At 34.6% G+C, this 71,214-nt stretch overlaps 3 protein-coding genes, 1 long non-coding RNA gene and 1 other non-coding gene across 5 annotated transcripts; all 5 read right to left on the minus strand.

Annotated features, from left to right (window-relative positions):
* Positions 1-15,761: 15,761 nt before the first annotated feature.
* Positions 15,762-19,964, minus strand: LOC141682458 (mitochondrial fission 1 protein A-like). The gene is made up of 5 exons (XM_074487156.1): positions 19,808-19,964; positions 16,910-17,048; positions 16,675-16,799; positions 16,260-16,323; positions 15,762-16,159 (listed from the first exon to the last, which is right to left on the minus strand). The coding sequence occupies exons 1-5, from the start codon at positions 19,898-19,900 to the stop codon at positions 16,074-16,076; spliced, it is 507 nt and encodes a 168-aa protein (XP_074343257.1). The 5' UTR covers positions 19,901-19,964; the 3' UTR covers positions 15,762-16,073.
* A 1,159-nt stretch (positions 19,965-21,123) lies between these two features.
* On the minus strand, positions 21,124-23,464 carry LOC141684526 (uncharacterized). Its single transcript, XM_074489548.1, has 3 exons — positions 23,156-23,464; positions 22,176-22,290; positions 21,124-21,508 (listed from the first exon to the last, which is right to left on the minus strand). Exons 1-3 carry the CDS (start codon positions 23,381-23,383, stop codon positions 21,435-21,437), a joined length of 417 nt encoding a protein of 138 aa, XP_074345649.1. The 5' UTR covers positions 23,384-23,464; the 3' UTR covers positions 21,124-21,434.
* A 7,454-nt stretch (positions 23,465-30,918) lies between these two features.
* Positions 30,919-42,289, minus strand: LOC141684078 (ubiquitin carboxyl-terminal hydrolase 24-like). The gene is made up of 7 exons (XM_074488914.1): positions 42,154-42,289; positions 41,379-41,993; positions 39,757-39,944; positions 39,078-39,322; positions 36,441-36,586; positions 33,448-33,624; positions 30,919-31,379 (listed from the first exon to the last, which is right to left on the minus strand). Exons 1-7 carry the CDS (start codon positions 42,163-42,165, stop codon positions 31,191-31,193), a joined length of 1,572 nt encoding a protein of 523 aa, XP_074345015.1. The 5' UTR covers positions 42,166-42,289; the 3' UTR covers positions 30,919-31,190.
* Positions 39,951-41,371, minus strand: LOC141684079 (uncharacterized). The gene is made up of 3 exons (XR_012560538.1): positions 40,496-41,371; positions 40,271-40,424; positions 39,951-40,195 (listed from the first exon to the last, which is right to left on the minus strand). It is a non-coding gene; the product is annotated as an uncharacterized LOC141684079 (long non-coding RNA).
* Positions 42,290-46,368: 4,079 nt separating the features above from the next.
* Positions 46,369-46,475, minus strand: LOC141687656 (small nucleolar RNA R71). The gene has a single exon (XR_012561145.1). It is a non-coding gene; the product is annotated as a small nucleolar RNA R71 (small nucleolar RNA).
* Positions 46,476-71,214: the final 24,739 nt, after the last annotated feature.

Genomic DNA, 71,214 nt, shown 5'->3' on the forward strand with positions numbered 1-71,214 from the left:
TATTATCAAATAAAACCTTCTTTGAAGAAAGTTTCCATTGTTCCTTCTAGTGTAAATTCTGATTCAAAGTCTGATAGTGTAAGTTCTGATAAGAAAAATGTTAACATAAACTCTGATGCTAAATCCGCTGCAAATGTTAACAAACTTAATAAGGCCAAAGGATCCAAGCAAGTCTGGGTCCTTAAAACTAATAATTAGTGGTCTTTGTGATTGCAGGGCAACAGGAAAAATATTCTAGTTCTGGACAGTGGATGTTCAGGACATATGACTGGAAATAAGGCCCTGTTATCAGACTTTGTGGAGAAAGCTGGCCCAAGTGTTTCTTATGGAGATGGCAACATTGGAAAAACATTGGGATATGGCAATATCAATCTTGGAAATGTCATAATTAAAGAAGTAGCTCTGGTCTCAGGACTTAAACACAATCTGCTGAGTATAAGTCAAATCTGTGACAGAGGTTATCATGTTGATTTCTTTGAAGAACACTGTGAAATTGTGAGTAAATCTAAAGGCAAAGTTGTTCTGAAAGGATACAGGCATGGTAACATTTATGAAGCTAAGCTTTCAACTAGTACTGATGGTTCTGCAATTTGTCTGATGAGTAGAGCATCAATTGAAGAAAGCTGGAATTGGCACAAGAAACTCTCTCATTTAAATTTCAACAATATAAATGAACTGGTCAAGAAAAATCTTGTGAAAGGACTGCCAAAGTCAGTATTTGCTCCTGATGGCCTTTGTGATTCCTGTCAGAAAGCCAAACAAAGAAAATCTTCTTTTAAGAGCAAGACTGAATCATCAATTCTTGATCCTTATCATCTACTACATGTTGATCTATTTGGTCCAGTGAATGTCATGTCTATTGCAAAGAAGAAATATGCGTTGGTCATAGTGGATGAGTTCACCAGATACACATGGGTGTATTTCTTGCACACAAAAAGTGAAACTGCATCTATCTTGATTGATCATGTCAAACATCTGGATAAATTGGTCAAAGATTCTGTGAAAATTTTAAGGAGTGATAATGGCACTGAGTTCAAGAATTTGATAATGGAAGAGTTCTGCAAAAACCATGGAATAAAGCAGGAATTTTCTGCTCCTGGAACTCCACAGCAAAATGGAGTTGTTGAAAGGAGGAATAGAACTCTCATTGAAGCTGCACGTACAATGCTTGAAGAAGCAAAGCTTCCAACCTATTTCTGGGCTGAAGCTGTGCAGACTGCTTATTTTACTCAAAATGCAACACTTATTAACAAGCATGGAAAAACACCATATGAGATGGTGAAGAAAAAGAAGCCAAATCTGAAATACTTTCATGTATTTGGATGCAAGTGTTTTGTTCTCAAGACTCATCCTGAACAGCTATCCAAGTTTGATCTAAAAGATGATGAAGAAATCTTTGTTGGATATCCACTTTCCATAAAAGCCTTCAGAGTCTATAATTTGAGAACAAAAGTGGTCATGGAATCTATCAATGTCTCTTTTGATGACAAGAAGATTACTGGTCTTGAAGATTTCATTGACCATGATCAGCTGAGATTTGAAAATGAAGACTCAAATTCTGATACTGAAAATCCTGACAGTCTAAGTCCTGATACTGTAAACTCTGATGGATTAAACTCTGATGTTATTGAAACTGTGGTGACTACGTCAAAGGAAGATGCACCTATGCAGGGGGAGCAAACTCAAGATCTTACCACATCTCAAGAAACATCAGAACATACATCTGGCTCTTCAAGTTCTGATTCGTCAAGTTCTGATAAGCCAAGTTCTGCCAGTGCTGAAAATCTAAATTCTGAAGAATCCAACTCACAGAGCATAGTTTCAGGGGGAGCATCAGAAAATGAAAATGAAGACAGCATGGATCATGGGGGAGCATCCAGTTCTAGAGAAAACCTTCGATCTGCAAGGAAGTGGATAAAATCACATACACCTGATTTAATAATTGAAAATCCTGATGCAGTTGTCAGAACTAGAACAGGTAATCCAGTTCAACACTCTATGATAAAGCACATCAGCATCAGGTACCACTTCATAAGGGAACATGTGGATGAAGGTACAGTGGAATTGCACTTTATTCCAACAGATCAACAACTAGCAGATATCTTCACAAAACCACTGTGTGAAGCCACTTTTACAAGATTGGTAAATGAACTTGGAATGATTTCAGGTTCTTTCTCTAAATCTGCTTAGTCTTGTTCTGTATTATCAGACTTTATGATCAGTATTTACAGAATTTAATCTCTTTGTGTATTCTGTGATTAATTGATAAATGTTTTTAAGTACTGACTGTTGTCAGATATATGTTTCTAAACTCTGATAAGTGATATGTCAGTCTAAGTAACCATTCAATCCTATGAGGATAATTGTGTTAGATACTGACCTAGTAGTCTTCAATAAACAAATGATCCCATGTAAGAAGTAATTATTTCTGTGGAAATTTTATGACACAGGCAAATTCTGATAATTGAGCTTAGTTGAGTTTACTTTGTTTATCTTATTACTAAGTCACAAATTATAATAATGCTACTCATCTGTTAAGTTCTGATACTAGTAAAACTGCTGAATGTACTAAGTGCTGATAAACCTCACTTATAAAAAGAAAAATCAAAAGGATCAAAGAATAAAATCAGGTACTCCTTTGAGATCTAGAGTAAAAATGTGGAAGGGAAGACCCAAGTGCATTGCTGGTATTAAGTAAATATGCATTATAAAAGCAAAATATTTTCTTGGTGACTTTTCACTATGATTACTGGAGAAATACTCTGATAATAGCATAAATTCTGATAAGCAGTCGTGACTCACTTACACTGAGGAGCCACTGTAAAATAGAATTTAAAAAGATGCATAAAATTAGCACAAATCAGTTGAGGTGGACTCAAGCATGAACACATTCATCAGTAAGTTTCAGGATAATGACAGCTCTTTAGCAAAATTTTAGTTATGCCTTATTTCTAAGATGTACTGAAGTGAATCAGACTTTACTCTTTGTATGCTATTTAGCTTGATGCACACACTAATCACTCCATCTGAATGATGAAAATTACTGTGGTGGTCTATGTTGTTTTAGATAAACAGTCATTGTGTCACCTTGCACTAATTCTGAGGACAAGTTCTGGTTGCATATTCTGAAGATTAAGTTCTGAAGAGTATAACTCAGAACTTGTATGAGGATTTACTCAGATAAGCATTTTTTTTCGAGTTAAGAAATTATGTTCTGATGACTGTTAAGTTCTGAAATAAGTCTAAGTTCTGATATTACAATCTAAATTCTTTACTTGACTTATTTGTGGCTAAAATTTGATAACAATCTCGGTTCAAACTAGAATATGTTGAAGTGGAAGATTAATAGTCACTATGGTTAGGGTTAATGGTATTCGTACTTGAACAGTCTACTTTTACTTGTTACTTGTGCGCATTAAACCATGTTTTCTCCTTCCAATGAATGTTATTCTTTTTCCAAGTATAGGGAAACGAGGTAGAATTAATTCTACCTGTCAGCATTAAATACTTTTACGTCTCCTGGCATTCTCTTGCCTATATAAGCAGCCACTTCACATCAGCCTTCCCATCAAATTATTTCTCACAAACTTACATTCATACTTTTTCTTTCAAAAACACAATGGTCAGATACAACATGTTTTTGAACTACCAAAACTTCAATATGGAGCTAAGCTGTGCCGACTGGCAGCAGGAATGGCACGTCACGGCCATTCCTGAGGAGATATGGGACTCTGTCCCACAGGAGGTACTGACCCACCTCCTGTTCTTCTATATGGACTACCATCGCCATCTGGAGCGATTGGAGGAGGAAAGGCTGGAAGCTCTCCGCCAGCAAGAGCATATCATCCGACTCGCCATTCTGTTTGTCGAGAGTAGGAAGAAGAAATGATTTAATCTCATCTTCTTCCTGTTTTTCTTCATCATCAGCCTTGCCCTGCTTCTTGAGCTAGGACTAAGGCTGTTGATGTTAGGTTTAGTAGCTTAGGGAAATCTTGTATAAGTACTGATGTAATTTCCATTTCATGAATGTATTCTCTTGATATATTAATGAAATTTGTTTTTGTTTCAAGATTTTATCTCTAAGTTATTTTGTAATGCATTGATAAATCCTGATTGATATTCTGATGACCATATAAATTATGTTTTAATTTAAGTTCTGACTTTCCTTTATCAGTACTTACTCATATGATTTATCTTGGTCATTTTCACTTGATTTCTTTTCAGAATATTAATGATGCAGTGAAAAATAATTAAATCAGTGGGAACGGTTTTAATTTTGAATTAAAACTGTTTCACCTTGATTAATGGAATATCTGGGTAAATGGAACGGTTTTTCCTTGCAAACAGGAAAGTGGGCAAGTAATGATTACTGTTTTCTCGCGCCCAGTAACTATCTGTTATTACTGCATGTCTGACAGGTGTCCAGCGGTAACATTTTTTTCAGAGTATAAGTACGACAGAGAAAGGATTTCTTTAATCTTTTATTTCCTTCATACTTTTTCTCTCTACTTGCTTTTACTCTCTCTTTCTCTCACGTTGGTTTTTCATACAGACATTTTATCAAACACCTAACAAGCACTTTTAAATCTCAATTTTTCACATGGCACCTAAGGATTTAATCATTGATGGAGCTAAGTTTGTTCCAAACAACTATGCTGCAATTCTTGATCATGCTGAAGCTCCATCTGAATTGCATTTTGTGCAAGATCTTCTTGCACACAATGAGATTGGTTATGCACTGACCCAGCCTTCAGTCTTTTCGAGCCAACAAGTTCTGACGTTTTGGCGGACTGGGCACTATGATGATGGTGGTAAACATGGCACTCCCAGTATTGTTTTCGAAGTGGGTGATTCTTCTTATGCAGTCACTCCTGGTACAATACGCAAAGCTCTACATCTCCCAGAAGATTGTACGTTTTCAATTCCAGAAGAATCAGCTCTTCAGGAGTTAATGGAAAATTTGGGGTATGAAAAGAGTTTGGCAAAACTTGGGCAGTTGAAACGGGCTCATATCAGAAGAGAATGGAGCTTCTTCTTCGACTGCATCACCAAAGCTTTTGGGAACAAATGTTCGAATTTTGATGCTATCCCAATTCTGAGTCAGCATATCGGGTATGCTATTATCCATCAAACTCATTTTGATTTTACAACTGGTATAATTGGTTTTATTGGGGATAGGATGACAGAGGATAGGAATGTTGTCTATTTTGCTAGATTCTGTCAACTTATTTATACTTTTTGTACTGATGAACCTCAATTAGTCAGTTCCTCAACCCCACCTTTTAAAGTTGCAAAACGCTACTTTAATGACCTGGTAAATGCTGACACTAAGAAATCAGTGGTTAGACCATTACAGATTCCTCAGTCTGTAAAACAGATCCTAGTAAATGCTGATCCTGATACTTATAGATCTGTTTACTCTGATGTCCAACCAACAACAAACACCCAAAAACCATCATCCTCAACACCTACCACTCATTCTACTCAACCTACCCTCAGGACATATCTCAAATCCTATCTCTCCACTTCACAGACTGTTCAACCCTCATCCTCAGCACCTACTGTGAAGCCTTCATCCTCCAAGCCAAAGAGGACAAAGACTGTTCCTCAAACACCTCAAAAGAGAAGGAGGATTGCCTTGAGAGATGAATCTGATACTGAGGAACAGGTTCCTTCTTCAGAACCTCTTGTAGGTGAAGCTGAGAAAAAGACTTCTCAGAAGGATTCTGGAATTGGGGGATCTAGGCTTCTCAAAAGGCTTAGAAGAATGACAGTTCCTGAAACTCCCAAGGAATCCAAATCAACAAAGAGATACAAGAAACAGAGGGCAAAAAGGCCAGTTTCAGATGATGAAGAGGAAGCAGCTAAGGAAGGGGATCAGGAATCTCTGATCTCACAAGACAAGGAATTTGCTCCAGTCACTTCTTCTCCATCAACTCCATCTAAGGAAGCTGTTTCTGAAAAGGCTACCACACCATTTGTGTCTCCTGTTGATCCAGGCACAAGTGCTGATATTGATGTTCAAAACTTGGTTGTGCCTGAAGTAATTCTCTTAGAAGCTCCAACGGCAAATAATCCTTTCACAACACATGTTACTGATGTTGTTCAAACTCCAGAGTTATCAACAACACCTTCTCTGCATCAAGATGCTGATGATCAGACTTTAGGTGAGCATCAGGATATGGCTGTTGATCAGAACTTAGAACAAGATCAGCAATTAGAGGATGCCGAAGCCTCCATTGCTACTCACACTGTTATTTTATCAGAGGATACTGATTCTGTAAGTTCTGATGCTGCAAATGCTGGAGATACTGGTGATGCTGCTCCAACTGCAGATGCTGATGCAGCAGGTCCTTCAGGACATGCTCCTCAACAGACTATTCTAAAGTCTGAACTGGTTAAGAAGTTTGTTACCAGAGAAGCACCAGTACCTTGGAGTGAAACTCCTGCAGGACAGGAGTGGACTAAGGAATGGAACTCAGTTTCATGTGTTCCAACTGAAAAGCATCTTGTTGAGCACTTGACTAAAGCTGATGAAATGTTAAATTCTGATGATTTCGAAACCCAGCTTAGAGTCACTGCATTGAGTACTAAACATCTACAAGGTCTTCACTCAACTACTCATGCAGAGCTACACAAGATTCAGGAAGAATTTATCAAACAGGAACAAGTTTGGAAAATTGATAAGAAAAAGTTCTTCCAACCTACCATTGACAGGATTGCTTATATTGATAAGACTCAAGGTAATCAACAAGCTCAGATTGATGATATTCTGACAAATCAAGCTTCTTAGCAATCACAACTTAATGAAATTCAATCTTCAGTGGAATTGCTTGTCTCCCTTCTATTACCTGCTGATGCCAAAAAGGGGGAGAAAGTAATTAAGTCCAAATGCAAGACTGACAAGACACTGAAAGGTAAGGATGATGGAAAAGATGATCGAGGAAGCTCTGAAATGGGTAGAGGTCATAGTCAAGGTAGAGGATTCACATCAAGACAAGCTAGTCACAGGACAAGTTCTGATACTAGGAAAAGAATAAGTTCTGCTACTGGTAAAAGGATAAGTTCTGATGAACTTTTAGATCTTGATGAGGAAATGTCAAGACAGTTATTTCTTCAGGAAAATCCAGGAATGGACAAGTTCTGATACTAGGAAAAGAATAAGTTCTGCTACTGGTAAAAGGATAAGTTCTGATGAACTTTTAGATCTTGATGAGGAAATGTCAAGACAGTTATTTCTTCAGGAAAATCCAGGAATGGACTTGGAGAGTTTAATGAAAGAAGAAGCCAGGCTTAAATCAGAGAAAGTCACATCTAAATCTGAAGCTTCTGGTAAAAAGCCACTTCCAAAACTCAAAGGCATTGTGATCAAAGAAAGGACACATACTGAAGCAACATTGGCTAGATCACAACCGCAGATAGATCCAAGATCCAAGGGTAAAGAAAAAGTTGGTGAACCTATCAAGGTTTATGTGCCTCCTGAGGATGAAGAAATTACTGATGAAAAGGATAATCTTGCTCTGACTTCAAGAAAAGTTCTTAAAACAACCTCTGACATGGTTCAAGTTGTTCAGAGTCAAGAAATTATAAGTTCTGATATTCAGAAGAAGCAAGTAACCTCTGACATAGCTCAAGTTAACTTGATATCAGAAGATAGACCAGAGACACTCCTACCAGGATTCACTAAAGCAAAACAGACTCAACCTTTGAAGACTACTGCAAGTGGTTTTGAAGTAAGAGTAGTTACTGGAAAGGAAGCAAGAGATAAAACTGGATTGGAAAGTGCTGATGAAAGGAGAATACATAACACTACCAATGATCCAACTTCCTTGAGTAAACCAGGTATTGGAGCAACTCCTGAGAGATTGAATCAACTGGAATCTGTACAGATGGTTTACCATACCTACTTGAAAGAATACATCATGTTGTATTTCATGACAGATGGTAGGGTTTATCATATAAGACAAAATGCCATTCCATTGAAGTATTTTGAAGAATTGGAGCATGTACTTTTCTTACTTCAAGTGGATGACAGAATAACAGGAACTGCTGCAAACTATTTAAAAGAACAGATTCAGAGATAGAAAAGGCTTTATTCTGTTAAGTCTGACAGCACATACGTTCCAAAGTACAGAGATCACAATGGTGATAGAGTTGAAATGAAGCCCAACACTGCTAAGATTATAACTACCTTTCTGGGGTACCGGGCTGTTGAATTCAATCTTGAGTCTGATAAAGCTTATTTGATCAGACTGGATCAGGATATAAGAAAAGCAAAGATCAATGATCTCAGAGCTGCAATCTTTCAAATTGGTGAAGATACTGCAGAGCTTAAAGATGCCAAAAGGAGAATGATTGATGAACTCAGATATGCTGAGAAATGTTTGTTGAAGAACTATCTCAGAACAACTCCTGACATCAGAGAGATCAGATGATGAAGCCAAGTCGAAGATCTACAACTGCTTAAATTCTGATATTTGTACAGACTGAAGTTGTTATCAGAAGTTGAATATTGGTAAAGCTTTAAGGACGGTAAGTTGTAGTTATCTAGTCTAATTCTCATGTATTTGTACTTAATGTTTTTGACATCATCAAATATCTATTAAACTTGTATATTATGCTAATTTACAAGTTGGGGGAGATTGTTAGATATATTTGATAATGTCATGGCTAATATAATTTATGTTTAGATTTCAGATCTTACTTAACAGGACAAATCAGTACTTAACTGTTGATCAGTACTTATACTGGAAGTCAGGACTTAAGGATATCGGTACTTATATTATCAGGAGATAATCATCAGAAGTTAGATATCAGAACTTAAGTGCTGAAGGACGATCAGATAAGGACAGTAGCTGATTAAAGGAAAGAAGATCAAGATAAACATAAGAAGAGATATGCATGAAGAAGGAGTTCCGTGAAGAATGGAATACTTGGAAGAAAAGATATCTGATTGATATGTTTTAGGAAGCAGAATTATATTCCATATCAATTAGCGATTATCTTGTAACTGTGTAGTATATAAACACAGACATAGGGTTTACACTATAAGTGTTATCATATTCGAGAAGATAATTCATTGTAACCCTAGCAGCTCTCGTGATATTTGTTCATCACTGAGAGGTAACAGTTCCATACTATAACAGAGTTTATTATTTCAATAAAGTTTGTTTTCTGTTACTTAATATATTAAAGTTCGATTTGATTGTATTATACACTTTATTCACCCCCCTCTACAGTGTGTGTGACCTAACATAGGCGTTTTGATTCAGGAATCATTTGATTGTTTTGATAATTTGTATAGCTTTGTCTTGAGTTTAGGAATGATTTTGAGTATTTAATTGATTCATATAACCCCCAGAAGTAGTTGTTCGAGTTCTTGGTTTTCTTGATAGTTTAACTTCGTTTTTGTTAATTTGTAGATGTTTTTGGTTGTTATTGATTATTGGAATTGATTTTGGAATTCGAGAGCGTGATTTTAAGATATTATTCGTAATTTTTCGTATACGAAATCGATATTTCGAGATTTGGCCGGAAATTTTATGCTTTAGATCGGAGAATGTGTTCCAAGGGTTATGAAGTGTTGTTAGTGATTAATTCGTGTTTAGGACGTTGTTTGTAATCGATTCCCTGAAAAATTCGATCATAACGGTGCATGAATTGGTCGTAATTAAGCTCGCCGGACTTGGGTTGAAGGTCGTCGGTTTCTGGTCGTTTCTCGCCGGAGAAGACAACGCAGGCGGTGTTAAGGACGATCGAGGGCAAGGCTGAACTACAGGAAGGATTTGGGATGGATTCGCATCGAAAACGAAACAGAAGCATCACGTTGGTTCGTGATTTAAGCTCGCCGTAGCCTGTCGAAGAACCGCCGGAAACTGGAGATTTTCTAGAAACCGGTCGTGTTCTTCCCGGCCCGGTTAGCCACCCATGACCCGGTTGTTAACTCGAAAAACAACCCGGGTTTGATCCTTTGATTCCTAAACTCATTTTCTGATTTATGTTTCTGAATTTCTAATTAATTATTTGTATTTTATTAAAATAAAAATCAATTTAAATAAATTCTAAAATTCTAATAAAAATCAGTTTTAAATTCTGAAAATTATTAATAATAATTTTTAAATTATTTTCTTAATTTAGAAATTCGAATTTAGTTATTTAATTAATTAATTAATTATCTAATTATTTACCTATTTACTTATTAATTAGTGATTAAGTAATTACTTAATTAATAAGGATTAAAATTTATCGAATATTACGAGTAAAGATTCGATTATTCCTTAAATTATACGAGTAATTGAACGATGAGTTATATTATGATTATTCGAGCGATAGTTAATTAATCGAAGAATATCAGATAATTATTCGTAACGAATAATTAAATACAGATAATCGATTAAATCGTAAAAGTAATAATAATAACCGTAATATTTCAATAATTATTCGAGAAAGGTGAATAACTCGTATTAATACGAGTAGTTGATCGTTGAGTTGGATTATGATTGGAATAATAACTAATTATTCGAAAGATATCGTAACAGCTAGTTGTATCGATTATTTATTTGTAAATAATCGATCTAATCGAGTAAGTAATAATAAATTTTAAATATTTGTAATAAATTGTAATTAATCCTAATAATTAGGGATTAATTATTTTAAATTATTAAATAATTATTTATTAATTATTTATTTGTTATTTATTATTTATTAATTATTTAAAAATGATTAATTATTTCGATAATCAATCAGATATTTTTTAATAAATCATAACATATTCATTTTAATTCCAAAAATTATAGAAAAATTATTTTTGACTCTGATTTTTCTTAAATAATTATTTAAAAATTATTTTTGGGTTTAAAAATTAGTAATAATTATTTATATTGAATAATAAATTGAATTATCAGTGTTTAGTTGATATTAATTAGACCGTTAGTCCGATTTGAGCGAAACGAAAGCCCTCTGACTCAGAATAATGAATTCTTTTCATTAAAAATAATATTAAGACCTAATTTCTTCTAGAAATTAGTTGACTTTGTTATTTGCCTGATTATCAGTCGAAGTGTGTGTCGAGACGAGTCCGAAAAATTCCGAAAAATAGGAAATGAGGAAGATGGTGATTAGTGGAGCGATCAGCGAGTCGATTTTGATTCTAAAAATTATTTTAACTATAAAAATGATTATGTGCTTATGTGCTTATGTGTATTATGTGGTTAATCGAGTCTTACTTGTTAATATGTAAACATACGAGTCAGTCATAAGCGCATGGGTAGATAATAAGAACGATGTGAAGTCGATTCAAGATGTAATTGAAGTACGAAATGACTTAACCAGTCTATTTTTCTAACAGAAGCTAAGCCAGCAAGGCAAGTTGAGTCGGTAATAGACAAAGGTGACATATTTGCAGTAAGTCGCGCAGAAGGCAAGTTTCTCCCCTATTCTATTTTCAGAATAGTGATATTTCTTCAGATTCTTATCACGCTTGCACTCTTTTGATTCTCTTGTTCATATTTCATTTCGGTTCTTGCTTATCCTTTTCATTTGACTTTATTTTTCATATTCCAATTGTTACTCACAATCATTGATATATTCTAGTGATTAGAATATGTCAAAGCATACTGATTGTTCCGGTTGCTATTCCAGGATACTTTAGCGATTGAGTTTACTTAATCCTAAGGACCGGGACATAACCGGATCCTTGAGATGGGCCGTAGTGCCTGGGTGCCCGACGGGATCTATATAGTGAGATATAGATCTGCATTGTATCCTGGCTGATCAGCAGGGTATAGATGCGAACTTGCGTCCAGTTTAGTTCGTTTGTATTCGCCAATAATGGCCTTCGTTCTATTCTCGCGGGGTTATATCTTTGCAGATATACCCGGGTTACGGTTTCATTTAAATTGCTTTAACACTGTTTATATTTTGCGGACTTGTTGAGCAATTTTTGGCTCACCCTATTTGTTGTTATTCACCTTATTATTTTCAGTTAAGAAGGAATATGAAACTCATCAGGACTCGAGTGGTAAAGAAGCGGGTCAAGTTTCGGGATCCCCTCATACCCAAGGTGTTGATCCCAATCTAGGAAGAAAGTTTTGAGTTGCCCGAACAGGTGGAGTATAGATAGTTAGTGTGTGTGTTTGAATAAAAGATGAACTTAGTTTAAAACTAATTAGACAATGGTTTGTAATAAAGAGAGTTTGTGAGATTTTGAATTTGGTTTGTAATGATAGTAGTTAGTGGTTCTTGTTTTCATACTTCAACCTAAAAAAATCCTGGTTAGTGTTAAAGGGGTTTAGATTCATTTCTTTATTATTTGTAAATCAAATTGTACAGGTTTGGTGATTAGCTAGTAACCCCCAGACTTTTACCCCGGGTCTCGAGGGCATTACACTTCCCATTATCTATATTTTTAGAGTTTTGTATATGGGTTTTTTATATTCACTAGAAAGCCCATTCGGTAAAAAGAGTCCAGCTAGACTCCCGCCCTCTCCCGCTTCTCCCGCCTCTCCCTCAATCTCTCTCTCGTCCCTTTTATTCCACAAAATAATTTTAGTGTTCCACGCAACCGATGTTTTCGGGTAGCCATGATCAACCCACACCTCCTCCATGTTTGTGTGGTGTTTTCTTGTTTGCTGCATATTATATTGGATTGTCTACTATGTGTTTGATCTATTGTTTTAAAGAGCTTTCAATGTTGCCAAGATTTTTTGAGTATTGTCATGTGTTTGTCTTAATTGAGATATATTTATTAATGGTTATAGTAGTTGAATCAAAAATATGTACATGCTTGTGCTTCATTACTGTGAAGACTCTAAAACAGTCTAGTTGAGCTCTCATGTGTTTTGATGTTTTTGGACAATTAGAAATTGCAGTGACTTGATAAATTGTGTTTATTGTAGAAAATGGATTCCCCTTTCATTCAATTGCTGAATAATGGGGTATATAATGAAGAGATGAGTTTAGAATCACCTCCATTATAAATTGAATTCTGCAGCATTCTATTGAAAATTTCTGCAATTATAGATTGAATTCAATCTACTGTCTAAGCTGCATTATTTACACATGGATTGAATTCAATCTACCTCCTCGGTGATATTTCCTAGCCGCCTCTTGTACAGCAGCAAAATACTTTCTCTTATTACCTTGAGGAGCTGAAATTTGAATGTGAAATAAAATCGATAGAATATTGATTTTGAATTATAGATAACTAATATGAAGAACACCATTGGAGACACACATCTTTTTGGTTATCTATAATTTAAAAAACCATTATTATACATTATTTTAGATAACCAATATAGAGAACGTGGTTGGAGTTGCTCTTATACTCCTGATTTAGTGCGAGTAGAGTGCAACACAGGCGAGCCCGGGCTAGGCCGAGCGACTCGTGCCGAGCTGAATATATGCAGTTATACGTGTAATTAAAAGAAAATGATAAGTTAAAGGACGAAAGGCATTATCTTTTATTAACGTACATACATTAGTTGTTTCTGTTTAGACCTGTCAATATTGATAAACGACACGTGAATATGATATGAAACGACACGAATAATTAGTGTTTGAGATCAAAAATTTGGTACACGAACACGGAAAAATATGAATATAATTAGTATTAGATTTGGGTTTTCAGTATAAGTACACGACACGGAACGTAAGTAGACGGAAGAAATAAATAATTAAATTTGTAAATATATATATTATATATATACGTAATACCAAATGTGAATTTTACCTACTGTAAATAACATATATATAATTATAAATACTAAAATATATTTTATTGTTCCTTAAATATGTGAATGAACTCTTCACTATTTAATTATCTATTGTATTTTTTAACCATTAATATTTTCCGTATATCATCTGTGTACTTTAGTGTACTAAAACGGGTAAATGCGAATATATTAATTTCGGGTTAGTGTCACCAAATTGGTACACTCATTCGAATCCGGGTTGTGTTCGGATTTAAGATTTGGTACATGAAAATATGAAAGTACACGGAATATTTATACACAATACGAAACTTTGACTGGTCTACTTGGTGACAGTTGAATATTCAGCTGGTCAATTATTAATTTATTATTAATTCATGTGTGCACGTATAGATTTGTCAAAAGAAATGCTTAGTACATTCAACAATTATTCAAGTGCATACTATATTATTATTTTAAGGTAGATTATACGAGTTAGACGAGTCTGCGAGCCGTCCTGGTTATACAGGTCGTGCCGGTTCGACACCCGTACTGAATTGGGTGCTGAGTCATGCCGAATTATGAATTAATATTTTCGGACTCATGAATGCCTCGTTTATAAAAATGGGTTGCGACGAGTTGGATTTAGCCCGAGACCAGCCGATTTCAGATGATTAAAAAAGCGAGTCGGCCGGTGTGAGTCGGGACGAGCTGATCCGCCCATTTGACCACCTCTAACTACCAAGTCTTTTACGTCATTTTCATTATCACAATTTTTTTATACTATTTTCCATCTCCTGAAATCCCAACCAACCACCACCAAACCATCTCATATTTTATCATGTTCTAAAATCGATCCAATTTCATTCATAGTGGCATATTCTCATCCACCATATCCAATTAATAAACACACTCATAGATTAAAGAGAGAATAGAGCTTCAATAATCAGATTGACGAAGGTGTATTATAATATTTGACCCGATTTTTTCAATTTTGACTTGATTATAATTTGATTTTGACTCGATTTTGAGGAAAAAAATTTTCCGGCCATTTTAGGATTATTTGATTGGAAACCTGTCACTTAATGATTTATCGACCGATTAATCGGTAAAATCGCAGATTTTTATAACCATATATATTCTTAATAATTGAAAAACAAATTTTATAAGATATTATGTTATATTAATATGCGTATTATGGCATTTTTATTCATTCTCCTTTACTTATGGGTTGCATGTAAAAAATAGATTGAATAAACACTAAATATAGTATTATATTAACGGGACTCAAATCTTAAATCTCTAGAAATATTTTAGAAAATAAAAATTAAAATATTTACCATAATATTGAACTATATTGTTGTTGGCGAAACTCTGGACTCCGAACGAATTTTTGTATGTAGTTTAGATATTAATCTAAATATTATTTTAATATTGCATCTAACGATTTTCATCAATTTAAGCTAAAATCAAAATATTATTATTTGCGGTACCGTATCGAACAACCAACTGACAACTACCAAATAGAATGTTTTTTACTTATAATATTATAGTATATACACAAATGATATTTACTAGTTTTATCTTAATATTATTTATATTTTATTATATAATTATTAATAGTTGAAAAATAAATTATAGAAGATTAAAAGTTATAATAATATATATTTTATGGAATTTTTATTTATTATCCGTTACTTATAGGTCGTTGTATGATAAACTCTAAATCCTCTAAAAATAGTTTAGAAATAGAAACTTAAATGTTTAACTATAATACTTTGGCGAGAATCGAATTATGAATCTGCAAAACTAGTTTAGATATTTATATAAAATTATTTTATTATTATATCCATGATCTATGTAAGGTAAGATTAAGATTTAATGATTGTTATTTGATATATTAACTAACAAATAGAGAGTGTTTTGCTGGTATTAATACAGTATAGATTATCTTAACAATTTAACATGCATAAGGGTAAAAACTATGATATTGAAAGATAAATAAATTTGATAATTCATATAATAAATATTTATAAAACATCGTGTGCATCGTATAAAGTTAGTGATCCAAAGTGAAGAGAAGCAATCCCGTAACTAATATAATACAATTTTGCGATTCACAAAAGTCACACTTATTTCAATATTGAACAAGAAAAGCTCTCTACACATTAATCCTGTGTTTTACGAAATTTGAGATCTAACATGAGATAATGTTTTAGAAAATTTGAGATCTAACAAGAGATAATAGATAATCAATTTCATGACTGACATTTTTTACTTCACATGAGTCTAGTACGGGATTCACAACATTGATTGTTTCATGAGATAAGGACAGAAACTCTTGGATACATGCATAGCAAGTGAGATTATCTTCGCTGAGATAGATTATCTTCGACGAGATAGTGCAGCAGCAAGTCCACCAGCCACAAGCGCTGCAGCAGTGGCAGCTATGCCTATGCCTATTGCTCCATCTGTCAAACAGATTAATATGAAAGCATAAACGAAATCATATCTGTTAGGTTTCTTAAGCTGAATGCAGACGAAGAATAAAAAATCAGTTATGATTGATACCTTTTGTGATGCGATCTTCAACTGCTTTTTTCAGATTCAGGGCCTGCCTCCAATCTGGTTGAATCTACAGACCAAAGTTCAAAGAGAAAACTTAAATAAAGTATAAAAGAAATAAATTTAGTAACAGAACTCTTTCTCTTTGTTAAGTTCTATAAAAATTGAACGGAGAATGTACAGTTACAACTTCATAACGACAATCAGAATGCTTAGAAGTACATTAGTAGCAAACCAAAAAGAACATGCTACTTGTGTCATACATGCACATTCAAGTACTTGCATAGTAACTTGATAACATAAATAAGGTAAACAGCCTCTTAACAATTGAATGATTACTAAACTTAATAGCAAGAGTAAGGTAAATAGCCTCTTAACAGTGACATAGTTTATCCAACACAGGAAAGAAACTAGAACACACCTCCAAACAGCGCTCTGCCAGTTGCCTGCTCCTAGGATAATCTCCACTTCGGAAATACCCAACAGCTAGAAGGTACAACTTTTCCCTCATTAGCTCTGGGGTACTGCCAGTGCCACTTAAAGAAGCTGCACATATAGACCCAGTTAAAGGATGTACCACACTTGATCCAAAAAAAGTGTTACAAACATAAAGTAAGAGAAAAGAGCAAACAACAGTCTTCATGTCCACTTGTCACCTTCAAGCATCGCAATTCCACGCTGTACATCTTCCGGACGTCTAGAGTGAACAAGAGCCCATGACAATCTCGTTTTGCATTCACTTTTAACCTCATCAGAAGAACCTTTCTCAGCCTCTGCAACCTCCCTTTCACAACCCTGAAAAAGTAATCGTATATTTATTTATTATTTCAGCGTAAAATGCAGCATTTAGAAGCCATTCAGAAGGATACGTATTCAAATGATAATGAAATTGGTAACAAAACTCAGTTAACTAATTCAAAAGTAAAAAGTTAAAATGAATTCATAGTAAACTTGCGATGGAAAAACCTTGCTTACAATTGTCAAACCCTCAATAACTCAGACATAATTTTAGCTGGCAAAGTTAGGAATTAAGAGCATGAATGACCTAATAGTTTATACGGTGCCATCTTGAATAATTCATTACCGAAATAAATAGTTCACTGGTGTCCCATGGACAATTCGCATAAGATGTCATCTACATAAGCAAGAACCAGTTTTGGCATTCAAAACATTACTTGCTCAGACTCAGGTATAGGTTGTTGGAGTACATTTCTAAAACGTTAGTATTTGTGGACAGTCCTATATTTAGTTCCAGTTATGGCAACAGAGCATAACTATTTGTATAACTATTATATTAGAAAATTTTGGTAGCCAAAGTTTACAATAAAACTCAAAGTAAACATGATTTTTCAAAGGATCTTGTAAATTACGCGTCTTCTCATATGTGATATGTGGGTCTTCATTAGGTCAAAGTGTTCATATTTCAGTTAAAAGAACTGAACAAAAATAAGGTCGTGTGTCCGAGTTTCCGACTATGTTGCACGGGGATGCCTACCAGGTGGCATACCCAAGTTTGAGGACGTCCCGGGGACGCGACCGGGAACAGTTTGGGGACATCCCAACTCCCAAACAATCTGGGGACGGGGGGTTCAAAATGGGGACGTTTCCTAGACCAAAATGACAAAAATACCCATCCACGGTTAAATAAAAAACATATTTCAACACTACTTCTAACTTACACACACACACAACACTACTCTGTATATACATACAAATATATAACACTCCTCTCTCTCAAAAAAAAAATACACACGCTCATAATCTCTTCATTATCAATGGGATCTCAACATAGAAGTAGTGGTACTGGTAGTGAACATGGTGGAAGTGGAGATGGAACTGGGACAGCGACCAGTAGCGGGAGTGTGTTTGAAATTCAACCTCCTTTGTGGGACTATTTAAAAAATGGAGAAACTGGAGGAACTTGGAGTTATCAGTGCTATTATTGCGTTGAAATGGAGAATGAGTTGATATCTGCTGATGTTAATATTTGAGAATTTTGCCTTCTCTTATTTCAATATGCCGTCCCCCTACCCTTTAATTTTAAAGTTAACTTTTCATGTCCCTGTACCTGTATGTTCACGTACCCGTACCCGTCTCCGTGCAACATAGGTTTCTGACAATTGACATGAGTACAAAAGCGGAACCCAAAGAGTAAGAGTAACATAGTAAGGCACTTGAACTGAGAATATCATTTAAATGCAGATTGTGTCCAACAGTAACAGTTCACAGCACAAACTACCACACAAATGGTATATATCCAAAATAGCAATATTAAGGTAGGCGCAAACATAGAAATACAATGACTAATATAAGGAAATTGAATTTTTTTCAGTTTGCTATTTGTGAATTACCACTGTTAATTGAGCGATGTAGATCAAGTTCTAACAGCACAAACTACCATACCAAAGATATTTATCCAAAATAGCAATATTAAAGTAGCAATATACAAATATAATGACTAATATTAGGAAATTGAATTATTTGAGTTTGTTATTTAAGGATTAACACTGTTGTTTATGCGATGTAGATTAAGTAGCTCTTGGGACTGGAAGCTGCAACATTGAAAACTATATTGTTTGTCACTTCTCAGATTGGAGTTAATTGTCACTCTTTGGAGTAAAGATAGAGCTGTGGTGGTGAATACCTATAGATGGAGGCAGCAGCAAAGGGATCGTTACCGATGCATTCATACGTATACATACGGTGGGATAACTTTGATCTTGATTTTAATTACTCGTTCACTCCCTATTTAACTCTTTAAAATAACCTTGCCAGAAGTATAAAGGAACTGAAATTGCAAAAATCAAGTCATGCCCAATGTATTATCAATTAAGTCTTTAGTTTTACACCAAAATTGCAAACCTATCGCTCATCAACATTATAATATGTCAATAAATATATATCTGGTTTTTAATAAATTTAGAATCAAGAGCATGTACTAACTTCCGCGATTCCATAACTACTAGATTTATGAGCTATGGCCACTCCCCCTCTCTTATTCTCTCATAAAAATCGAGGGGTTCTCTACACCAAAGGAGTGGTTCTACAGCGTACTTCCATTACACATCGCTTCTACACCACTTACTTTATCAACCTAATAGAGACAAATGACGTTTTTGTCTGCATTTAGGACCGCAAGCTAGCCTTATTCTTTACTTAACAATACTTAGCACAAGGTTTATTCTTCGACTTATCGGCATCCAATTCAATCAAACCCAGGGTATCGCATTCTTGTCTTTAAATCAAATTTAGCCAAATACCTAACCTCTTACCCACTTAACAAGCGGAATTTTATTGTCTATAAATCCGAGCTATAAGCCCGAGATTGCGCACAAAGTATTAGGTCATAATATAAGCGGAGGGAGCTTATATTATGACATAATACCCTAACACCTAACTGAGTAAGCACAGAGGCCGCAATTTGATCTAAAATAGTAGTAGCAATTAAATTTGATATAAAATAGTAGTAGCAATTAAAACAGAAACAGTAGTAATAAACATCGATGTTGAAAAATAAAAAAGAGGGCGGAACAAATGAAAAGGAAAGAACTTACAACAACAATATCAGAGTCGCACCAAGGGATTTGATCGCCGCCGCTGAAAAACGACGTCACTTTGTCGAAGAATTCCCCAATTTTCGCTTCCATCGTTTCTAAACCCTATTCCTTTCTCTGCTCAAAACTTACTCTACTTGGTTTATGTAAACCTTTTTTACACTAGTCGGTTTACATTGTGCAATCAAAGTTCTGTTCTTTTTTTTGTCCTAGTTTTTCTTTTTTTACAAATTTAAATACATCTGAAATCCATGGTTACTGGGAAATCGTAATTATTCCTTTAAAATAACGATTTATCAATTTTTAAAATTAAATTAAATTTATCAATAATTTATTATAAATCGGTAAAGAGAATAATTATTTTTGAATAAATTTTTAATAATTTATCGATAATTTTTTAAAAATTGATCAATTTTCATAACCACCGTAAAATTTCTTTCTTTACAATTTTTCTTTATACAACAACCAAAACGCATGATATTGACTAATTTTCTACCACATCTTTCCATTTTATCAAAATTTATTATTTATAATTTTAAAAATTAGATATCAAATAATCAGTGTTTTTAATTTTTAAACATACTATCTCCGGGATTTTGAATTAAACTTTATAATTAGATAAATATGTAGTTGAATATGATTTTATATTATAGTATTGTAAAGTCCCTATATATGAAAATTTAGTGATAATTATTAATTTCATTTATGTATTTTATTTTACCATAAAACTATACTAAATAGATTTTTTTATTACAATGTTTATAAGATTGATGTTATTTAGGGTGATGTTCATTTAAACTAATAAAAAATTGGTAATATACTGAGATCATTACAAAAAGTTGACTACTGCTTTATTGTGATAACTAATTTATTTCAAAATAAATATAGTATTAAACTTTAATCCTTCACAAAGAAAAAATGTTTCGGATTAAACTAAAAAATTTAAATCTCTTAAGAAGACTATATATATTAAAATAAATTTATTTATTAGACATTACAATTGAGTAAATTTAAAATTTTACTCAATTGTATGTCCAATAAACAAATTTCGTTTGTTCTTGGGAAACTCAAGTTCATTTGTATTATAAGTGGACCAGAACTGAAATGTGAAAATATATTCAATAATTACCGAGTTCGAGTAAAGTTTTACAAATGTTTTTAACTCAGGCCCTCTCATTAAATTTGAACAGTCAATTTATTTATTTATTATCTCTATTCTAAAATTAACCAATAATAAGCATTCTCCTGTTAATTTAAAGGCAACTTATGCTTCAAGACTAGAATTTGAACCAGTAAAAGACTAGCAGACACCCCCATCTAAAAACATATTATTTGCAACTGTGTAAAAATGTATACATGTTGCACCAGCTGCATTCACATATTGCCACACCATACAACAAGGTCTAGAAAAACCATTTGGCAGAGCACTGGATATATGTTTCTTGCAAGTTCTCGCAACAAGAAGCCAGCTACAATAACAATTCAGATCATTGATTTTTAGGAGGGAGCAAACTCCTAACCAATCCAAACTTTTTATATGAGTCGATAAATAATTAGTTATACATTGTCAATACACAGTTCAGATTCAACAGATAAAAAGCTGGTATCCCGTAAATAAAGGGTTTTCTTAACGAACTTGACGGACTTTCTCTTCTTGTCCCAGTCCAAGTGATTTCTGAGCATTCGAAATTCCTTCTGGATCTGCGGATAAAACAGTTAAAACTGATCCACATGACAGAAAGAGTCACTATAAATTTCTTCACTAAAACAAAATGAGTATTGGGGAAGTGGAACCAGACTCAATTGAGGATGTGGCACCAGACTCGAAGGCAAGAGTTCACGTCTTCAATATATGTAATATCGTAATGAGATAGTCAATGATTTCATGACAAACGCTTGAGTCACTATGCCAGTTCTCAGATTTCTTACTCAAATTATTTGCCATTTCATGTCTAAATTATGTCCAGTCACATTATATTCTTTCCAACATAAATTGTGATATAAAAACTACTATTATAGAGAGAGAAGTTACATTATATACTTTCCAACATAATTGTGATATAAAACTACTATTATAGAGGAGGAGTAGGGTTACTAAATAAATTACAATCTTGTTTGCGTCTGTTCCGGTTAGCATTGGTCTTCAAAAGGAGAGAGTAAACTGGAAAGAGTTCAATTCCCCAGTACTCCTCCATGCTCTCCTGACCAGTTATAATATTCATTTTCTATTGCATACATAATTAACAGAAAATGTTTCAAAAAAAGAAGATGATAACCATAGTTATTACTCTGTAACTGTTAACATAATATGATCATGAGACAATTCAATTACGAACAAGGTAATGTGTGTGTGTATATACATACTTACCAAAGAACTGCGTAAATATACGAGTAAAGAAACTCAAATTGCGAGAAACATTATATGCCATTGCAGGAGGTAGAGGTTTGACAATTGTGTCGATACTGAACACGCTCTGAAGAAACTGCATTTCCACACAACATTCATTTTTTGTAAAATATGAAGAACAATCCAAAATCCCACAACCAGCATCCTTTTGGAGAACATTGATTGCAATGCACGCAAAAAATGAGGTGACGACTATGCAGCAAGTTCTAGAAAATATAACAGAACAGGGTATCACAAAAATTTAGTGATTAGGCTTTTTTCGAAGTCCTTGAAAAGGATTTAAATTGACGTGCCCCAGAACTTGAGGACAAAATAGTCTTACTATTTGATAAGAATAACGAACAAGATAAATGAAACTATACTTAGTTGTTTATCAAAAAAAAAATTGCAATGGTGGAAATCAAAAGGAACGCATGGTCCAGTCAGTGCAGCAATTTAGAAAAAATTAAAGGTCGGAATGACATCCATCTAGCAAACAGGCAAATGCCCACACACACTAGGAAAATTTCAACACAAATCAAAACATACACATGATTGAAGCTTAGTAAAGGTCATTAATATGGTAATCCTCAAATTTCAAACCAAAAAAATCCACATGCTTTATTACTTGTGCATCATACTTACACATATCTGATTAAAACCTTAAAAAAAACCGAGAAGCTGTCTTCAAATTTAAACAAAAACTCACCCCAACATGAATCCTTTTAGAGGATATTTATACTACACTATTATACTACCCCGCGCCACACTTACACACGTAAGATTCAATCATCCAACAGTCCATTTATTTAATCATCATAACAACTTATGTTCCAAATTTGTAATTGACCAAACACACAAAAGCTTAACCAACATACAAAACCACAAAACAAATCAAATTTAAACAAATGAAAAGGGGCGTCTCGAAAACACGAAATAATAAAAAAGGGCCAATTTGAAACCTGATAATTACGCTGAAAAGAGTAACGAAGTTGAGGGTCAATTTGAGTGATTGAATCATCTTCATATGTTTCTTCAGTATTGTTATTCTTCTTTTTACGATGAAGATGCATTTTTGAACCTGACTCGTCTCTTGTTGCCTTCAGCTTCGCGTCTTTGAATTTCTCTTGTGCTTCTTCTTGTCCTCTCCATGGCGCTGATGTCAGCAGCTCTTTCTTTGTTTTCGCCATCTCTCTCTCTCTCTCTCTCTCTCTCTCTCTCTCTCTCTCTCTCTCTCTCTTATCCTATCTACCCCAGCGTTCTGACTTCTGAGCTTGTTTGTAATATCTAAACCGACGTCGCAAAGGGTTTTGGTAAATTTTATAAAAAAATGTCGATAATATACATCCTTAAATGTAAGAAAAAAATCATTCCAATTATTTTTCTGAAAATTGAAAAATGAAGTTGTATTTGATTACAAAATCGTATTTTATAAGATAATTTTGAAAATATTTTATTGCAAAAGAATAAAATATATAATTAAAAGTTTTCCTTATATTAAATATAAAAATATATATAGTTACAAATATAAAATAAATTTAATTCTTTAAAAATTCTATGTGAGAATAATGAAATATACTCATATTATTTTCATTTTATCTTTATAGTTTATTACTTTAATACTAATAAATCCTTAATTTATATTTTATTACTAAATTTAGACTTAATTGTGATGTGGCCCGAATTATTTTTTTTTAACAAGAAAATAGCGCATCTATTGAAACTAGCCCAACAAAAAAAATTGACACAATAGCATTTCGTGAACTATGTCTAACGCTCATTACTTTTAGAGGGGTAAAGTTATATGAACATTATGCAACGGCTATATAGGCTATATACTTACATATTGTTGTATATATACATCTTCAATTACATTTGAAACATACCCTAAATGCTTTCACTAAATTAGTGTTCAGGTGCTAGTATTAGGCTGGGTTTTGTGAAAAATGGCATACCAATGTTATTGTGGTCAATGGGCGGTGGAAAGAGTTGCACAGACAGCTATAAATTCCGGATGAAGATTCGTTGGATGTGTGCACGGAAGGCGTGGCTGTGGTTTTTTCTGCTGGGTTGAAGGATGTCACTGTTACAGGGGTCTGAAATAGATATTAAACAACTTAAATTAGAAAACAAAAGATGGAAACAAGGAGTTATTGGCTTAGTGTTGTGTTGTATTTTGTATTTCTTTGTTTCACTACCTAATGTAGAATAGATGTTAGGTTTATAATTGTCTTGTTATGTATGATAATGTGATGATAATATGCTATTAACAGAGGTACTTTTGTGTACAGTTCTAACATTTGATAAATTAAGACTACAATTGTAAACATAACCAATGTTAAATAGAAGCTACAAATATCCATTACCAAAAGAAAAGTAGTCATTACATATAAGAGGATTAATAGATAGTTGCAATGTTTGTCATTGTTTAACAAGCAATTAGTAACCAGACATTACACCTTCCAACTACCAAGTTACCACAACAGAAATAAGTAACCAACAACCAAAAGTTATGGCACATAAAAACCCAGCTACCTGGCTATTTATCATCTACTTTAAACTTAAAATAAAGGCAACGTTGAGTTCAAAATATGTGGTTGCAACCACAACTACCACCATAATAGTCCCTATTCATTTCATTTCCTTTTTCTTGGTGTAATTTTCTTGTTGTGGACATGTTTCTGAAAGCCTGAAGTAGAGCTGTTTTGAGTGTCTTGTGGTGGATTGGTTTGTTGTTGCTGGAGCTCCTCCATCATCTCTGGAATTGTCTGTTGATCCCGGTTTATTTGATGATTCTGGAATATGGAGATGCAAGAATAAGCCCCCCAATTCACAAGTGTTTAACATCATAAAGCTACAAAAGGTAAAGTATTACCTTTGATGGACATGTCCTGGAGTTGTGCCCAGAATTCTTGCAAGTTTTGCACACAACTGTTGACCTAGCTATGATAGGAATACCACCAGCATCTGCAACCTTCTTCATCAAGTCATTTTTCTGTCCCATACATAAAAGAAGTTAGAATAAGTTGAAAATGAATTAAATGTAGTCTAATATTTGAGAAACAAAATCTAAAACTAAGAACCATACTTTTGCAGCACAAGTTCTTGCATTATGTCCTTGTGCTTTACAATATGTGCATTTTATAATATTCCTCACTTTGCTCAACTTAGTTGGATCTCTTGGAATGTCATTCTTTGTAGATCTTTTCTTTTTAGGTCTCCTGTAAGAGTCTTGACATTTGGAGGCCTTGGACGGGGCTCATTAGCCTTCTTCTAGAATTCAGGGCTTACTATTGGTTCCAAAATGCAGTTGTATAGCTAAAAATAGAAAAGATGGATTCAAAACAAAAAGTACTTCCAAATATGGATTCAAAGCAAAAAGTACCTCCAAATTATAAGTGCAAGTAATGTACATGCATATACATATCCTTTGAGTAGCAGTTGTGGATGTGTCTATCCCAAGGCTCATTCTTTAAGGCTATGCATGCAATTGCATGGTAGCATGGGATTCTTGTGAGATCCCACTTTCTACATGTGCATGTTCTCTTATTCAGATCAACTACCAACCCATGTCCACCTTCTGTACAAGTTGCCAAATAAGATGTGCCCCCGTACCAGTTTACAACACAATTACCAGCAAAGTGGATAGCCCTAGCACAATGTCACTAAAATTATAAAATAACTTAGATCCCAATTTAAACACAATTAGAGTGATGCACTATAATAAAGGCACTTACTTGTTGAGTTTTTTCAATACACTTGGACAAATGACAGTGTCCCTGCCAACCATCTTGTCTCTCCTCACTTGTATCCTTTTCAAGACAGATTTATGAAGCTCTCTGAACATGGTTATGATTGGCAAGTCTCTAAATTTCCTTATAGAGCTGTTAAAAACTTCACAGTGATTGTTAACAAACATATCACTGTGAACCAATATCCTAAATGAGGATCTTGTCCATTGACTAAATGGCTTAGTCATTAGCCATTCATAGCATTTTGGAGCAATCTATTTATAATCATACATTGTAATGATGTTAGTACTAGCTTATATTAACATACATTTGATACATGCAATTTTTACGTAAGTACATCTTTCATCTTTGTCATGTGTAATTTGAGTTCCCACTTTGTTGAAGCCCTTACAAATTTCCATAGTAGCTGCCTTAAAGAAATACCCTTGAAATCTTTATTCATGTTTTGGTACAAATACATAACACAAAATTTTTGTTCTGCATTTGGTACCACTACTTCCAAGGCATTTATGAGGCCCTACAAACACACATCACAATTAGTCCAAACAATTCTGTGATAAACATAAGTAAAAGGTTTAAGGGGATTTTTAAAACCTTTTTCCTGTCAGAGATAAATGTCCACTATTGTTCATTATTGCCATCAATTTTCAAGTCCTGAGCTACAAATTGCAAGAACCAGGTCCAGGACTCTGTAGTTTCCGATTCAACAAATGCCCAGGTAATTGGGTACATACCATCATTGGCATCTACCCCCACAGCTGCCAACAGCTGCCCACCAAAAGGACCCTTGAGATGGCATCCATCAAGCCCTACAAGATGTCTACGGAACTGGGTAAATGCATTCTTCAAAGGGCCCAGGCACACATACATCCTCATGAATCTCCCACTTTCAGTCCCTGGCTCTGGATCTTCACATAAAATCTTCACTGTGCTATCTGGGAGTACTCTCTTCACTTTATAAGCATAATCCCACACTTGACCAAACTGTGCAGTATGAGTGCCATTAATCTTCATGAGTGCTCTTGTTTTGACTCTATACACAGCATACTTGGAAACATTACATTTCAGATCATTAAAAATCTTCTTATGAAATGCAGCCACAGGCCAGGTTGGATTCATTCTGATCTCCTTCTCATAGTACTCAGCTATCCATGTTGAGTTAATTTGTAGTTTGTTGAATGTGGTCATGCAACTGTGCTTATTCACAATGGTTTTGATATGATAAGAGGTTGTCTTCTTCATTGGAGATGCATAAACTCTCCATTCACAAGACTTCTCACAAACATACTTCACTTTCTTCCCAAAATTCTTAACAAGTTTGATAGGTCTCCTGTCAAGAATAGCATGGGTCCTCACTGCCTTTCTAAAAATCTGAGATGATTTAAATATCATTCCAAGCTCAAACACTGGCCTCTCCATATCAACTTCCTCATTAAACACTGGAAAATTTGGCTGCTCATCATCAGTTGAATTCTCTGCCATCCTCTCCTCATCACTTCCAGCATACACAGTAGAAACATTTGAATCTACATCTTCATTCACATCTTTGTCTCCTTCTGCATCCTGATTGAAGGTATAATCTTCAATAACAGTCATGTCAACATACTTCTCAAAAATGAGATCATCATCACTATCATCCTTGTTAGAAGCATCAGAATGAAAGCTCTCAACATCAATGTCACTTTCATTCAAAACATATTCATCACTATCATCGGGATCAGAGAAATCCTTGTAAATATTCTCCATTTCCCTGCTTGCTTCTTCCTCCTCAAAATCAGCTTGTGTTGATCCTGGGAATGTATCCTCCATATGAATTTCATCATCACAATCCTACTCAACATTCTCTTGACTTAAGGGTTCAATCCTAGTCTCATAAATCTCAACATACCTATTAGTCTTTGTCCTATTCATAGGATTAATGAGAGCACACATTACCATCAAATCATCATCATCAGTTTCTAGGTTAAATAGGCCACGGTCCATTGTTGTCTCTGGAAGTTTGTACCATAAGTTATAACCCCCTCCCCCTACAACCACTTTCTATCAACATACTAATCATACTTATCTCATCAGAGTCACAAAAATTCACAAATTTAAACAGGCCCCCAGTATACCTCTTAGGGTTTTCTTCAAAACCACCATTACAAAAGAGCTTAATTGTGAAAAGTTCAGCAGTTGTTAAACAAAAACCCGCATTATATTCTACAACTGAAGCTACAGAACTAACATACATCAATTCATAGAGACAACACACACATATATATATATATAAAGACAGATTTTTAAACATTTATGCCTCATATCCTAGCATGATAACAGGAATTACACGAAAAACAAATAAAAATCGAACAAATTCAGTTTTTATCCAAGCCCTAAACAATTACTTCAATAATTAAGTTAAAATACACACACCCAAATGTAATACACACAAATAATTAACTTTGGAAAGCAAAACCCCTAAATTATATGATCATACGCACAAGTTTTAAGAAAATAAATTGTGAGGGTTTTAGTAATTACCAATATACTCTGGACATTCATATGGCTTGAACGCATTTTCATCTTCCTTATACCTCAGCAACCACACCATTTTGCTTTGATCGCACTTGGTCGCCTGATTATCTGAAGGTTAGGGTTTTTTGGAGGGAGAGTTCGAGTGAGTAATACAATAATTGAAGTGGTTGTATACTGTATTTGACATCAATTACCTATTTAACCCTGTCCCTGAGAAAACAAAAAGACACGTTAACGTTATGTTAAACTAAGTTAACAGAATGCTATCGTGTGTCAAATATTTTTTTGTTGGGCCACTTTACTGATAGTTTCCATAGATGCGCTATTTTCCTATTAAAAAAAATAGTTCGGGCCATATCAGTGCAATTAAGTCTTAAATTTATTTCAAAAATTCTAGCAATCAAGTTATTAATGTGCGAGGTGAACGGGTAACAGGTTGTGCCTCCAGAACTCATTGAATCGCCAAACCTAATTCTTTAAACATGTATTCAACCGAGCTGTTATTATTACATTCTTATTCATAAATTTATGTACTCTTCACAAAAATTCAACTGCATCAGAAATCAAAAGTTCAAATATATGAAAAATAAACGGAATAAATTTGTGTTGATTATTGTTAGATATTGAATGCAACACAGAGAGGGTGAATGTAGTTTTTTTGGATTTTTAGGCTTTCTAAATTTTTTTGGATTAAAGGTGAATAAAGCAGTTAAGATATTGTATAGATATTGTGTTTACAGAATTAATCAACAAGTAAAGTATTTTCAAAACTCACTTAATTTGTATTAATTAAGTTGGTCTTGCTACAAATTTTGTGTTCTTAAGAAAATAAGAACTCCTCTCCATAAAAAATTTCTCTCTCGCATGAGAGTCGGCCGCCCTAGCTTCACCTAACCCTAGCCGCCCTACCTTCTTTTTCCCCCTTTCTACCCATCTCTATCTCCATATTCATCTTCATCTTCTTCTTTTATTCACTTTTTCTTTAATAAAATCGAGATTTATTTTACAAAACTCGAAAAATCCATTACAGTTTTTCACTTTAGTTTTCAGATCTACTAAGGTAAGAGTTTGGATTTTATAATAAAATTCAGTTTTTGGATTCAAAATCTCTGGTCTAACAACATATTACAATTTGGTGTTATTCCGAGATTTTTGAATTTTGGGTTTTTTCGTATTGTTCTGTTTAAGTTATTATTTGTGTGTTTGATTGTCTCGCTTTATGCGATGTGTCTCGCTTTATGCGATGTGGTGGTTGTGTTGAAAATGAATTGGATGGTGTATTGGGAGATCTGGATATCTCGCATCAACAACACTTTCGGCAGGTCTATAGCTGGTGTCCGGCAGGTAGATAGCTGAGGTGCGTTTGGAACGGTGGTGAAAATCACATGTGCTCACCTCTCACAAAAAAAAATTTGTTCATAATATGAGGCCTCTAAACTCCGTTGTTGCAACTGAGTCCTCTGAACATTGCAATATCAATCGAATTAATGTGAGGGTCAATTGTGAAGCTACTGTTTTCGGGGGGGGATGCGTGCTGGATTGTCCGGAAAACCATTACCTTCATTTTTAATTTTCAGAATATTTGTATTCAGTTTGTTAAGCAATCCGGAAACAAAATGGCTAATTATTTAGCTCTATTTGTTTTTCAACCTGGTTGCATGATCAGTTGGGGGTTTGTCCCGATTGAATCTCTTTTAAGTCATTAATGAAATCTGCTTTAAATTTGGCAAAAAAAAAAGAACTTCTCTCCTATTTTGAGAGAATAAAAGAAAATCTACATCTGTTTGTTAATTGTGAACTAAGGACCTGTGCATGTTTTTTAGACTAGCATCATAGGTTTACAAGACTTGCACTAAAATATACTAAACTACTTTCTAAAGTAACCTTTTTCTATTTCCATAGCTATAATCTTGGTACAGTTAATCTTGGTCATTGATCTTTTATTCTTCCATCTACTTTGTAGACTTTTTAATCTAGTGAATAGATCGTTTGTTGACTAATAATCTTGATTCTTAAACTTGTCTGCATGCATTCTGTATTTGAGAAGTATGTCGAGATCTTCAGTTTGTTTTGTAGAGAAGTGACATCTCGATAAGTATAATAACTTATCGAGATCTTTGAGTTCCCTATATGTATACTTGACTTTTCAAGGTTTCCATATCTGTGAAATGACTTATCGGAGATCTCTACATATGAAATTGACTTTTTGATATCTGTGTGATCTTTATATACACATTTTGACTTATCGATATTTCTCAGATCTCAATATGAGAAATTGACTTGTCGATATCTCCAATTTTTCAAAAAAAATGTAGATAGAGAAGAAAGGAAATAATTATTTATAATTTCCATCTTTTTCAAACTTTTAAAGATCCCAGCACCTGTAGCAAACACTATTCACATTTTTTCTCAAATTCCTAAAGAAACTACTCTATTAATATACCGGTAAAAAAATCGAATGAAGTAAAAATCATTTTTTGAGAATTAATGATAATTTACATACTTGTATCCGATATATGTAGTCGCTTAATTAAGTGGACAATAGCCGACGATAACCAAAATTTCTCATAAAAAAATCAACATTTCTCTTTCAAATATATTACAAACTACTGTTTCCTTTAGTGCCGCTCATTTGAATGATGAAGCCAATACAGTTTCCTGTATATGATGAAATAGTTGTCCTTCCGCCTACCTAATAGATAATCAAGAATGAGGTTGTTGGTAACACCTTTTAACATTGTTGGTAGAAGAGAACATAGGCCTGGTCATGCAACACCTTGCTTGAACCGATGGCAGTAACTGATGCGTCGTCAAACCGTAACCATTGCCCGCCAGGATATCGAGCATCAGCGGTATAATGCCCCTTCGAGGCTTCTTTTCCATGATGCGTTATGGTTGAAACAAGTTCATATTTCCGTCCCTGTATAATCCATGAGAAAATTGAAGCTAGTAGTTAGATGATCTTACTAGGATAAAATTCAGGAATAATGCAATGAGTAGCACATTACCATATGCATACAAGTGATAATTCACATTATTACAAATTTACAATCACATAATACAGGAGCAACTTGAAGCAATGTTATCGTGTTTCAATAAAAAATTTCTTTACAGTGCAAATCTAATATATGAAAAATACCATTGCTTATTTTATATATAAAAAATAATCTAAAAGGAACTAGGAGAGAGTAAACATCCGTGATCTTATCAACTTGACTTTTCTAGCAAGCTGAAAGAAAAGGCGAGAGATTATAGCTATGGTAATGTTGCAACTGACAAACCAAACTAAAAACCTCTGGTATACTTCGCAGTCATATCACCAGACTAAGCACATAACTGGTGTATTTCATAGGTACCTTAACTCTACACCTGCGAGCTAAGAGAGTGTTTACTGATTCAGCTTTGATAGCGTAATAACTATATATTTAAATGCATGAAAAATAACATATCAAAGGCGAGCGATAGTAAATAGTAATATTGCAATTAAGTACAATAACTAGAAAAAAGGTAGAAAGGACGGTACACCAGAAGAAACTAACAAGAACTACCTAACTACTAAAAGCCCGAAAGCCCCGACTACCGATTATGTTTTCACAAGGATAATCACCTATCCAAATTTAGCAACTCCGGTGACTACTTTCATGTCTACTCGCGTCTGCTTGTTTCACGTTTTTGCAATTGTGGAACACATATTATTAACTTCCACAAATACCAACATTAAACTTTTACTAGGAGACATAACATACAAGTTCTGACTAAAAGAAAGCTTCCTAGACTTGGATTGCTTGCTTTCTCAAGTCACTAGTTCCACCCATGGCCTAAAATCCCTGACATCATTAATTAATCCTTACAAGGTTTTCTACAGATTTGATGTTTAAAATCTGATCAATCATTACATACTTTTCTTGGAGGCTGCATTATGATGATTGGAGAAAACTAGTGTGAAAGGAGCACGCTATCACCAAGTACATCAAATATTGTGCATTTGCGTACTCATTAACTAGTAATTTATGGATATTTCCAGAAGGTTGTTTTTAATATTCTTCTTTCCTCAAACTTAATATCTAAATATATTCAATGTTAGTCATGAGAGAATATGAAATATGAAAAGCATGAAGCAACCAAGCCTGAGAATGCACAGGCTGTGGGTTCAGGTCTGCCACCCTGACTTTACTATCTCTTTTCGAAATCCACATGCTCTAAATTTATTCAGTTTCAAATAGAGCAGATATAGCGTGTTAAAACCATTAAACTCTATCCAACCCAGTCCTCATAAATCATTACATAAACGCTTCTCTTACAGTAGAAACTTATGTTAGACGAACATCAAGAGCCTACAAGTCATAAAGTAGATTTTTTAAAGAGGAGCACTGCTAGAGAGACTATTTAGACCATTGATATCTGTAAATAATTGTTGATGGTTATTTGACCCCATGTCCCATGCAAGTGTTATCAGGATTAACATAAGGTTAGCGCACATCAAGAACTTGTGTTAGCTACCAGTTGATACCAACTTCATAAAGGGACATTTCCAAATAAACTGAAAAGAAATAAAATCTAATGACTTGGAACAATATACATACACCATACAAGAATGCATCTCTAAGATGTTCATGACATAATTTAACTGTACATACGAAATTTGTCAATACATCTTTAAAGACAAACTGACAACAGAAAGGTGATAATAGTCTACTTCTGATAACTAATCTTCTACAAAAAACTAGTAAAGGGATAAATAATTACATTAAACTATTAGCAAGCTAATATAAATACAAATATTAAATACTAACAAACTGTTGTGCATCAGGTATTTCCTAACATATTCCCAGTTCGAAAACGAAATTCATAGAAGATATATCATAAACAAAGTATTAAAGTTTTTTAAGTATTGACTTAAACTAAGCTCGATTTCAATAATGTAGTATATTTATTGTTTAGAAGCTCAAACAAATATAAAGTAGATATATATGATTGTTATGAATTACCTCTGCGGCAGAGGTCACCAACAACTCACGACTGAGTATGAGCTCATGAGAAAACCGGACAGGTTTATGCAATTTAGTACTTCCATGACTTCCATAGCCAAAGCGCATTAGGTGCAGGATCATAATTCTTGGCAGCTTTTGAATGCTTATAGATTTTTTGGCACTAACAACTCCGGCCTGAAAGGTAAACCAAGGCATATTAGCATGTCTAACGAACCTATAGACAAACATTACTATAGGAGAATACACAAAATAAAATGTTTATTGCATCACAGTGTACATAAAATGACAGATGAAAAGCAAGCAGAAGACCTTTAACAACAAAACTTTGCACGGAGCTTCTTAAATATCTCAAGATGATCTTTGAACATCGGAGAGCACACAAGTAACACAATCTATCTTACTACACTTGTACTGTTATAACTAAACATAGGTTAGATAATATAATTTAGGTTGGGCCAAATTTTCAGCTCTTTTGTTACAATATTAAATTATGACACTGAAGCCATATTAAAGGTATTTTATAACTCGTCGATTATTCAGCTATGAGACTTAAAATAATTAGAAAATAGACTACATTCGGTTTGTACAATATATGTCTTCTCATTAAGATGTTCAATTTTTGAGACAAAACAATTTCATATTTATTTAATTACAAGTTCATTTCCTGCATATCTTTACATGAATAAATAATAAGAACCGGAGATCTTTCGTGGTTGAACTGCTAACAGGTCTAAAATAATAACAATATATAAACTTTTAAAATTGCATATATAATATTAAGTTTAAAAGAAGATGAAATATTAGATCCTAGAAAATATTATTATGTAAAAAAATGTAATTAAAGAAATATATAGCTTTCAAAAGATTTTGGTCAATTATTTAAAAAATTTAGGAAATTAATGTATAATCCAAAATTTTAACATAATAGAAATTTATATTTAACAATTTATGTATCAATCATTAGATTTCACAAAATTTACAATAGTTCGTGCATGGCATTGGCCTTCGCAATGCTTGTATAAATTAAAACACAAAAAAGCTAAGATTGTAATCTTAGCAAGGTTATAACGGCGCCAAGTCGAGCCTCGACGCCCGAGTACCTTCGTGAATACTAGTCGAAAGTGTTCATTATACATATATTTACTAGATTTAATATTTAATATATAATATTACTGAACACGTTAGTTTTATAATTTAAATAAAAAAATAGAATAATAAGTTCAAAATAAACATGGTACACCATAATTATGGTTATGAAGGCCCCAAGTCGGGCTACGAGACTCTTTGGTGACCTTCACGTTAACTAGTCGACGACAAGTCGGGTTTCGAGACTTTTGGCGCCCAAGTACCTTTGCTTCGACTAGTCTCTGACTAGTCGTCTTCGTGATAACAATGAATCTTAGACATAACAAAAATATAGGACAGGTGTGTATCTAAAACTATATAAATTTTATTACAACCAAGGAAAAATTCATAGAATAAGAGATCTTGCAAAATATAGTCTCCATTGCAAGCAGGAGCCAATTTCTCTTCGTTTAATAAAAATGTCGAGTCATCTGATCATTCTACCTTGCATTGGAAGGATTATATTGTTGAGCTAAAGGCTCATTTGTTAATACACGCATGTTAAATGGTCAGAATAGTAGAATTCATCAGCTGAAAATACTGGAGTGCACCATTCAGGTAATTTTCCACTAAATATAGGTTATAAGCTGTTTCACTCACATTTAGATAGATAGAAACCAAACACTCATAAGAATTATTTGCTGAATTTAGGTACTTTTGTGATTGATGATTAAAACTTTTGATCGAACTAATTAAATTGTTAATCTAATAATATATAATTAATAATTTGGTAGCTAATTTTAAGATTATTAGAATGGAATATAATCATTTTATCATTGTAAGAAGATCTTTCGATATAGATTGGTGTGAACTATACAATCAAAAGAAATTATTTACCAATACAACCTTAGCTACTTGTTAACATGTATAATTAGTTATTATTAATCACTATAGTTGACCGACTATACGCATATTTCTTAACCATATATATTCACATTTTGTTTGGTATAACGTAAGGGCAAAAAATTATAGGTAATATAACCATATATATCCTTCTATAGATATTCATTATTAACTCAAAACTATAAAGATAAATAATATGCAATCAAACTGTAGTGCATAATATTTAAGAATACATATACATGCAGTGCATGATATTCCTTTCAAATTTTAAAACACTTGTATTGTGCCATATTTCTCTATAGATGTACTATATTACTAATTTTGTGAATTTAAAGATGATTATAAGTAACCATTATGATTATGAATAAGAGACATTATATGAAGAAAATTGAAGATGTAATATATATATATATATATGATCTCGACTCGAGAGATTACAATACACATACGAAGGGTTTTAGTTAAGATATTTTCATCTGAGTGATTCTCTTTAAAGTTTTGGCATATATTATTCACATAAATAAGATTTATTTGGACCAAACCCATATCTAAAAAAATATATTCAATAGATGAGTTTGCTCATTCAGCCAAATTCAGGTGTAAACAATGACTCCTCAATAAAGAAGCAATTCGGCAAGAGCTCATCTAATTCAATCACTCGTAAACAAATGGACTCAAGGCATAAGGAGCTTCCAAGCTTAAGAGACGGCCAGAATATGCAGACTAAAAATAAATAAGACGATGTCACACCAAACATAGAAAATGCAGACTAACCATGAATAAACCAGTTGCAACTATGTGAATCAGTGTTCACTACAATCCTTTAGCCTAGATTACCGAATACGAGACTGATCATGAACCAGGTAGAATCACATTAAACACAGAAATACTTTGCAAAAACTATTGCCTGGGCATAAACCTTATACAATAAATATTGTAACTTCCTACCCCACCACAATATATAACTTAGTAAGCACTTTAAAAGGAACAAAGCCAAAGTGCTGCAGTCAGAAAAGAGTTACCTTTTTTGTTGTTGATGTACGATACTCATCTATGGTTTCAGCAGCTGAAAATAAATGGAGAGCATCCTCGATAGTGCGAATAACATCATGGGAAATATCGAGATGAAGCAATAGAAATGGTTGAACAGTGGCGGAGGTTTTAATACCTATTATAGAAGCAAAAATAACGATAACTAAGTGATAAACAAGCAAACTACCGCAAAGAAGCAAACTAAGTCACCACAAATATTATTATGATAACCAATTAAAAAAAAATAGACAGTATAAAGGTGGCAGAGGTGCTATTTCCATTTTATGTATGCCCGACATGACCTCAAGTAAGATGCGCTCAGAAAATATGCTCGGCAAAAGAGACCTTCGAAGAACAATAATTGGTTACTCCCTCAATTTATCAATTCATTCACACTTATTAGCTTTTTCCAAGGTCAAACGTCTGACATTGTGGAAGCAACACAAGAAAGTTAACTTGTGAAGATTAGTTGACCTGTAGTTTAAATTTCTATTTATGTATGCCTAACATAAACCCAAAGCTGATGATGGACAAGACTTAAAGATTAGAGACTTTGATTCAAAGAGAGAGAACAATCTCAATTCAAAATCAATCAAAGTCTCTAAATTAGTAATTGATTACATCTCCTCTAATTCAAAACCAATTCAAAAGATTGATTTGGATAATCAATCTCAATTCAAAATCAATCAAATGTTGGCGATTATAAAGATTTGGATAATGCTACAAAGAGCAAGAATACTGTCTTCTTCCTCCATGCAATTAATGTTTTATATTATCTGTCAAGGATGCTTGGCATGCTCAGATTGAGATTTAATTTTTTAACATGTAAATGTACATAACACTATATATTATTTCATAAATCTTGTCTCCATAATTATGTGTTAATTAAACAGGTGTTCAAGTTCTAACCAAAGGTATCCCCTTTCATATGATTCATATTTTATATATTTTATAATATTTTTTTTAAAAAAAATAATCTATCTAATATTTCTAAGTTTCAAATTTTAATGTCTTTTTGGTTTTGTTTTCAGGTGCATATGTTATATTTTCAGAAATCAAATTTTTGTTGTCTAAATTTCTGGGATCAAATTGCTTGCCTTTTGGTTAGTTGATAATCTTTTTTGAATAAAGGAAATCCATTCTCTGGATTTGCATTATTTACGAAAATGCAAGTCCTGTAAAAAAACAGGCAATAGATATAAACCCATGTTTAAGGAACTCAACTAGAGCCGAAGAAGCATCAGTAGACTCTTCGGACCAAGTTCGGTTAGAAACACAAGGAGCACGAGAGACATGGGAATAACCACTATGTTTATAAAAAAGGAGAAGATCACACTATTAGATGGACTTCATCACAGAGTCCTGGAAAGTAAGAGTGCTATGTTCTCATATAGTTCTACAATATTATTACTTTACTTGCTAAATTCCTTACTCAACTATCCCAGGGGAATTACTGGTTCCGCAAAGCAATGGACAAGACATCCACAAATTATCTATACTAGCTTAAAACCCGTGCCATGCACGGGTTCCGTTAATATTTATATTTTATATGATTTTATTTAAATTTTAATATAAATAAATAAATACGTTAATTAATAACAATATAATTATAATTTGATTGTGTATAACTTTAAGTTAAATCAAATAATATAGTATAAAATAGTATATGATTGATGAGATTTAAACCATTAACCTTATTTATAAATAATAATTAAATGTTTGATGTTGGCGGGGTTCGAATATGTGAACTTGGTTAGTGTATTTATTTATAAATATTAATATAAATGTTTGTTGTTGGCAGGATTCGAACCTAGAAATTTACTTGTAATTTTATAAATAATAATAAAAATGTTTGTTGTTAGTGGGATTCGAACCTGTAAGCTTGCCTGGTGTATTTTTTTTAGTATTCGGATCTAACAGTTATGATCATTTGGTTAAGGATCTGACGGTCGTGATCGAAAAGGATAACCAAAAACAGGGTTAACCAAACTACAAATTATACCCCTGTTCGGTTATTATAGTTTAGTATAGATTTCAAAATTTCATTCAAATACAACAGATTCAAATTTGTATAAATCTACCAACATATCCAAACAAAAGAATATGGTATGGAATGCAAATTTTACTGTAGCCACAATAACAGTATGCTATATTTTCCCTACTCAAGTTGCTAATTTCTATAGGATAATAGGTTCGGATGAAATAAAACAAAAAAAGAACTTGAATCAAGCCCAAGAAAAATAAGTTTCACTTCCGCATGACTGAATCACTTCGACTAAACAATATCAATACTAATCATTTGCAATTTCATAAGTAGAAAGTATAATTTATCTTATTTAACACAGCTGTATATATTGTAACACGTGTAAATACTACCGAATTGCATAATTTACTCTTTACTAATCTCAAACAGAACACATCAAGCGGGTGAGTGGTGGGAATGATTTAAATATATCTATATATATATTATTTGAGATGTGTTTCATAATTAGCAACAAGTAGCTATCATATAAGAATTAAGTTTAATTTTAATAATTATTACTGAATATGATTGTGAGATTGTGTTTCTTACTGTGAGTGTGATCATGAGTGTGAGTATGCAGCTTTCAGTTGTCAAATATGATTACCTCTTGCTTTCACCTCACTTCTTAACTGTCCACCAAAAATTTCACTTAGATATGAAGGAACAAAGTTTTGGGTTCTAGTAACTGCAGACTTGTTCTTGGGGCCCACTGTCTCCCACTCATCATCATCTGCAGAAGAAACCAGTGATGATTTTCCCACATTTCCACTAGATTGGCCTTCGAGCTTTAATAATTCATCATGCATTTGGTCCATAACGAAACTTAAGAACTCTTGGGCATCTTCTTGCCTAAAAAAATTGGTTGATATACATTCAATAAATCAAAACACTTACAAGTTTGCATGCATCGATACAGATGAATATCAGTACGGAAAAAGTAATATTACATACTTGTGTACAAGTTCAACAAGTTTTAGTGATGACACAAGTATAAACAGCAATATTGCATTCTTATATACACTTTTCAACTAGCAGTTCTTGATAATCATAGAAGCATCATATATTTTTTTGTCCGACCATCCTAAAATGTCAATCACAGGATACCACTATTGGGGATATCACAAAAATGTACATATAAAACAAAGCATATTAAATTGTTATTTCAGTTCTCATCAATGCATGTACAATACATAATCAAGAAGTTGTGAATAATTTAAATAACAAATGTAGGTTTTTTCTTCCTCAAAAGGGAGATAAATATGATGAGATCACGGAGCGCGAACCTTGGTCTGCCAGAGATACTATTAGACACATCTGGAGTAAACTTTTTCAGAACACCTTCAAACATTGTAGGGCTGAAAGGCCTTCCAGTTTCAAGAACAGGTATGTCTCTCCTCTTGAAGGATATGCTATTGGGCATGTCAAGGGCAGACACAAAATCCAGAAATGCAGCTAATGTCGGATAACCAACCTAAGTACAGGCAAAGATAGAACATCCATCATAATATTGATCTTGGATCATTAACAGAATAGTATGCGCATATATTATGAAACATTGTTCTTACGATAGTTTTTGGTGACTAAAAAAATCTAAATTTTTCTCATCCCACAAATATTTATAAAGTTGACAAACAGGTCTCCGATGGCATGCATCACATTCTCTAATAACTCCGGAACGAATCTACAACCAAATGGATGCAGATTTGAGTTATATTGGTTTACCTGCATGGTGTCTTGACAACATTAGATATTATATTACTACACAACTTTGAAGAGATAGGTCTGTCTTCCTCTAACCGGGTTGTTTACAGCGAGAAGTTTGCACAACAGTCACCTTCTTCTCCCTCATCCAGCAAATTTGCACAACACTCCAGCTCCCACTCATTTATGAGACAAATTCTGCTGATACTTGCACAAGTCACCTCCTTCCCCAAGGACTTCCCTAACAAAACTACAAAAGGCTGTAAAACTTTATGTTCCGACTAACTTTCTGAATGGTTACAACCATATTGATATACCTACCACTTTTCACCTTTTTGCTTCTCATCACTTACGGAAGACCCCTTCAATTCCGCTTTTCCCAAAAGGATTATGGATCTTAAATGTTGGTAATCCTAAGGCTTCGCAAAGAAGTAAAATAATTGAAGTGTTTTCCATACCTGGGAAACCACAAGATGCCACTAGAAAGAAATTTAAATTTGGTTGCATATATTCACGAAGTTAGTCAGACCATCAAATCTTAGAGCACATTGTCAGGGAAGTTTAAAAAGAACAGGGTGGAGGTGACTGCAAAGCTCGGTGTGGTTTTTCGATGATGAGTGGGAAACAGATGAAGTCATGTAACTGCTGCGGGAGGAAGTATCACCTTAAACACAACTAAGTTCTATTAAGACCTCTTGACCTCTCCAAATTCATGTATAGAAACTAATGACTTGAAGCAGCACGACAGATAAACCAGGAGAGTTCAAGGTTGCATCCACTTGGTTATCATCTTGTTGTGAAGTTATCTCGAGAACATGACACACACATTAAGATTGAGCACCAAGCCAGGTCTTTTTCAAACATGTTGGGCCTCTTTAGACCCACAGACCAAGCTCTATCAGATTGAGCACAATTAATTTAAGCCTTTTTGATATTTTTGTAATTAATCCAACAATGTTTATCTTTACTTTAGTTTCTATTCTATTTTCTCATTCTTAAATCTGCAACTATATACATTCGGAATATCATAAATGTGAAATACGATATGACCTAATAACTTTTAAAAATCAATATTGTCCACCACCTTAATATCCCAAAAAAGTTTAAAAAAACAATTAGATCATTTTTCAAGAAATATGTGAGGCAATTTTCAAAATTTTGTTTGTACATCGTGTAGTAATATTAACACAACAAAGATGCAAACCTTGGAAATACTGCGATTTCTTAACTCCAATAAAAGCTTAACTAACTGCGAACAGGATAGAAGAGCCTGCAGCGTCGCATTAAGAAAGCACAAATTTCCCGAGTTAATCAACCCTCGAGGTCGCAAGTCTTCAACTTTTTGAGTAGGACCATCAATAGCACAATGCTTCTGCAAAACTTCACCAGATATCCCATTAACAGATTCATGCTTCAAGCTTACTTCGCCATCATCTTGCAGCGTCAAAGTATGGAACTTCTCCAGAGCACCAACTTTGCTTACTGTTTTTTCGGATACACTCTTAGGTTCCACACTACCATTACTAACAGGTGAATTGTTAACATGTCCATTCTCCTTCAACTTCCCACCTGATGCACCGTCTACTTTCTTCACAATTTTACTTTCAACATTCTTGCATATTTCCGAGGGCCTAGAACTATCTAAACCATTCGAAACTGGAAGCTTGAAGCTAACTTCAGCATCAAAACTACCAAAAGATAGTCCACTTACTTTACTCGAAGAATTAACTGGCAACTCTTTTGTTGCTTCGGGCTTTTTAACCGACTGCTTAAGCAAATTTCTAGCTTCATCCTCGGAAAAAGTTCCAAATATAAATACCTAAACCCAAGATTCATCAAAACAACAATTAACAAAATTTACACTACAACTTACAAAAAATAACTTCAATTATACAAAAACCACAGAACATAAAATATGATTATTAATTTGGGAAAATATATGATATATAGGATAGAAGAAAAGGAGAAGATAGAAAAACCTGGTCAGCCATCAAGAATGATTGGAAGTAGACATCAGTATTGGTGTTGAGCAGTTTGTAATTGAGCTCTGTTTTCAAACCCTAAAACGGGGGTCTTTTACAGTTGTATAAAATAAAAAGAGTAGATAGATATATAGATATAGAAATGGACAAAATAAAACCCAATGACCCGACTCCAGACCCGTTTTACAATATGATTTAATATAATTTTCTCTCATGTAGTATAATATTATAATAAATTTCAAGAATAATATTTTTATTTATTTAAATATATAAGATGTTTCGATTATTTTTGTGTATACATATTTTATTAAATTTTAAAAAGTAGTCGAATGTAAAATGATCTAACCCTAACAAAAATGTTCTTTTAATAAGTTACCTTTAATAAATAATCAAAATTAGTCAAAATTAAAAAAAAATGAGAATAAAAAATTATTGCACTTTACACCCCTTATAAATATTCTTAAACTATTAATTTTGGCAGAATGCATCCCTTACCTTTAAGTTTCATTTCATATTGCACCTTTTTAATAATTTCCGTCCAAAATAACTGTTATCGTCAGGGGTAAATTCAGAATTTTTTTTAAATATTATATAATAACGATATGCACCCCATAATTTTAATATTTTGACGGCATGCACCCAAAAGTTTTATTGTTTATACTTTATTTTAAATTTTCATAATTTTTAAAATCCATAAAAATATAGATTATAAAAGAGTAATTGGCACTTTGTAACTCATTTTTTTGGGCGTTTTTTAATTCAGATCTATATTATGTTTTCTTGCAAGTTATCCTTTAACTTTGAATTTCGCTTCATTTTGTACCCCTGGAACAAAATTCTGTTGAAATTGTTAGTTTCATGAGGGGTAAAATCGAAAAAAAATTATTCAAGTTTAAATACACCTCATAATTTCAAATTTCAAAGATCAAAAACCGATTTTGAAGATGTTATTGAGCTAAAATCGCAAGTTCTAATAACCAAATCGAAACTCCAATCAATCCCTAACATATTCTAGCCTCAAAATCACTAAAAGAGGTAAACAAATTAAAAATTAAACTCGATTCTAGGGTTCTTACTTCGAATTGGGGGTTTGATTTCCGGGCATGTTTCATGAAATTTGATATTACAGATTGCTTTTGGTTGTTATTTGCAATCGATTCATGTATTTATTTGTAGGTTTGGTGTAGGAAATCGAAGGATTCAGTGATTTGTTATTGGAGACCGAAAATTTCTGATTTTACCCCTAATATAAAAGTTAAAAACGGTCCAAAGGTGCAAAACAAAGCGATATTCAAAGTTTAAGGTGCAACTAGTAATAAAACAAAATTTAGACCCGAATCGGAAAAACGCCCAAAGAAATGGGTCACAAAGTGCGAGTTACTCATTATAAAATTAAATTAAAAAACAAAATATATAACATGAAAACTGGCTAGGATCGAGTATGGTTTTTAAATTTTTTTAAACAAAAACCCAAAATTAATGCTATAAAAATCGATCCAAATCAAAACCAAATGCTATAAAAATTAATTAAAATCTTGAAACCAAACATAAACATAATATTCAATGGTTTTTAGTAGATTATTATATTATGAAATCCAAATCAAACCGAATAAAGTAGAAAATCTTTGTTTGCTTAGTTTAGTTCAATATATTCAGAGAAAAAGAATGTCCAATAATATTGCATGCATTTCATGAGTTTTGAATTTGGTTAGATATTTTAAGCTAACTTATTTTAAAAATAAATATAAGAATATGAATCAAATGAAGTATTTAGTAACATTGAAAAATAGAACTTACCAAGGACTTAAACTTGTGTGTGAAGTCTCAGTAATTCAAGTCTTTATTTACTTTTGTGGTTACGATTCTGCGATTTTTATAAATTGTTAGGTAATGAATACAACACAGAGGGGGGTGAATGTGTTTTGGATTATTTTAAGCCTTTTGAACTGTTATGAATATGGTGAACAAATCAATCTAATTTGTAGAGATGAAGTGTTTTAACAGAAATGATAAAACATGCACATAAACACACTATCTTCAAACTCACTTAATTTTATATTAAAATCAAGTATGTCTTGCTACAAATTTCTGGGTTCCTTTTTGATAAAGAACTCAGATTCTTTCTTGAGAGAGTTACAAGAATTTTATATCTATTTGTTACCAACAAAAACAAAGCATCCAATGTTAATTTATAGAACAGTAAATACAGGTTTTACACAACATGCAATAGCATGTACTAAACCCTACTTTAAGTTAGTGATAAGTGGCATTTTATACCACTTAGAACGTCTTAAAATGGCTTAAATTGGTGTCTTGAAATCAAATATTTTGTGTATTTGATGCGTTTTTCTAGTGTTCATGCATTTCAGGGTATTAGTTGCATTTCGGGGAAGGAATCATCAAGAATAAGCCTTGGCATGTGTTCACCATTGCGAGAGGAAAGGAACGGGCAGATTACGGCGAAGAAACGGAGCAAACTTGGATTTTTTTTCCAGTGGAGGCCTGCGCGCCCGCGCAGCTATGCTGAGCGGCCGCGCAGGGTCGGGAATTTTGCTGAATTATTTTAGACTTCTACTTCTGTTTGGCTTCCAACTTCTATGTAATCTGAGTTTTATGGGACTATTATATAAGTAGATTTGAGACGTTTTCACAGGAGGGGATATTAAGAAGAAGAAGATTGTGTTTTACGCAAGAAGCGAAGGGGATACCAAGGAGAAGACCTAGAAGCACAGAACAACTCCGAAAAAAGAAGATCTTGTTTTCAACTTGTGATTCTTTGAATTAGTTATAACTTTGGATGCTCGTTTTCGTTCTTGTTGAACCTAGATCTCGTTTATTCGTACTTTGATTATTATTTAGTTTATTAAGACCTTGTTTATACCATACTTTCATTGGAACCCATGGTGACGATGAGTTCGATTATGGGCTAATCGTTGTCATGGGATTCTAGTGGATTTACTTATGGATTTCAATAATTAATTGTTTCGATATCTTGGTGTGTGGTGATTGTATGATATCTTAGTATGGTTGTGCTTATTCGTCTTATGTGCGTAGCTAACATATAAGATAGCGTGTTAATCTCTATTGAAGCGACAATGAATATAGAGGTTTAGAACTTGCCATGCTAGCATAGGTTCATGTACGTGTAGGCATGATTCGTAGGTAACTCTAACCGTTTTACTTGCCCTATGTAATCAAGATAGATAACTTGTTCTTAAACCGTTATGTTGTCAAATTCTATAGACATATAGGGTCTCAATATAATTGGTGCCTATTCAGCTTCTATCTCTTTTGTGGATGTCTGGTAGAATGGTATTCGTGCAACGAAAGTTGGCGTTTATCAGTTTCGTGTTATCTGATTAGTGTCATCACCATCACATGCTAAGGTTAAAAACAATAAGGCTATTGAATGAAGTATTTAATGAAGTTAGGATCCCATGTTTATCATATATATTAATTTAACCTCAATTCTCTTAGTTAATGTTATTTAATATAATCTCTTAGTTTAATAAAAACCCAATTTGTTATTTGTCTTAGCATTGAGCGATAACCATACATTGTTGCATAGGTGCATAAATTAAACTTAACCTAAACCAGTCTCTGTGGGAACGAATCTGATTTATATCTTATACTACTTGCGAACGCGTATACTTGCGTGAATATTAGCGCGTGTTTTCGCCCTAACAAGTTTTTGGCGCCGCTGCCGGGGACTCGGTGTTAATTTTTAGTTTATGTGCTTGTCATCAGTGGTCGTTAAAGTTCACTGACTCGGATTCTTTTACTTTCACGGTTTATTTGTTTGTGTTTCAGGTACTCATTACAATGGGAGATCCAGCAGCACGAACGAAAGCCTTGATGGATTTTTCTCAACCCAAGATCAATGACATTCAATCTAGTATTGTCCGGCCAGCTATCACATCTAATACCTTTGAGATCAAGCCCGGCATAATTCAATGGGTACAGACTTCAGTCCAGTTTGGGGGTTCTCCAACGGAAGATCCCAATACACACATTAGGGATTTCATTGAAATATGCGACACCTTCAAGTTCAACGGTGTTTCTGAAGATGCTGTGAAGCTGAGACTGTTCCCATTCTCTCTGAGGGACAAGGCTAAGAGCTGGTTACACTCTCTACCAGCTGGTTCGATTACTACTTGGGAGGATCTTGCTCAGAAATTCCTTACTAAATTCTTCCCTATGGCGAAGACAGCTGCACTCAGGAATGCTATTACTCAATTTGCGCAGCAAACGGGAGAATCGCTAAGTGAAGCTTGGGAGCGCTACAAGGAGATGCTTAGGAAGTGTCCTCATCATGGAATTCCTGATTGGATGATCATCACTTGTTTTTACAATGGGTTGGGAGCACAGTCCAGACCCATGCTCGATGCAGCATCAGGCGGAGCATTATGGGCAAAGAGCTATAAGGAAGCTTATGATCTAATTGAACTGATGGCTGCTAATGAATACCAGTATCCAACCCAGAGATATCCACAGGGCAAGGTAGCAGGATTTCTTGAAGTGGGTACAGCTACGGCTATCACTGCTCAACTAAAGGCGTTGTCTATGAAGATCGATTCTCTGGCTAACTATGGTGTTAAGCAGATAATTAGTGTTTGTGAGCTGTGTGCAGGTCCGCATGCGACAGAACAATGCGCTATATCTAGCGACTCAGCTCAGTTTGTGAGCAACTTTCAGAGATCGCAACAACCAGTTCCAGACACTTATCATCCTGACAACTGGAATCATCCTAACTTCAGCAGGAGCAACAATCAGAATGTGATGCAACAACCATTCCAGCCGTTTGGAAATAAGCTGTTCAACTCTCTTGGTTTTCAGTAACAACTCCAACTTCAACAACAAACTAATGATGCAGGTCTATCTTCGAATGAAAAATCTGAATTGGAGGAGTTGAGGCTTATGTGCAAAAACCAGGCTCTTATATGCCAAAGCCAGGCTGTTTCTATCCAGAATCTGGAGAACCAAATAGGGCAAATTGCTAATGCCTTATTGAATCGACCACCAGGAACGCTTCCTAGTGATACAGAAGCCAATCCAGGAAAGAGGGAAGTTGAAGAACATGTGAACGCCATCACCTTAAGGTCTGGAAAGGTCGCAAGCCCCCAAATTCAGCAAGACGAAGAGCCTGAAAAATCTCAAGATTCAGAAAATGCAGTTGTGGCTGAAGAAGATGTGCAGAAGGGAGTAGAGGTGGAACCAATGAAGACTACTGTGGAACACACTCCTCCTGAGGGTAATACAGGGGATAAGCAGATCTATCCTCCACCTCCTTTTCCTAAAAGGCTGCAGAAGAAAAAGCTGGATAAGCAGTTTGAGAAGTTTCTGGAGGTGTTCAAGAAACTTCATATCAACATACCTTTCGCTGAAGCTCTTGAACAGATGCCTAGCTATGCGAGGTTTATGAAAGGTATTCTCTCTCGGAAAGTGAAGCTCGATGACTTAGAGACCGTTGCTCTAACGGAGGAATGCAGTGCTGTGCTGCAACAGAAGTTGCCTCCGAAGCTTAAAGATCCTGGAAGCTTCACTATTCCTTGCACCATCGGAAACTTGTCGTTCGACAAGTGTTTGTGTGATTTAGGAGCTAGCATCAATCTGATGCCCTTATCTATCTTCAAGAAGCTTGGTCTGCCTGAGCCGAAACCAACATACATGTCATTGCAACTAGCTGACCGTTCCATCGCTTATCCACGAGGTATAGTGGAGGATGTCTTGGTCAAGGTGGATAAACTCTTCTTCCCTGCTGACTTTGTAATTCTTGATTTCGAGGAAGATAAGAAGATTCCCATTATCTTGGGAAGACCATTCTTGGCTACAGGCCGAACTATGATCGATGTGCAAAAAGGAGAGCTTACGATGAAGGTTCATGATCAGAAGGTCACTTTCAATGTGTTCAAGGAAATAAAAGTACACACATCTAAAGAGGAGTGCTTTAAAGTAGAGCAAATTCAGGTTTTGAATGCACCTCTGTGGAAGAGGAAGTTGGATGTGCCATTCGATTCTATTGGGTTAGCAGAGCTGAAAATTTCTCAGGATCGTCTTGAGTCATCTATTGAACATGCTCCTACACTTGAGCTCAACCCACTACCAAATCACTTCAGTTATTCATTCTTAGGTGCACCCCCTGACAAGGGGTTGGGATATATCTTTGATGATGTAGAGGGTAGCCGAACGGATCCTCTAGTGCCTATAGAGGGTTCTTCTCATGTGCAGCAGGTAGTTGATAGGACTGGTGTTGGTGGCGAGCAGTACAGGCGAGTAATTAGGCGTATGAAGGCCATGCACGACATTCACCGTCAGTTTGCTGCAGATTTGACACATGCTTTCGGTATTGTTGTTCAAGACACTGGTGGCGAGGTTGATTGGCCACCTGATCCTCCACCCGACGAGGGTGAATCTCCCGCTAATTAGGTATGCCTGAAATCCTTATTATTGCCTTCAATGAGGACATTGAAAATTTTAAGTATGGGGGTGGTAGTTAAGGAACATTGTGTGTGTGTCATTTAGTTGCATATTCATGATAGTTTAGTTCATATAGTTGCATAATTTATGCCATATAGTTTTTTTTATGAATGTCATGTAGCTCATGCATTTACCATGATCCCTTTTGCAATGATGTATCGACTGAATTGTGATATTGATGTGAGTGTAGTGATAGCATTAAAGTGATATTAAGTTGTGTAGGTTGATATGCATGCTAGAAACAATTGTAAGTCCACTAAGTCTTAGAGAATGCGAAAGGGCAAGATTGTGTTATGATTTGGCTATTTTCAAGGTCAATCTACTTATTATGCTTAGAATTTGATTATAGGTTCTTAGTGATAAAGACATGAAAAAGAAAAATTTTGGAGAAAAAAATATGGAAGTTGTTGCTAGTTGTGGCTAGGCGTCAAATGGCTAGTAGCCGGCTCGCGTATGTTGCGAGTAGTCTAGGGTTGAGCAAGATGGAGCGAAACGCACTTGCTCAGAAATTAAAAAAAAAAAATTAAAATTAAAAAAAAAAATTGGCATAATTGATCAAGAGTGGGCTCTTTGGTATTCGAGTTATTAAGTTCTTAGGGGACTTTGTGCCTAGCGACCTAAGGCTTTTAGAGTCTGGGATCCGCTAACCTAACGCTCGTTACATGGATATCATTGTATAAGTCTTTTGTGGACCTCACTCATTGCACGGTCAAATAAGCATTTGAGTTGTAAATAAAAAGCACGATTCCGTAGTATGCTCCAGAGTTCTTGTAGTGTTGTATATCACTTTGTGCCTGGAATTTTTATTCTTTGTATAATCGTAGGATTGCCTTGAGGATAGTCTAGTCATAGTAATTGGTCTAGTTCCGAAGCATATCTGTTAAGCATTTGCACACACCACGTTTCTGGTTGTATGTCCGTTTGCATGAGTTTATTGATCTTTAGTTGTCTAACTGCATTCGTTGAGATGTGGCAATTTGGTTGATTAATTGTAGTAAGGGGGATCGCTGCATTTTCATATAGATTGTATTCATTCATATTTTTATTTATTTTTGAGTCTGTGACGCTTGAGGGCAAGCATCGATTTAAGTTTGGGGGTGTGATAAGTGGCATTTTATACCACTTAGAACGTCTTAAAATGGCTTAAATTGGTGTCTTGAAATCAAGTATTTTGTGTATTTGATGCGTTTTTCTAGTGTTCATGCATTTCAGGGTATTAGTTGCATTTCGGGGAAGGAATCATCAAGAATAAGCCTTGGCATGTGTTCACCATTGCGAGAGGAAAGGAACGGGCAGATTACGGCGAAGAAACGGAGCAAACTTGGATTTTTTTCCAGTGGAGGCCTGCGCGCCCGCGCAGCTATGCTGAGCGGCCGCGCAGGGTCAGGAATTTTGCTGAATTATTTTAGACTTCTACTTCTGTTTGGCTTCCAACTTCTATGTAATCTGAGTTTTATGAGACTATTATATAAGTAGATTTGAGACGTTTTCACAGGAGGGGATATTAAGAAGAAGAAGATTGTGTTTTACGCAAGAAGCGAAGGGGATACCAAGGAGAAGACCTAGAAGCACAGAACAACTCCGAAAAAAGAAGATCTTGTTTTCAACTTGTGATTCTTTGAATTAGTTGTAACTTTGGATGCTCGTTTTCGTTCTTGTTGAACCTAGATCTCGTTTATTCGTACTTTGATTATTATTTAGTTTATTAAGACCTTGTTTATACCATGCTTTCATTGGAACCCATGGTGACGATGAGTTCGATTATGGGCTAATCGTTGTCATGGGATTCTAGTGGATTTACTTATGGATTTCAATAATTAATTGTTTCGATATCTTGGTGTGTGGTGATTGTATGATATCCTAGTATGGTTGTGCTTATTCGTCTTATGTGCGTAGCTAACATATAAGATAGCGTGTTAATCTCTATTGAAGCGACAATGAATATAGAGGTTTAGAACTTGCCATGCTAGCATAGGTTCATGTACGTGTAGGCATGATTCGTAGGTAACTCTAACCGTTTTACTTGCCCTATGTAATCAAGATAGATAACTTGTTCTTAAACCGTTATGTTGTCAAATTCTATAGATATATAGGGTCTCAATATAATTGGTGCCTATTCAGCTTCTATCTCTTTTGTGGATGTCTGGTAGAATGGTATTCGTGCAACGAAAGTTGGCGTTTATCAGTTTCGTGTTATCTGATTAGTGTCATCACCATCACATGCTAAGGTTAAAAACAATAAGGCTATTGAATAAAGTATTTAATGAAGTTAGGATCCCATGTTTATCATATATATTAATTTAACCTCAATTCTCTTAGTTAATGTTATTTAATATAATCTCTTAGTTTAATAAAAACCCAATTTGTTATTTGTCTTAGCATTGAGCGATAACCATACATTGTTGCATAGGTGCATAAATTAAACTTAACCTAAACCAGTCTCTGTGGGAACGAATCTGATTTATATCTTATACTACTTGCGAACGCGTATACTTGCGTGAATATTAGCGCGTGTTTTCGCCCTAACAGTTAGCTAAAACTTTCTATTTCTGGCTTAGTGTATCTTTGCAAATCGTGCATGTCTGTGACTTTACTTTGTCAGTTAATCTTGGCCTTTGATCTTGTACTCTTCAAGCTGCTTTTTGTAGACTTTTCAAATCAGTGATTGAATTGTTTGTTGATTAAAAATCTTGGATCTTTAACTGGTTTGCGTTTTGTACGTACTTGAGGTTTATATCGAGATCTCCAGTTTGAACTATAGAGAACTGACATCTCGATAAGTATAATGACTTATCGAGATCTCTTAGTTCTCTACAAGTGTTTTGACTCATCGAGGTCTCTGGGTTCCCGAATGTGAAATTGACTTGTCGAGATCTCTAAGTTCTCGAATATGTACTTGACTTGTCGAGATCTCTGAGTTCTCAAATATGAACTTGACTTGTCGAGATCTCCGAGTTCTCGAATGAGCTTGGCTTGTCGAGGTCTTCAAGTCTTTGCATGTAGAATTAACTTGTCGATATCTCTAATCTTCATATCTTCATTTTGACTTATCGATATCTCTAAGTTCTCTAATACAGAAATGACTTGTCGATATCTCCAATCTTTATATACTCATTTTGGCTTGTCAATATCTCTAAGACATCTCTATAAGCTATTTTTGACTTGTCGATAAGTCATTCTGGAGTTCTCGAATGACTTTTCTATATGAATTGATCTGTGACTTGTAGATTTCTTTACTTGGAATTTTTTTCTCAAAACATATTTATTCAACTCCAAGCTTCTTTACACTTTCTCTGATGCATGATCTTCATGATCTTCTTTCAGAGTTTATTCTTAGGCTTGAGACTGTTTATAGAAAAATACTCCAGTCTAATCTATTGACACTTTTACAGACTCAAGTAATACAATACAAAATGCAAACTTAGATTATCATACAACTTACTTAGGGTTATCAATTTGACTTAGTCTTGTTATAGTACAGGCATGTCTTGCACAACAATCTCCCCCAATTTTTGAGAAGATTGCTTATTACAAATTCATGTCTAGTAACAAGACTAACCCCAAGCTACAATGAATAATAGAACATTACATAAGAATTGACAGAAATACACCTTTTATACATAAGGATTTCTTGAGTTTAACAGATACATTCATTAATCAAATTTCTCATCTCCTATTTCTTTTCTAATGAGGTCCTTTAACTCTACAAGCACTTCCAGTTCCTCTATGATTGGTGTTCCTCTAAGAGCTTCTACAAGTTTGAGTTTATTTGCTAATGGATAATTGTTCAAGAAACCAACCCTAATTCTAGAGAATTTTCCAGCCTTGATGTTTATAAATTGTCCATCCTTGATAATTCTGCCCATCCCCTTTGCCTTGAGTTCCTCAAATCTTTGTATATATGTTTCTATCTCCTCAATATACTTTCTTTTCCTCTCCTCACTTTCAGCCTTTTCTCTTTCTCTTCTTTCTTCCATTTCTACCAAGCATTCAGCCAGAACAGATCTCCATGCCTTAGTTGCAGTTACCTTGTCTTTGAGTAAGCTTATCAACCTTTTGATCTATGTGGGTGAAAATGCGCCCATTAATTTACTGCCAAGAAATGTGAAGGTTCCATCCTGATAGTAGATTCTTACTTCCCCTAATGTTACAACCCAAACTCTGACTATTTCTTCAGCTAATTGTTAAAAGTAGTCTTCATCTGAGGTGCACCAGTTTAGAGGTAGAAAATCACTTTGATTGAAACAGTTCCAGATGGCCCTCTCAGTAACTTGCATTTTCTTTGGTTTTCCCCCAACAGATTTTTAATGAATTTTAGTTGGTGGCTTAACAGAAGGTAGGTTTGAGATTTTCTTTAGAGATGTTTGGCTTGAGGTGATTGGTATTTTTAGTAAGGTGTTGGCAGTTTGTTTGTACAAGAATTTGGGCTTTGAGGTAAGAGGTGGTTTAGTATTTGAGCTTGTTGGCTTAAAAGGTTGAGCTTGATGAATTTGGATTTGTAGGGTTTGTTTTTGTGGTTCTGAGTTGTCTTCCTTCTTCTTCTTTCTTCTTTCATCACTCTTCTTCTTGTTATCTCATTTCTTCTTCTTTTCTTGATTTTTCTCCTCCTGCTTCTTTTCTTTGCTAATAGTTGCATTCCTAGAGGTTTGACTTGGATTTGAGCCAGAAGTTGGTTGATCATCTTGCTTCTGCTCATCATCATCTTTGTCCTATTTTAAGTTGAACTGTAAGTTTGGGTATTAGTATTCACAAGGTATCTGTTAAGAATTCTGATCATCTCTTCATCTTCAATTTTCTTTTTCTTTTTGTGTTTCAGATCAGAATGAAGAGTCATTATCAGCCTCATGTTTCCTCTTACACAATTCTGAGGAACAGTGAAGAGTTTGCATTTCTTAGACTGAGGACAAATGTAGGCCACCCCTTGCTTGGATAGAGATAGGCTTCAGGAAAAGCATCTATCTGAGTCTTCTTGAGTTCATGTAGCAGTTGGGTGTCCTCTGGAATTACTGTATGTATGTTATCAATCATTACATCCAGCTCAGAGGCTCTCAATTTTTGAATATTGGAGAGAGACACCTGTAGACATCTGTCCAGTCCACAATCATTCACATTTGCTACAATCCTCTTCTCCAGAAAGTTATCAACTTTGACAATCACTTCTCTAATAAAGTTGATATTGTTGGCCAATGCTCTTTTGTATGTGATGTAGTTGTTGTGGAGAGACACCCTTAAAACTGACAGAAGTTCATTGAATTCTTGATCTTGACAGGGTCTTTATGCAGCTTTTAGAAGTCTATCCTTTCCAAAATCTTTAAATAATTGAGCTTTTGAAGAGCTTTGACCAGTTTGAGTAGTTGATATCAATTTGCCAGTCTCCTTTGATTTACCAGCACCCTTGTATTGTTGAATCTTGGCTTCTATCTCCTCGTTAGTCTTGTTGACAGGCATGAGTAGGGGAGTTGGTATTTCTGGCATCACAGTCTCAGGAAGTGCAGACAATGGAATGTTAAGTTTTTCCATGATGGCTCCCAAAGCTACAAAATTTTGCATTTGTAAATGTTTTTGGGAGTCAAATCTTGCCATTTGGCCAGTAAAATGTTGAAATTTTGAAGTGATCTTGACTTGAGAAGGAATAATCTCATCCATCTTCTCTCTAACCAGCTTCCTGATATTTTCTTCATGACCAATCAATTTTAATTCTAGAGTTTTACCAAATAGGTGAAAAGCTTTAAGTTGAGATTTGTAAACTTCATTGATTGCATCATAGACATCTTGTGGAGTCAGGACCTTGGCATTGCTTCCCAGTATGGTTACATATTCATCTCTAAACCTAGCCAAGACCTGATCCATCTCCAGAGAAAAGTCCTTAGATAACCAAGCATCTACATTCCCATCTTGCTCAGCTTCATTGACTATTTTCTACTTTTGTTTCTCAATTTCTTCATTGTAGGTGAGCATAATAGGCTGATAATCTTGATTGCTCATATCTGAGGTAAGAAGGTGTTGTGAGATGTTGGCTAGACCAGAAACTTGATCAACAACGAGATCATCCACAGTTCTTGATTGAGCTTGAGTATTCTGTAGCCACGGTTGGATGAGGTGATATGTTTGTTGTGAAGAAGTTGAAGTTGATGGTAGTGCATCATGAGAACTACATGTGACAGATATCATAGTTTGACTCACAGCCTGAGCTGTGGTTATGACAGTTTGTTGTTCCACACTTGTAGTGGGAACCTCCATTTGAATTTGAGGGGATTTAGCTAGGTTACTATATTGTACTCTAGCCTCAAACCCTTGTGTTTCTTTCGAAACACTGTCACTTGAAAGTGTTGTACTTGCCTTCCCCATAGCAGGATCATTGACAATTAAACTACTAGATTCAATATTGTGAGAGCAATTTCAGCTAGGGTTGTGAGGGGAGTTGTTCCCACAAGAGGAACCTCCAATTAAATTGGAGAGGATTTAGATAGTTCCCCTTCATGAGTACTACCCTCAAACCTCACAACTTGTGAAGGTTGATTTGCACATGAAGGTGCATTTAAATCTATCACAGGGTTTTCAGTGAAAACTGATGAAACCCTTGTGTTTGTGTTGGTGTCATCAAGGTCTACCCCAACATGTAGCTTCTCACTAACTAATTGTGGTTCCTGGGTGGTGATCACAGTTTCTAGAACCATATCACTTGAAGTTGGAAACTTTTGAGAACCAGAATCAAGAGTTTCTTTGCCTGAAGAAGAAATTTGAGATATAAAATTTTGAATGTTAGCATTAAGTGTTGGCATCTCTCCCTGAGTAAATGAGGAAACTTCAAGAGATATGCTCTCCTTGTCTGTGCCATCCTTATTCCTCCTTCCATATACTTGAATTGCTTAAAGTGTTTGTGCAGACTCTTTACAGGGTGCACTAAGGAGAGTGCTCTTTTCAATATAGACACACTGTTGAGAGGATTCCCCTAGAGTCTGTTCTTGTCCCTGTTTTACAATTACATCCTATTGAGAGGATGTAGAGGTGGCTTGAGTGGTCAGATCAGTTTGTTTTACCTTCTTTGTCTTTTTGACCAATGGTGACTCAGGTTCTGTTTGTTCCTCACCACTCTCGTTTATAATTGACAATGTGCGTGTTTTCTCTTCTTTTTACTCACTTCATCCTTTTGAGAGGATGAAGTGGTTAGCTTCCTAACAGCTAATGGTACAAAAGAAATGGTCTCAACATGGGAAGGTCTCTGTTAGTGTTCCTGTGTTTGTACTTTAACAGGTTCAGGGACCATTTGTTACGAATATGTTGTGAACTTGATGATAAATTAAAAAAAACACTTTAGTAGATTTAACTTAATGAATTTTGTAGCACTCGACGGATGATCAAATATAGTTCCAACGGATGATTTAATATAGTCCCGACGGATGACGATTTGACATCCACCGGGTGAGTAACTTATGTAAAAATAAGTATTGTAGCACATTTCTGCAAACAACTTTGTATAGAATTCGTATGAGCATATGAGTCATGTTGACTACTAGTGGATATGCAGAATAGGTTGATTAATTATAAATATGAGATGTCTTGTAATTCTGTATAAGTGAAATGAAGTCAAATGACAAATAGCTACCCGACGGATGATCAACAAAGCTACCCGATGGATGACAAGCATGTACCCGACGAATGATCAAATTTAAATATATGTTGACAGTGACAACACAGTCACATGTGTTGGGTGTTTGCAAAAGGAATGTGGCGGCCTATTAAGCAGGAATTTGAGAACAAAGAAGCATTACCATTTCCATGCTATTATGAAGATATTCAAAGATGCCGGAACTGCTAGCAACCATATTATAAAGCTTCGGTTTTCAAGGTATGGTTAAGATTCCTTAATTTTTCTAATTTATACATTTTTTATATGTGCGATACATGATTTTTTACGGATCAATTGTTATATCACGCTTTCGCTCATCCGTAAATTCCTTCAATGGCATCAGAGCTAGGTTCTGCATATAGAGATTCATATAAAAAATTTCAGATTTTTATATGCATGAATGGATTTATTATGATTTTTGCATGTTTATTTAGATTTAATTATAAATTAATTCGAAATAATTTTTGCATAAGATCTTGACTACTTATCTGGGTTCTACAAGTGTTGTAGATCATCTAGGTATTTTTTTCATTATTTTGTGATGTATAGATTATTTGTTATGAATTTTTAAAAATTGTTTTAACTAAAATTCATGAAATAATTATGCATGTGAATAAAAATATGATTAAAATTTGCACAAGGACCCTGGCTGATCTGATAATTTTCTGCTACTGCCTGATTTAAGAAATTATATTATTTTGATTTTTATTAATTTATTAATTAAATGTTAATTAATTTATTAATAGTAAAATTAAAATAATAATATATTAATAAAAGTTATTAAGTGAGGGAGTAAAGGAAAGGGGTTACCCCTTTTTTTTTGAAACGGCAGAAAGGTGAACTGGCAACGGCAGGGAAGAAAAGAAAAAAAAACTGAACTGCAAGCAATGGTCGGCATGTGCGCGTGAGGCGTACTCGTGGGGGGGGGGTGTCGCGAATTCCGGGAATGCGTTACACCCTGTTGCGCATTCACGGAATGCGTTACACACATTAATGGCTTAACAGTGTTGTAACGCATTACCGGAATTGGTTACAGCCCTTGTAACGCGTTCTTGTAATGCGTTATAGCCCGTCTGTCCACATTAAATTTGATTTTTTGGGAGTCTCGTAACTCCGTTTTGGGCGTGCAATATATCGTTATATTCGTTTTTCCGAGACGGATCTAATGGAGTGGTCAAATATTTTTTATATAAAAGTTTTGAACTGTTTATATTCCCGTATGTGTTTTAAAGCTTGTTTTAATTGTTTTAATTGCTTTTAAATGCTATAATAAATCCATACATCATTATATCAATGTGTGACATGATATTACTTGCATGCTTACTTGTTATTTATTTTTATATCTGAGATATATGCCTATGTTTACCATGCGATGATAGATTTAGGTGAACTTAAATCAAAATAAGGTGCGCTCTAGAAAATCTAGAATATGAATCGTTTCTTGCCTTAACAATAATATTATGAATACAATCATGAGATTCTTGTGTTTATGAAACACTTAATTAAATATGAATTTTCAATTTTGAAAGAAAGGATGATTCTGTCAAAAGTAGATTTCAATCTGTAAGAAAGGGGTATTAAGTGACGCCTCTTGACAATGCTCCCCACGATCTGGGAATCATCTGATTATCGATTATTGATTTGAAATATTTAATTTAAAAGGAAGAATCTCTTTATAATATGATTATGATTGTAACATAATATAATCCCTCTAAAATTAAATAATATCAAGTAGTAATTGGCCAATGACACAACGAGCTTGTGTCGGTCATAGCCTTCCAACATGGTAGAAAGTAGTTCTTATTTGTAAATCATTGTCGTTTCGTGCTACAGCTGAGGGCTTTGATTTCGAAATAAGAAATGCTTGTCTATAACATAGAGATGTGTACATTAAATTAGAATCTAAATGTCGTTACGTGCTACAGCCGTGGGCCGTTGGAGACTGATTCAATTGTACGAAATGTTGGGTTAGACTTGACTTAAAATTTTGAGTCTGTCGTGCTACAGCCGTGACTCAATTATTCAAGAGGCTAAAGTTTTATTAGGAATAACATAAGATGTAATTGACAAGAGTTGTCTGCCTATTGAACATCACATGACGTTTCGTGCTACAGCCGAGGTTGTGTGATGGAATGTAGGATCCCTATTCTCACTAGCATTATGAATGCTTAAATTTTCACTTAAGGGGGTTATATAAATTAGATAAACTAGTGGGAACCACTTATGAATAAAGACCCGATTCATATAGTGTTTTGAAATGAAATTGAATATTTGCTAAGTGTTGTTATGTGTTCATCATTTACAGATTTACTATATACGTTATGTCTTCTGCACTATCACTCCGGAGCTTACTAGATGCTCACAAGTTGACTGGTCCTAATTTTGCTGACTGGCTTCGAAACTTGAGAATTGTTTTCAGGGTTGAGAAGCTGGAATATGTGCTTGACTCACCTAAGCCTGCTGAACCTGCCGACGATGTACATAATGATGAACATATTGTGTATCGTAAATGGATAGATGATGCAAATGTTGCTCAATGTATCATGCTAGCTTCCATGAACATTGAGCTACGGAAGCAACATGATCATATGGATGCTTACACTATCCTTACGCATCAACAAGAGTTGTATGATGTGGCAGGGAGGACAGCTCGATATGAGATATCGAAGGAGCTGTTCGGTTGTAGGATGTCTGAGGGATCATCTGTGAATAACCATGTACTTAAGATGATCAATTTGATTGAACGTCTTGGACAACTTGGTTTTAACATGGATGGGGAACTGACTCAAGACTTGGTCTTGCAATCACTTTCGGGTTCGTTTTCGCAGTTTGTTGTGAACTTTCACATGAATAAGCTGGATGTCAGCCTGGATGAACTCCACAACATGTTGAAGACTGCGGAATCGAATTTTCCCTCTAAGAAGAGCTCTGTTCTTCTAATTGGTGAAGGTTCCAATCTTAAGTAAAGGAAGAAGAACCCTTCCATGAAGAAGAAAGTAGATGAGAAAAAGCCGGTTACACCAAAAGCTGAAGACCCCAAGAGCAAAGCTGTTTGCTTCCACTGTAATCAGGTGGGGCACTGGAAAAGGAACTGCAAGGTTTACCTTGCAAAATTGAAGAAGAAGAAGGGTAGTGAGACTACCATTTCTGTTTTAGGTATGTTCATAATTGAAGTGAATATGTCATTAAATCAGATTTCTACGTGGGTATTAGATACCGCCTGTGGTTCTCACATTTGCAATTCGTTGCAGGGACTAAGGAGAAGTAGGACTCTTGAGGAAGAGGAGGTGATTCTACGGATGGGAAATGGAGCAAGAGTTGCTGCTGAAACAGTAGGATCATTTCATTTACATATGCCTACGGGCAAGACTATTATTTTAAATAATTGTTATTTTGTTCCCTCGATTGTGAGGAATATTATTTATATTCCCATGTTAGACTTGGCTGGATTTTCATTTGTTATTCAGAATAATAAATGTTCAATTCTTAGAGATAACGTTCTTTATGGAAGTGGTATTTTAAATAATGGTCTATATGTATGTGACGTAGAGCATAATTTACTACAAATTGAACATACTAATAAAAGAAAACGGGATGATGAAAATCTCACTTTTTTGTGGCACTGCAGACTCGGTCATATTAGTGAATATAGACTGTGGACATTGCATAAGGAAGGGTTACTTGACCCCTTTGATTTTGAATGATATCCTACATGCAAGTCTTGTCTATTGGGCAAAATGACCAAATCTCCATTTAGTGGACATGGAGAGATGGCTGCAGATTTGCTAGGATTGGTACACACAGATGTATGTGGACCAATATCTACGCAAGCCATAGGTGGATTTTCATACTTCATTACTTTCATAAATGATCGATTTAGATTCGGATATGTGTACTTGATGAAACACAAGTCTGAAGCCTTTGAAAAGTTCAAAGAATATGAGCATGAAGTGGAGAAACAAACCAAACATAGTATTATAACTCTTCGATCAGATCGAGGTGGTGAATACTTGAATGGAGATTTTATAGATTATCTCAAAGAAAATGGTATAGTCTCCCAGTGGACTCCTCCATATACTCCACAGTTGAATGGGGTATCTGAAAGGAGAAATCGAACTTTGTTAGACATGGTTCTGTCCATGATGAGCTATGCGGATCTTCCAGTATTCCTGTGGGGTTATGCATTGGAAAACTCAGCATATTTACTGAATAAGGTGCCTTCCAAATATGTTCCTCAAACTCCATATGAGATATGGAAAGAAAGGAAACCAAGTCATAAACACGTTAAGATTTGGGGATGTCTAGCTTATGTCAAGAAAGTTGACCCTAATAAGCTGGAATCTCGATCCGTAAAATATAGTTTTGTGGGATATCCTAAAGAGACTTTAGGGTATTACTTTTACACCGATCATAGGGTGTTTATCTCCAGACATGCTACCTTCTTGGAAAAGCAGTTTATCCTTGAAGGAAATAGTGGGAGCAAAATTGAACTTGATGAAGTTCAAGAAGCGCCTACTACGGTTCAAGTGGAAACACCTGTTCAGACTGAACAACCTTCTGTGGAACAACCCATTCGTAGGTCAGGGAGAGTGTCTCGCCAACCTGAGAGATATTATGGCCTTATCATTGAGAATGACAATGATTTGTAAATCATTGATGATGACGACCCTATGACCTATAATGAGGATATGAGTAGAGTTGACTCAGAGAAATGGCAAAGTGCCATGAAATCCGAAATGGAATCTATGTATACCAACCAAGTATGGACTTTGGTTGAAGCACCTGAGGGTATGAAGCCTATTGAGTACAAAAGGATTCAGACAAAGGCAAGGGATTGACTTTGATGAAACTTTTTCGCATGTAGCCCTGTTAAAATTAATTCAGATTTTGCTTGTGATTGCTGCTTACTACAACTATGAGATCTGGCAAATGGACGTGAAAACGGCCTTCCTCAATGGGAAACTTGAAGAGGAAGTGTATATGACACAGCCAGAGGGTTTTCTTTCCAAGGGAAATGAACACCTAGTGTGTAAGCTGCTACGAACCATATATGGTTTAAAACAAGCTTCTTATAGATGGAACATCCATTTTGATGAGACAATCAAAGAGTTTGGTTTCATCAAAAACATAGATGAACCATGTGCCTACAAGAAGGTTAGTGGGAGTGCGGTAACATTTCTTGTATTGTATGTGGATGACATACTTCTTATAGGAAATGATATATCGATGCTGCAATCACTCAAAGTATCGCTATCGAAGAACTTCACTATGAAGGACTTGGGAGAAGCATCCTACATTCTCGGTATGAAGATCTATAGAGATAGATCTAGAAGAATGATAGGTCTTACCCAGGGTACATACATCCAAAAAGTGCTTAAAAGGTTTAGCATGGAAAACTCCAAAAGAGGTCTCATATCGATGAGCCATGGAGTATCCCTTTCCGAAAAGATGTCTCCTAAGACACCTGAGGAAAGAGAGCGTATGAGTAAGATTCCTTATGCTTCAGCAATAGGATTTATCATGTACGTGATGTTATGTACTAGGCCTGATGTTGCTTATTCAATTAGTGTGACGAGCAGATATCAGTCCAATCCAGGTGAAGACCACTGGAAAGCAGTGAAGAACATCCTTAAGTACTTGCGAATGACTAAGGATATTTTTCTTGTTTTTGGTGGTGGATCTGAGTTAAAAATTGAGGGTTATACTGACTCTAGTTTTCAATCAGAAAGTGATAATAGAAAATCCATGTCAGGGTACGTGTTTACTCTGAATGGTGGTGCGATTAGTTGGAAGAGTTCCAAACAGTCTACAACGGCTGACTCCACAGCGGAAGCAGAATATATAGCTGCAAGTGAGGCTGCAAAAGAAGCCGTTTGGATGAGAAAATTTGTTTCTGAGTTGGTAGTTGTTCCTAGCATTGAGGAGCCTATTGTGTTGTATTGTGATAACAACGCAGCAATAGCACAAGCCAAGGAACCTAGGTCTCATAAAAATTCCAAACATGTTTTGCGACGCTTTCATTTGATTAGGTAAATCATTGAAAGAGGAGATGTCAAGATTGAGAGAGTTGACACACATAACAACGTAGCAGACCCACTCACAAAGTCATTGTCTCAGATTCACTTTGATCGTCATAAAGAGAAGATGGGTATTAGATACCAGGGTGATTGTCTTTAGTTCAAGTGGGAGATTGAAAGTGTTTGTCCTAAATCCAATCATGTATGATGAGTTAGGAAGAACTTTCTTGTATTCCTATTTGATTTCATTGAAATTAATAAAAGACTTGTTTTGGTTTTATTATGGGTTTTATCTATTTAAAGTGTTTTAAATAAGATGCTCCATAGTTTAGAGTAAAGCTTCTAGAATTATAATGAGAATATAATAGTGAGATCTAGAAGATGATAACTCTAGACTTAAACAGTTCCTGATCATATGATAACTAATCGGATGTTAGTGGATCCGCAAAGATTGGTACATACTATGCTTGCTCCCTTCAGGAGGATGTCTGTTCTCATAGGCATTTGTGTGGTGACACTATAGCTAGTATGTAGGTGTTTATTAGGGAATAAGTTCACTGAAGATGACTCGATAAGTGGAACAACTAATGGAGATTACTCACATGTCAATAGTTATTCACTGAGTGATAGTTGTACAAGTGTCCTTAGACTTGAGATCGTTAAAGTTATCTTGTATATAGTGAACTGTGCTTTGGTTTAGTCCTTAGTCTCAAGGACATCCAATAGGTCTATTATGGGCATAGGGATTTGTGTATAGATATAGTTAACGTCAATAGAAGATCTACCCCTTTCAGTTTAGGAAGAGAATATCCTATGTTATTCTTAGTATGCGAGTTTTGGAATCTCCGGCCAGAGTGTATGAAATTAGAAAAGGAGTTTCTAATTTGCATTAATATGAACTTTGCATTATGAATAAGAAATCATATGATTAAATTTGATAGGCCTGACACGAGATCCATGCCTTGTATTTAATCGGGATATTGTAAGGGTGGAAGGAATTCATTGTACGGTAACTAGTCAGTGACAGGTTCTTGGTATTCTAAGCAGTGAATTCATATTATCCGGATAGTCGCGATATGTTGAGAAGCATCACTCGCGATGTAGAATAAATATAATTATTCAGTTAATTATATTTAATGAATTTTAGTATTCATATAAATAATTAATAAAAGTTTATTATTATTTATTTCTAATACCGGCATAATATTGAACCTTAAAAGAATATTTTATTTGATGAAATAATGAGAGAGAGAATTATTTTCTAAATAGTTTAGAAAAAGAAATAATGATTAAAATAGTTTTAATTATTATTAAAGCATTTTATAAAGATAAAATGTGGGGCTAATATATATATATATTGATATATTATAAAAACAACCCTAGGAGAGCCCTATAAATAGAATGAGATGGCTCATTCTAAAGATACACTTGGTTTTGTGAAAATCCTAAGAAGAGCTAGTCTCCATCTTCTTCCCCCCTCTCTCTCTCCCAAAACTCCATTTTTATAAAAGCTTGGTTTTATAAAAAGCTTTATCAAAGAGGATCATTCTTGGTGGATACCGGTAGAGTGCTTCATACACTGAGGAGCAACTGCTAGCAACCATATTATAAAGCTTTGATTTTCAAGTTATGGTTATGATTCCTCCATTTTTCTGATTTATACGTTTTTCTATATGTGCGATACATGGTTTGAGTAGTGAAGAAGCATGGAGTTAGACTAGATATGTTTTGTTTTATTATATTGTCTTATTGTCATGTAAACTTATTGATATATAAACCAAGTGTAGCTAGTAGAACAAAAAAACTAAGCACACACATTTTCAGAGAAATATTTTCAAGTTGTATTCTGTAGCATTTCTCTGTAAGTTTAGTTGTTCTACTTGTAAGCAACTGTGAGTTATTCAAACTTCACAGGGTTCTCATTCGATATATATATATATATATATATAAATATATATATATATATATATCTGGTGGATACTTTCAAATCCACCAGAAAGTTTTAAAAGCCTGTGTTTTTATTACTTTGTGTTTTGATTCATATAAATCATTCATTCCGCACTCTGCAAATCAAACACTTATATATTATCAAGTAAGAACTATTTTAAAATCTTGAAAAAGTAGCCATAATTACATTCAATCCCCTTCTGTAATTCTTGTTGTATTGTTAGGGAATAATAATTGGTATCAGAGCAAGCTCTTGAAGTACAAAGAGTGTAAAGATCACAAGAAACAGCAAGATGAACAAGAAGGATGTTGGAGTCAAAATTCCATTTCTGGACAAAGATAATTATAAACACTGGAAGGTGAAAATGCACCTACATCTTCTTTCCCAAGATGAGGCCTATGTGGATTGCATAGAAAGAGGTCATCATGTACCAATGAGAGTTGCAACAGGCAATGAGCCATTTGTTCCCAAGCCTAGGCATGAATGGTCAGATCCTAATATTGAGCAAGTCAGGAAAGACAAGAAGGCCATGAATATATTGTTCAATGGAGTTGATGGTGATATGTTTGATAACATCATTAACTGCAAAATAGCTAAAGAGGTTTGGGACACAATCCAGATTATTTGTGATGGTACTGAGCAAGTAAGGGAGAATAAGATGCAGCCGCTAATTCAGCAATATAAGCACTTCCACTGTGAAGAAAGTGAGTCTCTCACTGACATTTTTAGTAGATTTCAAAAGCTACTAAATGCTCTTAAGTTGCATGGAAGATTCTATCAAACAAAAGACTCTAATCTCAAGTTCCTTAGATCTCTTCAAAAAGAGTAAAAGCCAATAACAGTCTCATTGAGAAATTCACAGGATTACAAGGAGTTCACCTTGGAGAGACTGTATGGCATCCTAAAAACTTATGAGCTTGAAATAGAGCAAGATGAGAGGATGGAGAAAGGAAGGAAGAAAAGAGAGTCCATAACACTGGTTGCTGAGTTAGAGAAGGAGTAAAAGATGAAGGTAGAAGTTGTTGAGTCTACATCAAAGGCATGTGAAAGCAAGGGCAAAGGACTGGTAGTTGAAAATGAAGATCATTTGAGCCAAGATGACATGGATGATATTGATGAACATCTAGCATTCCTATCCAGAAGATTTTCCAAGCTCAAATTCAAAAAGAATTTTGGAGCAGCCAAGCCAAGTAGAAACATGGTGGATTAATCCAAATTCAAATGTTTCAAATATGGCTTGGCAGGGCATTTTGTAAGTGAATGTAGAAAGTCTGATTCTAGCAAGAAGAAGTTTGAGCCTGTTGATTATAAACAGAAATACTTTGAGTTGCTCAAACAAAAGGAAAGGGCTTTCATCACACAGAAGAATGACTGGACTGTAGATGGTTTGGATGAAGATGAAGAAATAAACTATGTCAATCTAGCCCTGATGGCCAAGTCTGATGAAACAGAAACAAGTTCTTCAAGTAATCAGGTAATCACCACTAACCTAGCACATTTATCTAAAGCTGAGTATAATGATGCAATAAATGACATGTCCACAGAATTATATCACTTGCGTGCTACACTTAAGTCCCTTACTAAGGAAAATGCTAAAATTAAAGAAAATCATTTGTTTTTAAGTGAGAGGAATAATGTGCTAGAGTCTCAGTTTATTAAATTTGAAAAATTGAGAATTGAATGTAAGATTGCTAAGGATAAATTAACCGAGTCCTTGAAGAAAGAAGAGATCTTAAAGAAGCAGTTTGAACGAGAACATGAAGTGATTAAAGCATGGTAATCATCCAGAGATGTCCATGCTCAAATCACTAAAGTTCAAGGTATTGAGTCCTTTTGTGATGCAGCCTGGAAAAAAAGTAAGGAGAAGCTGGAATCCAACTTGGTTAAAGGATTGTTGACAGATGTGGACTCGACGGATGATGAAAATCATCTGTCAGATAATCAAAAGGATTATCCATCGAGTGACAAAATGCCACATCCGTCGGTTGTGAGTAAACCTGTGAGCAAAGCTAAGCTTGCCAAGCTGAATGAGAAATATGGATCAGTTTCCAAAAATTTTGTTCTAAGAGAATCAAGTCAAGTGAAGAAAGAGAAGAAAGTTAATATTGGTCATCTGTCCATCAAGCAATTGAATGACAGATTCGAAAAGATTGAGGTTAAAACAGAAGCTAAAAAGAAAAACAGTAGAAATGGGAAAGTAGGAATTAACAAGCATAACAACTACACACCTGATAAATATGCACTGTAATAACCCCAATTTTTGGAATTTTTGAAACCCTTATGAATAGTGTTTTGCTGATTAAGAAAACTTTTCATGCCACACTATGAAGGGGTTCTTTTATTGATCTTCTGGGATATTATTAGTACTCTATGTGGTATATAAGTGTATGTAAAGATCGTCAGAATCCAAATCCGAACACTTTGATTTTTCCCGAAAATCCTCCAGATATCGAAAGAATTGAGTATAAGGTAACAGGATAAAAAGGATTTAAATTCAAGGATTGTAAGAGAGGATCATAAAAGGAATATAATGTATTGAGAAAGGTTAAGAGAACCCAAGTAATAAGATCCCGGGTATGATCCCTCAAACGATAAACGAAAACGAAAGTTAAGCGAACCGTATAACAGATCAGCGGTCATTAGCCAAGTAATTAGAAGCTAATTAAAGAGATTAGTGGGGATGATGTCATCAAACCAATGAGAAGAGGACAAAGGAGGGAGGGTGACATCACATAGTGACATAAGCATGACCGAGCAAAGTGTGTTGTTGGTTGAATTAGAACCACACAAAAATTACCATGGTAAAAAGGTAACAAAACAAATCAAAAGCAATCAACCAAGCCAAAACAATTCATTTCATCAAAATTAGAAGTTGACTTCTCTTCTTCAAGAACAAAAGCTCTCAGCTTTTTCTTCTTAAACCAAGGAAGAAATTTCAAAACCCTAGCTACACACCTTCAAAAATCAAGAGGTTTGTTTCTTTAGCTTCCATAATTCATAACTTAGATGAGCCATAAGTTAAAGCTCAAGATTCCATGATTTACATAGCTAATCAATTCATCAAAGTTCTTGGTAAATAGTGTTTTCAAGAACTAACTTTGTGTTTTCTTATGTTTTCTTCAAGATTCAAGCTTAGTAAAGATAACTAGTGGTTAATTAAAGCTTCCTTATTGATTCTCCACTCTCCAAGGAAGGTATAACCCCTCCAAACCCTAACTTTATTTGAGTAATTAGGTTTAGTTTTGTTGTTATAATTCATGAGAGGCTTGCTTGTTGTGAATGTAGAGATTAGTTGGTTTTGTAAAGTTTTTGGAGTGGTAGTTCTTGGATTGTTGATTAATGAACTTAAGTGTAGTTTAAATTCATGTTTAAGAATAGTATAAATTGATAATGTGAAGTTTTTGGGGCTGTTATGATGTAGTATGAATAGAGTTTTGGTTGGGATGTTGATTGTGAGATGATTGTGAGATGATTTGGAGTGGTTTAAATTTGGTTAATCGCGTAAACGTTGTAATGTCCGATTTACTTTAGGCTGTTTTTGTTCTTAACATTAGGACCCGTGAACTAACTGCTAGGTTTTGACCATTGCCATGATTAGATAGTTCATGTTACGAGCTTCGTTTTGATATGTGGTTCGTTTGAATCTGATATACGGTTTAGGAGAAACAACCGTTTTAAGTAACGGCGTTTCGCGAACGAACCGTTACCACTCACCTTACTTTGAAACATAGGTTAAATACCTTAAAGGACTAATTGGAGTAAGAAACATTTATGTGAAGTGTATTATGCAGTTTGTAAGGCACTCGCGAAAGAATCTCCTTAAAACCCTTAATGGTTAATTTATTAAAAATGGTGGAGTCGAGGGTACTCGAGCGATTTAAGTGAATCGTTAAGCGCAAAAGCGAACGTTAGGGTCTAATTGGTTAAAGTATAGATTCATAAGCGACTTTGGTTTAATTCCAACTTATATGTTGTTTATAGGTTACCAGACTCGTCCTAAGCCATTTGTAACCCCCAGTCGCTCAGACAAGTTTTCTACCCGTTATACTGTTGTTGTGATGTATACATATGTATATGCATTATCTTGTGATAGATGCATAATGGTTATTTAGCAAATTCTTGCGATATATTGTAGCATGTGATATGGTATATATGCATGCCTGTTTCGTAATCTTGATACATATATCTGTTGATTCAGTTGATAATACCTATGCTAGAGATAAGCGGTAAATTGCATATATCCTTAGTTTAGGGGACCCAGAGGTGAACATTTTCTAAAACCGGGAGTCGATGCTCTCGAGTATAATATATATATATTTATATATATATGAATAGTTTTTAAAACTATGAATCAAATAAGGTTTATTTGATAACTTTATTTTATTAATGAATATTATTTTGAATATTCATTCGAGGACTTATGACTCCGATTATTTACTAATTATTATTCTTAATTTTATAAAAGAATAATGTGTCGATAATCAAACTTGCTTTTGATTATTCAAATAAAGATATTACTTTCGTATAAGTATATCTTTGGTTATTTAATATTCATTTCAAGTATAAATGTTACAACTTTTACTTCAATTATTTTTATAAAGATTATTCTTTATGGGAAATTTATTTAAATAATATATTCAGATATTTTCTAATATATTGGGACTGATTTATTTTATTAAATCAGCATCACTCCAAACATTCTTAAAAATGTTTTGCGAGTCTTCAAAATGATTTTAAAAGTTAGAGCGGATCCCAAAACTCATTTTTATATTTAAGATCCTCCTTTCGAAGGGGATTTAGATACTCGCTCAAAACCTGAGGGATCCAGCTCTGTGGTGTATTGTATATTCGCAACAAGGTTGCTATTTTGATAAAAGAATTTTTGATTACTTACCCAACACTCGGGAAGTAAAATTCCTGGAACAAGTTAATCCATTAACAGGCATCGCCTGGGAAATATCAGTGAGTTCTCCTTTCCAACTAGATATGTCTTCTTGGTGGAGTCGTATCAACAAGTTTCTACTTGGGGAAAAGGGGAATGAGCTTTACGTTTCAGAGTCATGGATTTCATCTGAACTAGGAGTGGCATAAATGGTCGAGTGGCGCCGGCCCAGCCTTATTATATTGGCCCAAATGGCCCGGAAGTTCCGCTAAGACGGTCCATTCCTTAGGAGTCCAGTGTTCGGTTGACAAGTAAATCCGACAGGTTCTCCTCTACATGTAGAAAATGGTGGGGTTGTACTACCGCGACTGATCATCGTAATTGGTCTTCCTGGCGCGACAAACTCCCGTAATGAGTTCATCATCCAGTTGGATATTCCTGCAACACTACCCAGAGCACCTCGATAGAAAGGCTACGGTTGGGCGATTGTTGAGTGTTGGCAGGGTCAAGCTTTCAAAATGATGTTTGCATCAAATGAAGTATCTCGTAACTTCATTTTATTTTGATGATATTTTAAAGATTGATTCTATACAAGTTTTGTCTTGTAGCTTAATCTATGGGATGAACTAATTATAACTTGAACGGTGGTAGTTCAAGTAGTATTCGGAAAAGATATAAGTATATTGAAGTATCTTGTAACTTCATCTTTTAAACTTATATCTAGTAAATGATTATCTTATGCATGACAAAGATTTTCAGAAAAATGTTGAGACAAGGTTAGATATATGAGATCACCTTGCAACGATATTTTTTTTTACAGTTATAAACTGGAACTCTGTGTATATTATGCATGGAAGAGGACTTCCAAGATTTTGAAAAGTATATATACATATATACTGAATATTTTGCGACTTGGTCGCGGTAAGATATCAAACATGGTTCATTTCTTCTTGACCAAGACTTTCATGAGTACTATGAGAATGCTCATATATTGTAAATCATTATACATATTATTTTGGTGGGCTTGTTACTCACCCTTGCTTTCTTCTTTCATCACACAACATCAGATAGACAAGATGAACAGGACCAAGCTTCCAATTCGCAAGCGGTTAGAAAATGTTCCGCAATTTTCTGGAAGCGTTGATGTCGCCGTAGCTGAGGTAGGAGCTACCAATAGGCTAGGTTTTCAACTATTGATAAACCAGACTTATGTATAATATGAATTGTAATAATGGCAAAGAAATGTAAATTTATTCAGAACCTTCTTGAGGTGTAATGGCTTATTATGTGGAATAAAATGACTTGTGTTATTTTTTTGGGTATTCATCTCTGAGACTATAACTTGTGGTGTGTGTGTGTATATTGTGGGGTCACAGTACTCAGTAGTTGGTTGACTGTTAAGATTAAGTATTGATAAGGGAAATGGAACTCGTGACAACCCGAATCCCCGACCCCGGATTTGGGGGTGTTACATGCACCAAGAAAAATCTGTGTTAAGTGTGGTAGTGTTTATCACCTGTCTGTTAATTGCAAACTTTCCATGCCTACTCCTATGTATGTGCTCCCTCTTTTTCCAACATGACTGTTATGCCTACCATGCCTATGAGTGTTATGTCTACTCAAAATATGAATGCACAATTTGCTAATATGCCATTTGCACATAATCCTTATTATGCTACATATAGTATGCCATAAATGTCATTTAGCATGCCTTACTTGAATAATATGTTTGCAAATAGCATGCCTTTTCCTGTTAATCAAAATATGCATGATAATTCTGTTTTAATGACTGGTTTCAAAGGTCCAACTCAAATGACTAAGGATGAATCAAAAATTCCCTAGTCAAATGAAATTAAACCTAAGAAACCAAAGAAGAAAGCTAACAAGGCAGGACCCAAGGAAACTTGGGTACCAAAATCAACTTGATTTAGTTTTGATGTTAGGGAAACAGAAAAAATCTTTGGTACCTGGATAGTGGTTGTTCAAGGCACATGACTGGAGATTCTACCCTGCTTACAAAGTTCAAGGAAAGAGCTGGCCCAAGTATTACTTTTGGAGATGACAGCAAAGGTTATACTGTGGGATATGGCTTGATTTTAAAAGA

This window comes from Apium graveolens, chromosome 9, assembly GCF_009905375.1.
Source record: "Apium graveolens cultivar Ventura chromosome 9, ASM990537v1, whole genome shotgun sequence".
NCBI classification, from domain to species: Eukaryota; Viridiplantae; Streptophyta; class Magnoliopsida; order Apiales; family Apiaceae; genus Apium; species Apium graveolens.

Bases quoted from the DNA above. Each gene is read 5' to 3' on its own strand.
- LOC141682458 (XM_074487156.1), bottom strand. From the start codon at position 19,900: ATGGAAGCGAAAATTGGGGAATTCTTCGACAAAGTGACGTCGTTTTTC. The intron at 17,049-19,807 runs GTAAGTTCTTTC...TTACTTTTTCAG, and splicing joins GCGACTCTGATATTGTTGTT to GGTTGTGAAAGGGAGGTTGC. The intron at 16,800-16,909 runs GTGACAAGTGGA...CTATATGTGCAG, and splicing joins TGGAATTGCGATGCTTGAAG to CTTCTTTAAGTGGCACTGGC.
- LOC141684526 (XM_074489548.1), bottom strand. From the start codon at position 23,383: ATGGCGAAAACAAAGAAAGAGCTGCTGACATCAGCGCCATGGAGAGGA. The intron at 22,291-23,155 runs GTTTCAAATTGG...GTGGAAATGCAG, and splicing joins CTTTTCAGCGTAATTATCAG to TTTCTTCAGAGCGTGTTCAG. The intron at 21,509-22,175 runs GTAAGTATGTAT...TTTTATCCGCAG, and splicing joins TATATTTACGCAGTTCTTTG to ATCCAGAAGGAATTTCGAAT.
- LOC141684078 (XM_074488914.1), bottom strand. The intron at 36,587-39,077 runs GTAATCATATTT...CTTCTATAATAG, and splicing joins AAGTGAGGTGAAAGCAAGAG to GTATTAAAACCTCCGCCACT. The intron at 31,380-33,447 runs GTAATTCATAAC...TGGATTATACAG, and splicing joins TGGTGACCTCTGCCGCAGAG to GGACGGAAATATGAACTTGT.